Source organism: Pelobates fuscus, chromosome 1 (assembly GCF_036172605.1).
Source record: "Pelobates fuscus isolate aPelFus1 chromosome 1, aPelFus1.pri, whole genome shotgun sequence".
NCBI lineage: Eukaryota > Metazoa > Chordata > Amphibia > Anura > Pelobatidae > Pelobates > Pelobates fuscus.
Window position 1 is genome coordinate 12784951 of NC_086317.1, and position 72089 is coordinate 12857039.

At 43.7% G+C, this 72089-nt stretch overlaps 1 long non-coding RNA gene across 1 annotated transcript; it reads left to right on the forward strand.

The window, feature by feature from the left end:
* The first annotated feature begins 6821 nt into the window (after nt 1–6821).
* LOC134586437 (uncharacterized) lies at nt 6822–23768 on the forward strand. Its single transcript, XR_010086573.1, has 3 exons — nt 6822–6893; nt 17457–17508; nt 23697–23768. It is a non-coding gene; the product is annotated as an uncharacterized LOC134586437 (long non-coding RNA).
* The last annotated feature ends 48321 nt before the right edge of the window (nt 23769–72089 follow it).

The window sequence follows — 72089 nt, forward strand, 5'->3', positions numbered from 1 at the left end:
ACAGTATTTAATATCACAATACGGAGCTCCATGTATCGGGTACATTTTACTGGATTTAATATCACAATATAGAGCTCCATGTATCGGGTACATTTTACTGGATTTAATATCACAATATAGAGCTCCATGTATCGGGTACATTTTACTGGATTTAATATCACAATATGGAGCTCCATGTATCGGGTACATTTTACTGGATTTAATATCACAGTACGGAGCTCCATGTATCGGGTACATTTTACTGGATTTAATATCACAATATGAAGCTCCATGTATCGGGTACATTTTACTGGATTTAATATCACAGTACGGAGCTCCATGTATCGGGTACATTTTACTGGATTTAATATCACAGTACGGAGCTCCATGTATCGGGTACATTTTACTGGATTTAATATCACAATATGAAGCTCCATGTATCAGGTACATTTTACTGGATTTAATATCACAATATGAAGCTCCATGTATCGGGTACATTTTACTGGATTTAATATCACAATACGGAGCTCCATGTATCGGGTACATTTTACTGGATTTAATATCACAATATAGAGCTCTATGTATCGGGTACATTTTACTGGATTTAATATCACAATATAGAGCTCCATGTATCGGGTACATTTTACTGGATTTAATATCACAGTACGGAGCTCCATGTATCGGGTACATTTTACTGGATTTAATATCACAATATGAAGCTCCATGTATCGGGTACATTTTACTGGATTTAATATCACAGTACGGAGCTCCATGTATCGGGTACATTTTACTGGATTTAATATCACAATATGAAGCTCAATGTATCAGGTACATTTTACTGGATTTAATATCCCAATATGGAGCTCCATGTATCGGGTACATTTTACTGGATTTAATATCACAATATGAAGCTCCATGTATCAGGTACATTTTACTGGATTTAATATCACAATATAGAGCTCCATGTATCGGGTACATTTTACTGGATTTAATATCACAATATGGAGCTCCATGTATCGGGTACATTTTACTGGATTTAATATCACAATATGGAGCTCCATGTATCGGGTACATTTTACTGGATTTAATATCGCAATATGGAGCTCCATGTATCGGGTACATTTTACTGGATTTAATATCACAATATGGAGCTCCATGTATCGGGTACATTTTACTGGATTTAATATCACAGTACGGAGCTCCATGTATCAGGTACATTTTACTGAATTTAATATCACAATATGGAGCTCCATGTATCAGGTACATTTTACTGGATTTAATATCACAATATGGAGCTCCATGTATCGGGTACATTTTACTGGATTTAATATCACAATATGGAGCTCCATGTATCAGGTACATATTACTGGATTTAATATCACAATACGAAGCTCCATGTATCAGGTACATTTTACTGGATTTAATATCACAATATGGAGCTCCATGTATCGGGTACATTTTACTGATATCACAATATGGAACTCCATGTATCAGGTACATTTTACTGAATTTAATATCACAATATGGAGCTCCATGTATCGGGTACATATTACTGGATTTAATATCACGATACGGAGCTCCGTGTATCAGGTACATTTTACTGGATTTAATATCACAATATGGAGCTCCATGTATCAGGTACATTTTACTGGATTTAATATCACAATATGGAGCTCCATGTATTGGGTACATTTTACTGGATTTAATATCACAATATGGAGCTCCATGTATCAGGTACATATTACTGGATTTAATATCACAATATGGAGCTCCATGTATCAGGTACATTTTACTGGATTTAATATCACAATATGGAGCTCCATGTATCGGGTACATTTTACTGGATTTAATATCACAATACGGAGCTCCATGTATCGGGTACATTTTACTGGATTTAATATCACAATGTGGGAGCTTCATATATCAGGTACATATTAATGGATTTAATATCACAATATGGAGCTCCATTTATCGGGTACATTTTACTGGATTTAATATCACAATACGGAGCTCCATGTATCGGGTACATATTAATGGATTTAATATCAGAATATGGAGCTCCATGTATCGGGTACATTTTACTGAATTTAATATCACAATATGGAGCTCCATGTATCGGGTACATATTACAGGATTTAATTTCACAATATGGAGCGCCATGTATCGGGTACATTTTATAGGATTTAATATTACAATATGGAGCTCCATCTATCAGGTACATATTAATGGATTTAATATCACAATATGGAGCTCCATTTATCGGGTACATTTTACTGGATTTAATATCACAATATGGGGCTCCATGTATCGGGTACATTTTACTGGATTTAATATCACAATATGGAGCTCCATGTATCGGGAACATTTTACTGGATTTAATATCACAATATGGAGCTCCATGTATCGGGTACATTTTATAGGATTTAATATCACAATATGGAGCTCCATGTATCAGGTACATATTACTGGATTTAATATCACAATATGGAGCTCCATGTATCAGGTACATTTTACTGGATTTAATATCACAATATGGAGCTTCATATATCAGGTACATATTACTGGATTTAATATCACAATATGGAGCTCCATGTATCGGATACATTTTACTGGATTTAATATCACAATATGGGGCTCCATTTATCGGGTACATTTTACTGGATTTAATATCACAATACGGAGCTCCATGTATCAGGTACATTTTACTGGATTTAATATCACAATATGGAGCTCCATGTATCAGGTACATTTTACTGGATTTAATATCACAATATGGAGCTCCATGTATCGGGAACATTTTACTGGATTTAATATCACAATATGGAGCTCCATGTATCGGGTACATTTTATAGGATTTAATATCACAATATGGAGCTCCATGTATCAGGTACATATTACTGGATTTAATATCACAATATGGAGCTCCATGTATCAGGTACATTTTACTGGATTTAATATCACAATATGGAGCTTCATGTATCAGGTACATTTTACTGGATTTAATATCACAATATGGAGCTCCATGTATCGGATACATTTTACTGGATTTAATATCACAATATGGAGCTTCATGTATCGGGTACATTTTACTGGATTTAATATCACAATTGGAGCTCCATGTATCGGATACATTTTACTGGATTTAATAACACAATATGAAGCTCCATGTATCGGGTACATTTTACTGGATTTAATATCACAATGTGGGAGCTTCATATATCAGGTACATATTGCTGGATTTAATATGACAATATGGAGCTCCATGTATCGGGTACATTTTACTGGATTTAATATCACAATATGGAGCTCCATGTATCAGGTACATTTTACTGGATTTAATATCACAATATGGAGCTCCATGTATCGGGTACATTTTACTGGATTTAATATCACAATACGGAGCTCCATGTATCAGGTACATTTTACTGGATTTAATATCACAATACGGAGCTCCATGTATCAGGTACATTTTACTGAATTTAATATCACAATATGGAGCTCCATGTATCAGGTACATTTTACTGGATTTAATATCACAATACGGAGCTCCATGTATCGGGTACATTTTACTGGATTTAATATCACAATATGGAGCTCCATGTATCGGGTACATTTTACTGGATTTAATATCACAATACGGAGCTCCATGTATCAGGTACATTTTACTGGATTTAATATCACAATACGGAGCTCCATGTATCAGGTACATTTTACTGAATTTAATATCACAATATGGAGCTCCATGTATCCGGTAGATTTTACTGGATTTAATATCACAATATGGAGCTCCATGTATCAGGTACATTTTACTGGATTTAATATCACAATATGGAGCTCCATGTATCAGGTACATTTTACTGGATTTAATATCACAATATGGAGCTCCATGTATCGGGTACATTTTACTGGATTTAATATCACAATATGGAGCTCCATGTATCGGGTACATTTTACTGGATTTAATATCACAATATGGAGCTCCATGTATCAGGTACATTGTACTGGATTTAATATCACAATATGGAGCTCCATGTATCGGGTACATTTTACTGGATTTAATATCACAATATGGAGCTCCGTGTATCGGGTACATTTTACTGGATTTAATATCACAATATGGAGCTCCGTGTATCGGGTACATTTTACTGGATTTAATATCACAATACGGAGCTCCATGTATCAGGTACATTTTACTGGATTTAATATCACAATATGGAGCTCCATGTATCGGGTACATTTTACTGGATTTAATATCACAATATGGAGCTCCATGTATCGGGTACATTTTACTGGATTTAATATCACAATATGGAGCTCCATGTATCGGGTACATTTTACTGGATTTAATATCACAATATGGAGCTCCATGTATCGGGTACATTTTACTGGATTTAATATCACAATATGGAGCTCCATGTATCAGGTACATTTTACTGGATTTAATATCACAATATGGAGCTCCATGTATCAGGTACATTTTACTGGATTTAATATCACAATATGGAGCTCCATGTATCAGGTACATTTTACTGGATTTAATATCACAATATGGAGCTCCATGTATCGGGTACATTTTACTGGATTTAATATCACAATACGGAGCTCCATGTATCGGGTACATTTTACTGGATTTAATATCACAATATGGAGCTCCATGTATCGGGTACATTTTACTGGATTTAATATCACAATACGGAGCTCCGTGTATCAGGTACATTTTACTGGATTTAATATCACAATACGGAGCTCCATGTATCAGGTACATTTTACTGAATTTAATATCACAATATGGAGCTCCATGTATCAGGTACATTTTACTGGATTTAATATCACAATACGGAGCTCCATGTATCAGGTACATTTTACTGGATTTAATATCACAATATGGAGCTCCATGTATCGGGTACATTTTACTGGATTTAATATCACAATACGGAGCTCCATGTATCAGGTACATTTTACTGGATTTAATATCACAATACGGAGCTCCATGTATCAGGTACATTTTACTGAATTTAATATCACAATATGGAGCTCCATGTATCCGGTAGATTTTACTGGATTTAATATCACAATATGGAGCTCCATGTATCAGCTACATTTTACTGGATTTAATATCACAATATGGAGCTCCATGTATCAGGTACATTTTACTGGATTTAATATCACAATATGGAGCTCCATGTATCGGGTACATTTTACTGGATTTAATATCACAATATGGAGCTCCATGTATCGGGTACATTTTACTGGATTTAATATCACAATATGGAGCTCCATGTATCAGGTACATTGTACTGGATTTAATATCACAATATGGAGCTCCATGTATCGGGTACATTTTACTGGATTTAATATCACAATATGGAGCTCCATGTATCGGGTACATTTTACTGGATTTAATATCACAATATGGAGCTCCATGTATCGGGTACATTTTACTGGATTTAATATCACAATACGGAGCTCCATGTATCAGGTACATTTTACTGGATTTAATATCACAATATGGAGCTCCATGTATCGGGTACATTTTACTGGATTTAATATCACAATATGGAGCTCCATGTATCAGGTACATTTTACTGGATTTAATATCACAATATGGAGCTCCATGTATCGGGTACATTTTACTGGATTTAATATCACAATATGGAGCTCCATGTATCGGGTACATTTTACTGGATTTAATATCACAATATGGAGCTCCATGTATCGGGTACATTTTACTGGATTTAATATCACAATATGGAGCTCCATGTATCAGGTACATTTTACTGGATTTAATATCACAATATGGAGCTCCATGTATCAGGTACATTTTACTGGATTTAATATCACAATATGGAGCTCCATGTATCAGGTACATTTTACTGGATTTAATATCACAATATGGAGCTCCATGTATCGGGTACATTTTACTGGATTTAATATCACAATACGGAGCTCCATGTATCGGGTACATTTTACTGGATTTAATATCACAATATGGAGCTCCATGTATCGGGTACATTTTACTGGATTTAATATCACAATACGAAGCTCCATGTATCGGGTACATTTTACTGGATTTAATATCACAATATGGAGCTCCATGTATCGGGTACATTTTACTGGATTTAATATCACAATACGGAGCTCCGTGTATCAGGTACATTTTACTGGATTGAATATCACAATATGGAGCTCCATGTATCGGGTACATTTTACTGGATTTAATATCACAATACGGAGCTCCATGTATCGGGTACATTTTACTGGATTTAATATCACAATATTGAGCTCCGTGTATCGGGTACATGAAATTTAAACCCCTTAAGGAAAATTATTTACTTATTTACTTCTGAAGTTGTGTCCTTAAGGAGTTAATATATACACTGGGAATCATATATTTGTACATAAGGGAACAATAAAATGTACTCAGATGCCCATCAGATCAGAGAATGTTCCCAGATATCAGATTACAGGTCACACAATGTACCCAGATACTCATCAGATCTCAGGTCACCAGGACCGGCCCGTCTATGGCTCCAGGCAGCACTCTGACACGGGTGCCATACGGTAGACAATTAGTAGATAGGTTTTATTACTTGATGTGATTTTAGCTCCCTATTTTCCTTTAGTTTCCTTTCCTAAATATTGAATATCCCTTTGCTCTCAACTGCTTCTTATCTGATGAAAAGCAAATTACACTGATGTTATTTAGGGAATTTTTGTAAAATTAAACAGTGTTAATGACTCAATAACGATATTTTCATATATTTTATTCACTTTTATTCATTTTTTTTTTTAGATGAAGACAAACATCATTCAGACCCAATAAAAATCTATATGCCGAGTGCCCTGGGGATTGCGGCCATTCTATTTATTATTCTACTTTCTTTCATTTACATCAAGAAACGTCATAGAAGCAGGTAAGGAATTATTCACTTATCGGGTTATTCCCTAAAGTCTAAATGACCCCATATCGAACAGTGCAAACCCATCCAGCTGCATTCGGGGCCATGACTGCTGACTCCTTCGATCACCAAATCCCGTTACCCTTCCATTCCCAATAAGTAACGCAACACCATGTTAAGTGGGTAAGGGCAATGGCCACAGCTTTATTTAAACCAGCATAACCATTACTGTCAGCTGCTGGTTTTACCCAGCAGACAGGTACACTTTAAACTTCTTCCAGAGCCTCTTCAGCCTGTCCTTCGTCATCAACCAAATTCAGGCTGCGACTCCCCAAGCCCGTCCGGGTATTATTCATTTACCAAACTTGCTGGCGCAGGAAACCCGCCACCGCAGACCCCACCCCTACTAGAGGGAGGGGGATGCGTTCCCCAAAGCCAGCGCCTGTGTCATTATTGCTTGTAACCACATTTTAAATGTATCTAAACCAACATGAGTTAGATGTACCAAATCAGTATGCATAGCATTCTAGTTCAACATGAGGAGTCACCAATCCACCCAAGCATTGTACGAATCGTGATATTGTCATGTTGAAGCGACATCCACCTCATTATATCCCTTTTTGCGTTGCGCGCTCTTGACCCAGGTAATAACCACCAGCGTGGATCAGCAGTATAACTGGTTCCATCACATATCGCTGAAGCGATCTCTCCAGATAAAATTGCTGCCAGCGCAACCCCCTGATCCCACACCACCTAACATTGACCTGGTGATGAGTAATCCCAAGATCCTGGTCATACGACCTCTGGTCTTCCTGACAAGCTGCCCAATAAATAAAAGAATGCCCAAGGATCCAAACATATAGAGAATATCTATAAATAAAGAAATCAACCGAACATTAACCATATCCAGGCACCTATTAAAGGCCGAACATACAATCGAAAATCTGCTCATACCCACCGACCCAGCAGCCAAATGGAAGAGTCTGACAGACCTAACCTGCTTGCCTGCAGAGTCAGACCGATGCGGAATGAATGAGTTGAATAACCACTATCATTTTTTATTTTTGTTTGGGAGTCCACTCCTAACAAGCGCAATACAGTATAATCCACTCCTAACGAGCGCAACACGAACATAAACATTCTAGTGAATGGATAATAACCCATATGCATGCACTGGAACGTATCTCCAATTATGGACGCTCCAATCCTAATCACTCTACCACTACCCGCTTGATCAGTATTAGATCGCCAAATTAGAAATGCCACTTCTTTTTTAAACTAAAGAACCTCCTTCCTAAAAAGGGGTGACTGAGCTCTAGAACTCCACCAATCTGCCGACGCATAGAGTTGCATAAAAACACACAGAAAAGGCTACCCGAAACAGAATTGCCTCCAATGGGAAAACATAAATAGCAGGCAGGATCCCACCTATGTCTACCAGAAAGTGCACAAATACAGGATGCCTAACGACCGCCACCAGTTTACGTCTCCAACAGTGCAATACCCGCTGAACCACAAATGCTTTAGTCACATCTTCCCCTCACATGAAGTGCATTAAGATTGAAAGAGCTGACATACCCTGTTCCACTAACACGGATGTCCCTCGATGCCGCAAGTCCGAAAGAAAGGCTAATTCGATGTGGCGAAACCGACCTCGCCACGTGTCCTTGGAGGGGGCTGCTTGCCCGCCTCTTGCCTTTGGACTATGGCCCTGGGAGATTGGGCCCTTTTACAAAACGTATTCGGCCCTAACAGAGTGCATGTCACTCATTCTGGCCCTTTAAACACAGTGGAGCCATTCGGTACTTGCCCTGTGTGAGCAGTGATACCCCCAGATAGCTATGCCATGGAGCCTATTCATATAATGAAAGACTATGGGAAAGACTTTGGCTCCATGGCAATTAAACTGTATTTGTGTGGTCTGCGTGCCATTCACCTAATAATGTGCACGCAGACCTGAGCTATCTAGGGATATGTTACATGTCTGTGTTTAATGTATAAAAAGTAACTTTATATATTTTAAAACATAATCCTGTATTTAGGTCCCCACATGTGTAATGGAGTTTTGTCTTTGACCTGGGAGATAATTGGATTACTTCTCCAATTATCTCCAGGGCAGAAGGGAGGAAGCCAGGATGCATTGTGGGGATGTTTTACTTTTACTGTTTGAGCCAGATTAAAATACTGCCAGCCAGGGGGAACAAAAGATACTTTTACTAACTTTTGAACCCCTGGTCTGATTCATGCCATTTTTTAATATGTTGTTCCCCTGAATGGATTGATTGTGGATATGTATTTTTATGTGAATGTGATGTATGGTTTTAAAGTTACAGAGTATGTGTGGAAACTGTATTTTTACTGTATGTAATAAATTATGTTAACTGCTTATCTGAGGGGAGGGGATGTGTGGGTTGTACTGTTACTTGATTGGTTATTTTATGCCTCCCCCTGGGTGTATCCTGTATGTGCACAACCGTAATAAAAACCAGGCTGGGTGTGCCAGGACCTCAGATTCTGCTTGACCCTCAAACCGATGTGTCGTCTCGTTTTTGGGGGAATTGGATTGTATGCTGACTGCCAGGAGTGTAAGCGGATTGTATGCTTTTCCTGTTTGGCTGATTCTAGGGTTCGTATGTTTCCAGTTCGGGAGTTTCCAGAATTCGTACAGTTTGCAGTTCGGGAGATTGGTGTTTGCAGTAGCTGCTGGTCTAGGAAAAAGGGGATTATCGCCTAAACGGTTTTTATCCCCTTTTGAGCAAAACGGTCCGTTACAATTGGTGGCAGCGGTGGGATCGTTCCTACAGCCAGAAGGACAGCTACAGAACACCAATTCCTTGGAGTTACAAATTGAGGGCAACGTTAGCACTCGTGCAGCGCCCCTGGCAGCAGAGGTATTTAGCGACTTGGAGCAGACAAGTATGGAATGCTCTGACGCTGAAGATTATGGGCTGGCCGAGGTGAGGCAGCGAGTGGCCCAGTATGGGGGTTATGTATCCATGGAGATATTCCAGGGGATCTGGAACCAGGTCATGGCTAAGCGAAACTCAAGGATGGACGGAGAGTATGCTCAGCGGAAAGAGTGTTACAGCAGCAGAGTAGAGGCTGCATCCGAGGAGGTTAGCCGTCTTCCCCTGAGGCAGCAGTGTGTAACCCAGGGAGCTAAAGGTGCTGTCCTTCCTCCCCAGCGGCAGAGTAAGTCCCAGGGAGCTAAAGGTGCCGTCCTTCCTCCCCAGCGGCAGATTGTATCACAGGGAGCTAAGGGTTCCGTCCTTCCTCCCCAGTGGCAGATTGTATCACAGGGAGCTGAAGGTGTCGTCCTTCCTCCCCAGCGGCAGATTGTATCTCAGGGAGCTGAAGGTGCCGTCCTTCCTCCCCAGTGGCAGTGTGTGTCCCAGGGAGCTGAAGGTGCAATCCTTCCTCCCCAGCGGCAGTGTGTACCCCAGGGAGCTGAAGGTGTCGTCCTTCCTCCCCAGCGGCAGTGTGTACCCCAGCAAGCTGAAGGTGCAATCCTTCCTCCCCAGCGGCAGTGTGTATCCCAGGGAGCTGAAGGTGCCGTCCTTCCTCCCCAGCGGCAGTGTGTGTCCCAGGGAGCAGAAGGTGCCGTCCTTCCTCCCCAGCGGCAGTGTGTACCCCAGGGAGCTGAAGGTGCAATCCTTCCTCCCCAGCGGCAGTGTGTATCCCAGGGAGCTGAAGGTCCCGTCCTTCCTCCCCAGCGGCAGTGTGTATCCCAGGGAGCTGAAGGTGCCGTCCTTCCTCCCCAGCGGCAGTGTGTATCCCAGGGAGCTGAAGGGGCCGTCCTTCCTCCCCAGCGGCAGTGTGTACCCCAGGGAGCTGAAGGTGCCGTCCTTCCTCCCCAGCGGCAGTGTGTACCCCAGGGAGCTGAAGGTGCAATCCTTCCTCCCCAGCGGCAGTGTGTATCCCAGGGAGCTGAAGGTGCCGTCCTTCCTCCCCAGCGGCAGTGTGTACCCCAGGGAGCTGAAGTTGCCGTCCTTCCTCCCCAGCGGCAGTGTGTACCCCAGGGAGCTGAAGGTGCAATCCTTCCTCCCCAGCGGCAGTGTGTATCCCAGGGAGCTGATGGTGTCGTCTTTCCTCCCCAGCGGCAGTGTGTAACCCAGGGAGCCGAAGGTGTCGTCCTTCCTCCCCAGCGGCAGCGTGTACCCCAGGGAGCTGAGGGTGCAATCCTTCCTCCCCGGCAGCAGTATGTACCCCAGGGAGCTGAGGGTGCAATCCTTCCTCCCCAACGACAGTGTGTACCCCAGGGAGCTGAAGGTGTCGTCCTTCCTCCCCAGCGGCAGTGTGTCCTGCAGGGAGCAGAGACCATCAGTCTCACACCCCAGCAGCAGGACAAAATAATGAAAGGGGAGACAGCTGGTCCCCCTCTCCACCAGCAGAGAGAGTGTCAGGGAGAGGAGCCTGTTAACCCCTCTCCCCAGCGGCAGTTGACAGTCCAGAGAGAGGAGCTTGTTACACCCTCTCTCCAGCGGCAGCCTAACCCACCAAGGGGAGATGTTACACCCCCCAACAGTGCAGATGGGACCGTAGTCTCTGCACTTGCAGCACAAGGCTTCTGCCTCTGGAGTCACCTCCTGAAATTCATCCTCCTGGAAGCGAGAAAGATAGTCGGCAATACATTAGACACACCTGGCACCTGCACCACAAACAAATATTAAATTCCAAGCAATGCAGAACCAACCGTTGCAATAAAGCCCATCCCAGAAGAGAACCCAAAGATAACTGGTTAACGACATGAACCACACTAAGGTTTTTTGCATGGAAAAGAACCTGCTTCTTTGCCAAAGCTGAGACCCAGAGCTTGGCCGACACTACAATCGGGAATAGCACCAAAAAGGAATCTGACCACGCCAACATCATAGCCCTCAGAAAAAAAAGCACCAAAACCATCTGAGTTTCAGCCTCCGTAAACAGCTCAAAGGCCAAGTTAGACACTGTTTTACTGCGCCAAAATGTCTGACCATTGTAACCCATGAGGAACAAAACTCAAAACTCCCAAAAGGGAAGTAAAGTTAAAAGGTAGATGAATACCAAGCACAGTAAAGGAAAGTAAGTGACTGAAAGCAGGCCCCATGGGCATGACTTACAGCCAAAAATCAAATGGCCCTGTTGGGATTGCAGAATTCAAATAGCCCAATAGGTAGCCCCCTAGATATGACATGAGATATGACAACCTGAAGCTTAGTCTGTATATATATCCCCAGGAAGAAAAAACGTACTAGTTGGAACCCCAAAATCCGTCACAACCCTATGAAAGTGAAACAACAAGTCCGTACAAACCTGAGATGACCGGTGTATGGACTTTAGAGGGAGGGGTCCTGTGGACTGGTAAAGATCTGAGTGCCTGCTGGGCTATGGGACTGTCGGCTGGACAGGCCGTGTTATTACTTTAAATACTCCCTAGGACACATGTACTTGCTTCTCCGGTGAGACTACCACTCTCTTCATGCTTGTCAGTTTTTCACGTAGATGCTTACATATAACTACTAGACTACACTTCCAGGGGCTGGCCTATGTTATTTTTCCGGTATTTTTTGCTGAATTAGGATTTAAGTCAATACACCTACTTTTGATGTTTTATCAACCAATGCTATCACTCACCTGCTAACTTAGCTTAACAATGCATTAACTCGTAGCGTTAGCATATGAGGGAATACATAGTCTTACCATTACTTTAGTAATTTGGACATATATGGCTACCATAACTTATCTAATGCCTTGCTATCATCCTGACATTTACATATATTTAGGCTAAGTCTAAGGAAGATGACTTATACAACCTTTCCTTTGTATCACATGCAGAAACTGGAGATATGTTATTACGCTTACATATGCAGTTTTATCATTTGAATCATTACTTTTGATACATGCAAAAAAAAAAAATTATTACAACATGGACAGAAATGAGGGATCCTCTTTTGTAAGATCACAAAGAAAGAGAGAAAAAAAAACCAATGGGATAGATAAGTTCTAGCTAATACAACAAATAAATAAATATGTCAACCAAAATTTATCATGGCTCCTTTAATTTATTTCATACATTTAAATATATTAAAAAATATATACACCAATAGTAGTGAAGTAGTGAGACTATATTACTTGGTCCGAGTGATGGGTACTAAGTAATTAATGTGTAAAAACAATATTATTGTGCAAAAGATGAATTTCATCGTAAATATAAAGTGCATGTTCTACAGCACATGCAAGTGTATTTAGCATTTAAAGTGCTAGCACAAATTAGCAAAGATATATTAAAGTACAACTGATATAATATTCAAAAACGTATTAATAAAGTGCTATAGTGTAGAAAATATTAAAATCGGTGGGCTAAAATAAATTTGCATCCACAGAAGGTGCACTAGTGAAATAACCTTGCCATAACAAAGAAGGTTAAACACAGAAAGGTGTAATGTAAGAAGCAATGGCATCTATTAAAGTGGTAACCCTAAATGTTGGCTGAATTCCTGCATGTGGTGAAAGGATGAGGAGCCAGCATCAAACGGACAATGAACGGAAATCTGGAAAAGAGAAAAGAAAAGGAAAACGATTTCATTACAACCAATAAAAATAAAAACAAATATTACTTAAATTAAAGACATGACTACATATTCAGAATTGAGGCCTCTAGGACTGAGAATATCTAACTACATTTTGGAGCAATTAAACTGTTAATGGCTCCAAAACAACACACACTAAGTCTTCATTGAATACTATTCTACCAATCTACTTCACTAATACTTCCCTTACCTTTTGTGTCACTTCACTCCATTCCCTCTAGCATGTAAGCTCATTGAGCAGGGCCTTCAACCCCCTCTGTTCCTGTGCATCCATTTGTCTGGTTACAATTAGGAATGGAACATATCAGCTATGAAGAAAGGTTAACAAATTTAAACCTATTTAGTTTAGAAAAACGTCGCCTGAGAGGGGATGTTACGACACTCACCGCCAGGTAGGTAAAGCCGCCGTTTAGTAGATAATCCCCCTTCTCCAGAAATGCAGTTTTAATTCAGCCGATCGTCAAACTCCCGAACAGAGCATACGAACACGGCAACTCCCGATCAGCAATCCAGTCGAACTCCTTCCCCAGCTAAAAATAACGAAAGCACTGTTCCAATAGTAATTCCCCTTCCCCACAAACGAGACAGAAGCTCCGTATTGAGGGTCAAACAAGATCTGGCTTTACTGTGGGCTAACCGCCCGTATTTATGCGGGTCTTCCACTTGGGGGACACTCCCCTAGGGGGCAAATGGAAGACTGTAATTACAGTAGGACAAAAGTACATTTCAGACATACAGTCACAGACTTCTCCCACAATGCATTATGTTTCCCTCCCCTCTGCCCTGGAGATAATTGGGAAGTAATGCAATTATCTCCAGGACAAAGGCACATCGCACATTTTAAACATAAACGCAGAAAGTACATAAAATTATATATAACTTTATAATAACCGAATATTCTACATTCGTATCACATATCCCCAGATATTATTGACGAATTGACGAATAGCGCTCAGATCCTATGCGTATAGTTCAATCGCCATGGAGTCAAAGTTCGTACAGTCCTTCGGTATGCGATTGACTCCATGGGAAGGCTACCTGAGGTCAGTACTTTCGTATGCAGTAAAACTCCCGAACATCCGGTGTTCGTACGTGATCGTCGAGACAGCTAAGCGACCCGTTGGTTCAGCGGTGTTCGGCAGAACGAGTGTCCGTTTTTAGTTCCATGAAATCCGTGCTGAACACCGCTGGGCTTTCGTGCGTTTTAAAATGGCCGCTGCCACCCTGAAGTCGGTCTAATTGAGAGGTGTCTGCGGTTAACCACAACGTTCTAATTGGGATCAAGAGGTTAACCAGCAGCACACTTCTATTCTGGGTGGCCATCCGTTCGGTAGCTTTGTTCGGTCAAAATAGTCATTCGTATGGTTGGGCTATGGGAAACAGCCATTATATGCACGGACAGCCAAATAGACGAATCCACCATAATAGACAAACGGATGGTTTTGTCACAGGGGATATGATAACATTATACAAATATATTCGAGGCCAATACAAACCATTGTGTGGAAATCTATTCACAAACCGGACTTTACATAGGACACGAGGTCATGCGTTTAGACTAGAAGAAAGAAGATTTCGTCTAAGGCAAAGGAAAGGTTTTTTTTACTGTAAGAACAATCAGGATGTGGAATTCTCTGCCTGAAGAAGTGGTTTTATCAAGTCCATACAGATGTTCAAACAGCTACTAGATGCATACTTGCAAAAACAGAATATTCAAGGATAAATCTGACTGCCATTCTGGGGTCAAGAAGGAATTTTTTTCCTAGCTTGTTGCAAAATTGGAAGTGCTTCAAACTGGGTTTTTTTGCCTTCTTTTGGATCAACAGCAAAAAACATATGTGAGGAAGGCTGAACTTGATGGACGCAAGTCTCTTTTCAGCTATGTAACTATGTAACTATGTAACTATGTAACGTGTCTATTAGTCCACCCATTGTACAGCGCTACGGAATTTGTTGACGCTATATAAATAAAATAATAATAAGAATACCTGATCCAAAAGGCCTCTCTGTAAAGTATTTTTTTTAATTAGTGAGTCTGGAATTTGTTCAATAATTTGACATTATAATTGAGATATGTTATGTATGAACTGTAAGACATAAGCTGGAATTGGGAGATCAATCAAACCGGTTCTAATGCTTGATTTGTGCTCAGAATCTGTTGAACTTTTGAGATGTCTATCCCACATATCGTAGACCACAAGGGCACTTCAAAATGCAAACTACAAATGAAGAGGTGCAATTAAAGAAACAATTAATGGGATACATTTTGCTGTTGTGAGGATGATAAAAGATGTCACCCTTGATCATTTAATGACCAGATACACAATTATAGTAAATAATTAAGGATGCACACTCCAATACAAATTTAAATAAATAAAAATAATAATAAACGCAAAATATCAGAAAATATATGACCAGACACAATGCATCAAAGCTAGTATACTCAACATATAGAGATCCCCATCTCTTGCAGAAGCCAAACTGTACATAGCATGTGTCAAAACCTCCCCCCAACGTTTCGGCACGCTACTGGCTGCCTTTCTAATAGAAAAGGAGATACCCTTGAGAAAGGCAGCCAGTAGGGTGCCGAAACGTTGGGGTGACATCTATGAGTGCCTGGGTCCAAGAATCCCATAAGAGGTCTTTAGCAGATTGTGATAGCCCGTGGACATCCCAAGATCCCTGGAATTCATCAAAGCCACCAGATTTAGACAATCTTGGACCAGCATCGGATGTGGATTCCTCTGAGGGTCGCAGAGAAGGAGAAGGAATGATCAGACGTTTTATCTAATGAAGGACTCTCAAGATCATGGCGAACGGAAGAAAGACATAAGTACCCCGGAGAAAAAAAGTTTATAGAAATGTGTCCACCGCAGCACATTCTGGAATCTGGCAGCCGGCTGAAGATGGCCGAAACCTAATGATTCATCCTTGAGGAGAACAGATCCACCATAAATGGACCTTGGACGGCATTCTGTGCTTTCTCCACAGAAGTTGCAAGGGCTGTATTAATCTGGGCTTGAAATAATTGGGGTTCCTTTAAATAATCTTCCATGAGGGCCGGTAAACAGCAGCCTAGAGGGTTGCCTTTTTAGAGAGAATCGATAATACCATGACAGATAATACCACGGGTGGGAACCGTTATTAACATAGAAGGTTCAACAACCTAGTTGTAGAATTGGGGATCACCTAGAAATGGCCTGTCAGTGTAAATAGGGGCTCAACCAAGTCAGGCAAAAACCCACTGTTTAATTACATAAAAATAGTGCTAGTATATAAAGTGATAAATTCAGGACAAAGTGCTTCAAGTGCATCAAAGAAAAAAAGGAAGCACCTACAATATATACATACAAATGCTCCAAATACTAAATAAAGAGCAAAGAAGCCTGCTCTAACTTTTATGGACTTTTTTGTAGTTAAAAAAAAGTGATTTTTGAATATTAGAAATGCACATTTGCTAAGTTGCACATTTGCAAAGTTAACACTTTGCTAGTTATTTTTAATGTTATTTACACTATATCTATATGGTATAGGTTTTTTGTCTTAAAGACATTAATTTTATAAATTTTTACTTTAGGGTGCTTAATGTGGATTATTATTTAGCCTATTTTTCTGTTCTTAAAATAGGTTATATTTGGTATTGGTTTATATATATTTAAAGTGCTTTGAGACTCACAGGGAAAAAAAAGTGCTCAGACAGTTCTGTAACAGGCAGTGGATGTCAATGTAACACCCCGCATCCTGGCACCCCCTATACCAATATTGCCATGCATTGAAACCAGCGGTGGGGTCTGCTAGTAACCTTGAGAGTATCATTTAAACAAGGATCCAGCCAACAAGCGCTCCATTTTCTGCCCCATAACCTGAAGTAAATGATGGGGAGTTATGTGACCTGCAGGGGGGGGCGCAGGGCAATAGCTGCTCAATGTAATTTGTATCTAAGGTTAAATATATCATGTATCCTGCTGCTCCCTTCGTCTTGCCACTAAAATATCTTATTATCTCACAGGAAACCACCGAGAACAATTCATCAAACAACCAGTGAAGAGCCCGAACTCGAGGTATTTTTTTTTTTTTTTTACAATCTTTGTTTTATTGAGGCAGAGTGATAAACACATACATTATTTATAGCGTAAGTTGAGAATTAAGAGAATCGTGTAATCAAGGCAAGATAAAACATTCAACCGTAAAATGCCTCGTTTAAATTTTTGTCTTCGTGCGTGTCTGTGAGTATGTGTGATATGTTTGGTAATGTGTAGTTACTAGGTGTGTTGGTACCACTGGGTTGAGTGGTATGTTAGGTCAGTTATCGCTAGGTAATCGGGTCTGACTTTGTCGTTGTAACACCATCATATGTGTGGTTGGTGGTACCTGTCGTGTTGTGTAGTAGATGTCTTACCCCTAACCAAGGAGGTCTGCAAGGGGGTAGGGGCTCAGCTTGGTAAGTTGGGGCGTTAGTGTGGGAGTGGGTCATCTGTGGGGGCAGAGACTGTGGGTTTAGTCATGGTTCGAGTATTCCGAGGCCGTTCCACAGTGTGTGAGGCGTGTGTAAAAGGCTTAGTTGTAGTTAAGGCAACTGTTGTCATGGTAAGCAGTGGTAAAGGAATCAAAAAGGAGAGTAATAACAGCTTTAGGCAGTGTAGGGTATTAGGTCTCTGCGGCTGATGTCTCTCCCTCTTCCAATGCGTGATGAGTCTGTCTAGCCAGTGCGTTGGGCTGTGCGTTGGCAAGAGCCCCAGGTAGCTCTGGGTGTATGCTCAGTCCCAGTGTTTGAAGGAATGCTGCTGCATCTGTTGTGGAGGTGAGTCTTAGAGTCCTGCCATCTGCTGTTGTGGCCGTGAGAGCTCTCGGCAGTTGCCAATGATATTCCACTCCGGCTGCCCTCAGTTGGCTTGTGATTGCCCCTAGAGATTTCCGCCATTGCAGGGTATTCCTGGAAAGATCTTGGAAAAAAAATTCCATGGGGGTTTTGCCCTTTATGGCTGCTAAGAGGCGGTTCCTATCCGACACCGAGTGGCAGCGTACTATTATGTCGTGAGTGGCTTCTAGATTTGATGATCCTGTAGCAGCCGTCAAACTGGAGTTTTTTAGCCTGTGAGTGTGGGAGGATCGTTTCTACCAGTCGCCGTAAGTAGTGTGGCAGCTCTGTCTGGCTTATTGTATCCGGGACACCTCGGACTTTGATATTGGGTAGTCTGTGGCGGTCCTCAGTGATATCAACCCGCTGTGTCAGGGAAGTATGGGAGTGCTGTAGGCTGTGCATTTGATCCCTCATTTCACGTGCCTCCTGTTGGAGCTCTGTAACAGTGTTCTCTGTGGCTTGCGTGCGAGCCTCCACCTCACTGCGGACCGTGTCTATGTCGGCCGCTGACATTTGTCGCAGCTCCCTTAGGAGGTTGGCGATGTCTTGTTTCGTGGCAGGAGCGTGAGGGTCCTGTTCAGTCAGTGCCTCTAAGAAAGTCGTGGGAGCATCGGCGTCACCGGTTGCGTTTAGGGCGGCTGGCGGTTTTGCTTTGTGCATGCCAGTGTCTGGCTGGGCCACCATCTTGGGTGTCATCGGGCGCTGTTGCATCTCCCCTATATCGTGGGAGTCCTTGCTGGGGTCAGCCTGAGGTTTCTGGGTCCTGCGCCCTATGTTGTCTGTGTGCTGTGGAGGCCTGTCAGGTAGCCAGGGGGAGCTGTAGAGCTCTAACAATTCTTCTTCCAAGTCCCGTGCTGCGGCCCGCGTGGTCTTGTACCCAGGGTAGGCCCCGGACTTGCGCCGAGTTTTCCCGCCCGATTTCGGGTACAGGAAAGGCATGTGCCTATTGCTCACCCTTTCTGGGGTATGGTGAGTTCTGGGGTTCCGATGCCCGTGGGGTATCCCTTATTGTGGCGTTTGTTGTGGTCGGCGCCCGGAGCTCCTAGCAGAAGCGTCCATTCGCCATGGCTGCTAAGCCCCACCCCCCGAACTTGAGGTATTTATCAAATTAGTATATGATTATTACAGGATGTAAGACAGAGGGATCTTTTACTAGTATTCACTCAGTTTAATGTTTTATTCATGTGGTATTTATGTAAGTCAAACACACAGTGTTGGATAGCCCCCAGTTTATGAATAAATGGCCATTCTGTATAGTCTATCATTTTTGTGGTCACAATGCCACCCAGAGTGATGATTTCCCATAGTGCTTAGCTTTATTTAAAGCACATCACGATTTTTATGGTACTTTAATTTAGAAGCATTTATAGCAAACAAATTACAAGCAGCACCAACATTAGGGTGACTGTGTGTGTGTGTGCGCTTCTATGTGTTTGTGTGTGTGTGTTTGCATATTTGAAGTTCTGTGTGTTTATTAGTTCTTTTCCATGTGATACGTGTGTATGTTATTCATTGAAATGTCTGTGTTTGAGCTGCATGTGCTAAATGTATAACGGTTTAATACTATGACTCTAATATTTACATCCAGAGGGATTGGATCTTATTGTAGATTTGCACTGATCCAGGCTGCCATCTGAGATGGTATGGAGACCTTGGAAAATGGACCTAGCTAGATGACAACAAGCAGAGGGCTTAACATGCACTGACACTTAGCACCCAGGGGCAATGTTATTCACTGAGCTTTCTGCCAGTTCTTGGAGAAACAGAATGACCATAAGCCATAGCAAGAACAGAAAACAAAAAGTGTAAAAGTTGAGAATAAGAACACTAATCCATAGAAAAACACAACTGGACTGAGACTGTAGCAGAGCACCCTGTACCCCGGCAGGGTACCTCCGCTAGGGACAGCCTCCTAGCTTGAACAGGGGAAAAACCTCAATGCTTCTGGCCCATACGCTGTGGCTTGACTGCAGTCCTAGAGCCTCTTCGTCCTGGAGTAGGCTAAGGGACTAGCTCTATCCACTCCCAGGGACTGGACCACACACAGTCCTGGCTCTGAATCCTCCATGCTGGAACAAGCTGGAACAGGGTTTAGCCCTTCCTCCCCCCCTTGAGTCAGGAATTGTACAAACTCAATTATCTCACAGGTACAAAAAAGCACACAATTTTAAAACACCCCACAAACACATTTTAATATTTCAGATCCCCATGAAAGCTCGAATAGCTGGGATCTGGGGGAGGTGTCACGGCAAGGGTACACAATTTATCATTGCATTATAGAACATTGTATTTTAGTGTAATTTATGTAGTGCACATATGAATTGACCACTTGGTAGGTCAGATGACAGAAGGGGCAATGTAAATTGCATAGGAATGTGAAAGGGGTCAGATGGTTTACCACATAGATTGATCCTTTGATTAATCAAAGTATCTGCAAGGTGTTACATTCTACACTTGAAAAGCCTGTATGTCTAGTTCTAATGTAAACTAACTGACTTCAACCATATGGCCTGTAACACTTAATTGATTAGTGAATGTCGTTGCTATATTAAGGATCATCAGCCTTCAAGAAAACAAACCCTTGTGTTCCAGTATCATACCCAAAAGAAACATTAATACTCGCCCACATATTAATAATTAAGCCTCATTTCCACTATATTTAGAATGGCACAAGCACAACCTTCCAATCAAGCCTAAAGCCACACAGATAGGGAGATTCCCACCATGATGACCTGAAAACAATAAGCAGGCAAGCAAGTGGGCACATGTGGGCATGGTACTCAGTGACGGTGTTCCGTCACAGATGTGAGAGGGAAATATATCAAAATAATGGCAGGTGGGTGGATTGCAACTAGGAAGAGGGGGATGCAAAATGGTGGCAGTGACAGCCAATAATTCCACAGCATTCTGAACTGTAAAATGCCCTAGGTTTTGGCAGGTTAACACAGACCAATTATCATAAAATACTATGCTTAATTTCCATATTTTCTGTAGTTCCATTGGTTGTTGATTTCCATTTCTAACTTTTAAATAGCTGGACAATATGGAGCGTCAGCATGGATACATCCATCGATTCAACTCATTGTACGATAGTCTTCCAGACTTTTCTTAAAGGTGAAAAGAAAACTGTGCTTGAGGTAGAATTGCCTTATAGAGATGTTCTCCTACAGAAAAAAAACATTGGGTTTATCCCTGAAACCAACCTGGTTCCTGAGCTTCTCCTTGGTCACAGAAAACAAAAATTGGGTTTATCCGTTGATCCAAACATGGTTACTGAACTCCTCCCAATTCACAAAGAACAAATGTTGGGTTCATCCCTGGATCCAAACATGGTTACTGAGCACCTCCTGGGTCACAAAGAAACAAATCGTTGGATTTAGGATCCAAACATGGCTCTTTACTGACCTCCTCCCAGATTTTCTAAGGACCTTTTAAAGACTGTTAGGTTTTATAATACAATGGATGTAACGTTTAAAGCATTTCAAACGAACACTAATGCCATATAAACGTTAGATATTAATAGTAAAATTACAAAATATAATGTAATCTAAAATAATTGATTAAAAACAAAGCAGCTTCCTCCAGTTTTGACAACAACTCTGTTGCTTCAGCCTTAGTATTTGGTATTATTGTTGTCCACCTACTCTGGGTGTCTAGGTAGATTTTAGGGGTGCATCACTTAGTCAAAATAGAAACCTCTGTATTCGTTACAAAAAAAGAAAATCCAGAATCACCAAACTGACCTTAACTGGCTCCTAGGTGTCATAAGCTGAAAGGTACTAAAATATAAAAAATAGCATTACTTGAATTACTTAAATAATAAAAATTCACAAAAACTGCTGAGCAATTTTAAAACACGAGTCATGCGCATGTTTCAAGTCATTCTGTATTTATTCATGTACAAATTATTGTATGGCCATTATAATCTGTCCTATAAGTATTAATATTCATAACGTTCAAGGCGTATTTTATATTTATGGAATAAATATGTTTCATGTCTGAGGTTTTGATTATAATTTAATAAATGTGCGTTTTTTTTTAAAGCCCACGTATGTGGTTGGTGTTCTAATTCATGCCACACATTTACAGAAAGAATCTAGATCAGGAAGTTCGTGTCGGTCTTCTGGTTTTTGACATCTACGTCTGTATTGCAGTACAACACAAAGACAACTCGTCTGCCTACCTGTAATAGCTGGTGGTCCTGATTAGCCCGCGAGTAGAATTGGTGTCAAGAAATGCTTAAAAGCATAAAAGATTCATTTAGGACAGAATAGATCTGGAGAGAACAGTGGCAATCACATTGTAAGATATTATGCCATGGGAGCAATTACTGGGCAGTTGGCATACACTCCTGTCATGGACCCAGAGTTGCAGGGCAAGGGTTCCTATTGTTTGGGTGGTAGTCTTATCAGGCATTCGTTATTTTATTATAAAGAGTGTTTCCAGTGGGTTTTCCCTTCTTTTATAACTGGTTTTAATTATATTGAAATGGCACATTAATTCAATAGGCAAATAAAATTATTGTTAACAAGTGATGCAATCACTACAATTTAGTCTGAGTAGATTGTTTTGGTGTGGTGAGGGCTGTTTAAGCAGGAATGCAGGGAATTATGAAGGAAGACTTGATGGGGAACTGTATTTACTGCTGGTTGTACTATACTGCGTATGCTCATGACCCCAGTCTGGTATAAATAGCCCTGTCCGACTGCAATATGGTCAGATTTGCTTTTGACCCCCTACATGTAATCTCGATTCATGGCGTGGGATAACGGCTATAATCACTGGGTCATATCCGAATACTGATCACATCAATCTGAGCACTCCTGACGGTGCTGTTTTGACTCGGCAAGGCAATAGCGTATGGTCTGAAGATGATGGAGGAAGCCAAGGAGTAACGAAGGTACTCCGCCAGAGTACCAGGAGCCCATTATACTTTCATTAAATCAAGCTGCAATCTTAGCATTTCAGGGAGAAACCATATTGCTTAATATATGCATTTTAGTTAATATAAGAATGAAAATCTACTGTTTAAACAGTAATTACCAGAAACAAAATTAGGTTTGAATATTCTGTTTCTCTCTAATGTATCATTAGTCCCTTTAATCTCCCTCGTAGATTACTCACTCCCATGTTCCCTTTCCTCATTTCCATCTCATCCGTCAGTTATTTCCATTTTCCATTTACCTTTATTGAATTCCATCCCCCTTTCATTCATGTTTATCCTCAGTCTGCCCTTATTTTAGTTTAATTTCCCTCTTTTACCTTTATTAGTTTTTTTTCCTTTTTTTGTCTAGCTTATTTCTTCACTTCTCAACTTTGCTTTGTCTGCTTTTTTCTATCTTGTTTATATTCTCATTCTCCTGACAATCCATCTTATCTTGCCAACAGTTACATACAGTATACTGCAATCTAAAGAACCCAGAGGAGAACAGACCCAGGACAATTTAATATGGGATTACTGTCAGTGTGCCGCAATCCGAATAACCCAGGAGAGAGCAGACCCAGGACCATTTAATATGGAATAACTAAGTGTGCCGCAATCTAAAACTCCCGGAGGAGAGCAGACCCAGGAGCATTGAATATGGAATAATATTTGTCTGGTGCCACAATCTGAGGAACCCGGAGGAGAGCAAACCCAGAACAATGTATCATTAACGTGATTGACTAATCTCTCTAGCTAAATTAAGATCTCTATTGAAATCTGAGCAGAGGGAGATTGTAATGCCAGATTAGAGAAGGGGGATGTACACAAACTAGTTTATATGTATTAGTCAGGCCAATAAAGTATGATTATAAAATATTGTCATAACATAAATATGTTAAAGTGAGATTTTCAGATTTATTTCAATAGATGTATCCCTTCTGCAAGCTGTATATGTGTTTCTTCGACAGTTAATTATGGGGAACTAACCCTGTAAACCGTATTCCCTCTTTCATTTTTACTTTATCATTTTTGCAACCTCCTGTCTCTTACATGTGTTATTCTTGTGTACTTGTGGTTAAATAAAGAATGTTTTTTAAAAAAATGATTGTGTCCTCTGGGTTTAATGACACAAAAGTCCAGGGGGACGAATTCACAATGAGGGACATTGCTAAACAGATTTAATTAGTAGATTTTCTATTCCTAATAAACGTAAAGATTAGTGTCCTATGCCCGTTAATGTTCTTTTTTATATTAATATTTTTAATATTTAAACAGATTTGCTTGCTACCATGCATGCTGTTTATATACTACTTTAATGATATGATGGGATCCTTCAGCCATATACGTTCACTTTGGGCCAGACAGTCTCTATGGTCTTCCCTGTTTCTGTGCAGGGAGTGAAGCACGGAATACCATAGAGACTAACTGTAGGTTTTCAAACATTGTCTGAACCACAGGGCATGTTTATGGCTGAAGGATCCTGTCATATACTAAAGGTAGAGATGAGGTGTTTTGTTTTTTTTCCGTTATACTTTATTTAATAAAGATCTATTTCATTTCAAAACTTGGTGAAAAAATTATTGTATTAAAACATTTTGAGATGACGGTTGTCCTTTAAGAGAGCAGTTTTCTTATTTTGCACAATCTAAGGCCACCGCGTCCACACTAATTTCCTGTCCTTCGCTGATGAGTGTTAAACCCATGTGTGGCTAGCTTTATCTAGAATAGCTATGTTGAGAGGGCTTTAACCTCAAGACTTTTAAGTACATGTTGATTTATAATGCTATATCTTTTCATATTTTTTTATTTTAATTCTTTAGTTTTATTATTATTATTATTATTATTATTGCCATTTATATAGCGCCAACAGATTCCGTAGCGCTTTACAATATTATGAGAGGGGGGATTTAACTATAAATAGGACAATTACAAATAAACTTACAGGAACAATAGTTTGAAGAGGACCCTGCTCAATCGAGCTTACATTCTATAGGAGGTGGGGTGTAAAACACATTAGGACTGTGATGTAATTCCAGTAAAATACAAGTTTAGCAGGCTAAGATTGCCACAAGGCATATGTATGTATATGTGTTTGTAGTACACGTAGCTAAGATACTGTTATCACTGTACTGACCAGGTGCAGGAATGTAAGAACTGGAATTACGCGTCCCTCTCCTTTGTATCAGATGAGCCACGTGGTTAGACCGGATGGATGAGTTTAGACTCTATTTATTAAATAGGTTAAGGGTATGTGTGGGTGTAGTTAATTGTGGGAGGAGCTACAGTGCTATATAAGGAATGTACTCTATGTATTCAGTACTCAGACTTTGCTGTATTTTGGTGACGCTAGTCCCTCTGAGTCCCGATCGGTGATCCAATAAAGAATCTCTTCCTTCCTGAAGAAACCTGTGTCCATCTCTCTGTGCTTGGCTTCCGTCAGTTTCTCCGGTATCATTTGGTGCATTGGCCGGGAAGCTCATCGTTCAACGGTAGCTGAGAGGCAGAGGCGTGAGACGGTCTATCTTTGCCCACGTTCTCTACGGCTGCACCCCTGAACTTCTGCGTGGACCTCCCTTCGTCTCGGCGCCACTGGTCTGTTGTCCAGGAGATCATCGGCCTCTACGTGAGAAGTGCTGGGGTGTCCCCGTCGATGAGTGTGAACTCAGGTTCAGGAACGAGGAGGTAAGACAACTGCTGTTTTAGACGGCAGGACCCACTAGGGGTATACCGATTGTGCGGTAGGCCCAAAGGGGTTTTGAATCAGTGTATCTGCCCCCTCTGTCGGAGGGAAGGAGCGAAGGCGCACCGCTCGATCGAACGCTCTTTAGTCAGACCGTTTGATTTGGTTAGTCAGGCGGGGTCCTGGTGTAAATAGCCCTAGCCGGACACCGGTGTCTTGTCTAGACTAGCGTTCTAGGGTGTATATTACGTTCGCTAGGTCGGAGGGACCGGGAGACTAAGCGGCGCCTGTGTAAATTCGGTTCGCTAGTTCTCATCCTATCTGGGCTAAGTGGGAAGGCGTGTAAATTTGGAACCCACTAGACTTTTGATAGTGCGACTAAGAGGCGCCTGTGTAAATTCGGTTCTCTAGCTCGCTATATATGTGGTGATTGGGCAGTGTGGCTAACCAAAACGGGTGTATATAGTTTTAGGTAGTCCATTCAAGGTACTGGCCAATAGTTTAGTTGGGAATTGTAAATGTGTTAACGATTGTTTTAGTAAAGTGTATATCTTGTTAGATAGCGCGAGCTCAGCCGTCTAGCGAGAGTGTTAATAGTGTGTTGCTGTATTATAGTGCACGGTACCATAACCCTGTATATTTACTGACATTATATAATAAGTACTAATCATTGTCGTCCATTGCATGTTTAACACCATAACCACTAATAATTGTATTGTGACCTTAACTTGTGCTTTGACCTATGCTAACCGTACTGTAACCGCTATTTGTAAAAGACGATGTTACTGGGGTGTGTTATAGACGGGTAATTCGTATATAGAGAATTATAGCGTGGGTGACTGTATAGTTACGCCAAAGGGCATAATATTGATTATATAGTGACTGGTGTAACAGCTGTGTGTGTACGGGAATTCCCTGAGTGTTTATTGTTATTGTGTACGTTTCACTTGGTAACCGTACCACGTGGTGCTGTTGCCAGAGGAAACGGGTGTGACTGTTGAATAGTACGCGTGTATAGTATTCGTTGTCGACGACGTTCCATTGTTAAGTATGGGTGCGTCGCAGTCAACGATTCCGGATCCCTTAGGATGTATGGTTAAGAATTTTAAAAAGGGATTCAAAGTTTGTGATTTTGGGGTAAAGATGTCTCCTGTACGTTTGGTCACTTTGTGTACTAGGGAGTGGCCTACTTTGGTTGCGGCATGGCCGCCACGTGGCAGTTTGGATCCAACTCTGGTACAGCGCTTACACGTGGCTGTATCGGGTAGGCCTGAACTTTACGGCCAGTTTCCTTATATTGACTGTTGGAGACAGGCCGTAAATGACTCGCCAAAATGGCTCCAGACATGCCACGAGGAGCAGTGTCGCCTCATGGTAGCTAGGACTTGCTCGTCCACTAGGACTGGTGTTAGGCCCATTTTGGACACGCCCCCTGAGTCCGAGATCCCTTTGCCGCCCCCTTACTTTCCGTTAAGAAGAAGTGACGCAAACGCAGGAAGTCCTGCACCCCTCCCCTCATTACCCTCATCCACTTCCGCTTCCTCCTCCAGTACAGGATCCACCCCCCCTCGTACTAAATCTCCCCTTCCGGAACCAGAATCCACCCCCATTAGAAACGAATATCCTGATTTGGCGCCACTTCAGACTTCCGGTCAAGCTTCATCTAGCTCGGCTCGAAGTGTTTTATTTACGACCTTTTCCCAAAACCGACCTCCCACATCCCCATACCCTATCTCTCCCCGACCGGAACCCATGACTGACGCCTCTCTACGTAGCCCCATCCAAACCCGACCGTTGACTGATGCCCAACAATTAAAGCACTATCAGATGCCTCTTCGTCTGAATCCCGGGTCAGCTTATATCGATGCCGCAGGTCAAATGGCACACGCTGACCCAGTCTTCGTATATGTCCCATTTACCACAACCGATCTTTTAAACTGGAAGAAGTGCTGAAAAACCGGTTCTTAAAAGTCGACTCTGTACATTGGGAGGCCACGTAGTAAAACACCAATTCCTTTATATGCCTGAATGTCCAGTCCAATTGCTGGGACGTGATATGCTATCAAAATTACAAGCGCAGATTACGTTCCTACCAAATGGAACAACATCCTTAAAGTTTAATGGACCTTCAGGTATTATGACTTTATCCGTACCAAAGGAAGAAGAGTGGCGACTTTATACAGTGTTGACTAGCCAAAACCCTAGGAGTGATGAGACATTGTTTAACATACCAGGAGTTTGGGCAGAGAACAACCCACCAGGACTGGCCCGCAATATTCCACCAATAAAAATTGAACTGAAACATGGGGTTTATCCAGTGAGCCTAAGACAATATCACATTCCGCAGAAGGCTAAGAAGAACATCCAATCCTATCTGGATAAGTTCATACGGTATGGTATCCTAAAATTCTGTACTTCCCCCTGGAACACCCCATTGCTGCCTGTTCAAAAGCCCGGTACAGATGAGTATCGACCTGTACAGGACTTAAGAGCAGTCAATGATGCGGTTGTTAGCATACATCCAGTTGTACCCAATCCATATAACCTGCTTGCTTTAATTCCGGGCGGGGCTACTTACTTCACAGTCTTAGATCTCAAAGATGCCTTCTTTTGCCTCCGAATTGCCGCAGAAAGCCAATGTATTTTCGCTTTCCAATGGGAGAACGCTGTAACGGGCTCAAAACGCCAAATGACTTGGACAAGACTGCCCCAAGGGTTTAAAAATTCACCTACCCTATTTGGTTCAGCTCTAAGTCAAGATCTACTGGATTTCGAGTCTATCCCAGGAGAATGTGTATTGTTACAATATGTAGATGACTTGTTGATAGCAGCAGTTACAAAAGAAAAATGTCAGCAAGCAACGCACGATCTACTACATATTCTCTGGAAGGCAGGATACAAGGTGTCCAGGAAGAAGGCTCAGTTGTGTTTGCCAACTGTCAAGTATCTGGGATTCCATATCTCTGAAGGTCAAAGGATTATGGGGCCAGAGAGAAAAGAAGCTGTCTGCCAAATACCAATACCCAAGAATAGAAGACAAGTGCGAGAATTCTTGGGGGCAGCAGGCTTCTGTAGGATATGGATTCCCAGCTATGCGATACTGGCAAAACCTCTGTACGCAGCCATCAAAGGTACAGAGCACGACCCCTTCTTATGGACCCAAGAACAGCAAACGGCATTTGAAGATGTGAAGAAGGCTTTGATGAGTGCCCCAGCATTAGGTCTACCTGATCACACACGACCATTCTACTTATATGTACACGAGCAAAGAAGAATGGCTGTGGGAGTATTGACACAGTACTTGGGATCATGGCAAAGACCTGTTGCCTACATGTCTAAGCAACTGGATGCAGTGGCCAGCGGACTTCCACCTTGTCTAAGAGCCGTAGCTGCAGCCGCCCTGCTAGTAGCTGAAGCCGATAAACTCACTCTGGGTCAAGAACTTTATGTACGAGTCCCACATGCAGTACAGACGTTGTTGGATTACAAAGGAAATCATTGGTTTAGTAACAGCCGTATGACCAAGTATCAAGCAATGTTGTGTGAAAACCCAAGAGTGCATTTAGAGACTGTAAACACCTTAAATCCAGCTACCCTTTTGCCGCAACCTACTGAAAGTCAACATGATTGTTTGGAAGTAATGGATGAAGTATTTTCAAGTAGACCAGATCTTCGTGATTTTCCCATCCAGAACCCCGATGTTCAATATTACACCGACGGCAGTAGTTATGTGAAAGAAGGGATCCGCTATGCAGGATATGCAGTGACAACAATAGACAAGGTGATAGAAGCTCGGCCACTGGCGAAAGGAACATCAGCACAAAAGGCAGAATTAATAGCACTAACACGAGCGTTACAATTGGCTGAAGGTTTAAGAGTAAATATCTATACGGACTCTAAGTATGCGTTTTTAACCACTCATGCCCACGGAGCTTTGTATAAAGAAAGAGGACTACTGAATTCAGAAGGCAAAGAAATCAAGTACGCAGCTGAAATCCTACAACTATTGGAAGCAGTGTGGGAGCCGAAAGAAGTCGGTATCATACATTGTCGAGCGCATCTGAGAGGAGATGGTGATGTAACCAAGGGAAATCGGATGGCAGATAGTGCAGCTAAGCGTGCTGCTGAATCAGGAAGACAGGAGTATGTGGGGCATATAGCTGCTCTTATACCAACTCCACTGTCCCAATGGACTCCAGTTTATACAGCTCAAGAAGAGGAGTGGTTAAAGACTGAACCGGGAAAGTATTTGGAGAACAAGTGGTATCAGCTAGAAGATGGAAGAATAGTCATACCAGCATCACTAGCGGTAGAAATTGTCCAAAATTATCACAACGGGACACATTCTGGGAGAGACAGTACTGAAGAATCTCTCAGGAAACATTTCTACATACCAAGATTGTCCAACTTGACTCAGGCCATTGTACGCAGATGTGTAACGTGTGCTAAGAATAATGCAAGACAAGGACCAGTAAAGCCACCAGGAGTCCAGTTTATGGGGGGACTCCCCATGTCCGATCTACAAATAGACTTTACAGTAATGCCTAAATCGGGTGGACATCGTTACCTGTTGGTAATTGTGTGCACCTATTCAGGCTGGGTAGAAGCATGTCCTACTCGTACAGAGAAAGCAGGAGAAGTTGTAAGATTCCTGCTACGAGAAATAATACCCCGATATGGACTACCCTGTTCTATAGGATCGGACAATGGTCCAGCTTTTGTTCATCAGTGCCTACAACAACTGACTCATATGCTTGGTATAAAGTGGAGGCTTCATACTGCATATAGACCCCAGAGTTCTGGTAAGGTAGAGAGAATGAATAGAACTATAAAGAACCAGTTGGCTAAAATGTGTCAGGAAACCCAACTTAAGTGGAACGTTCTCTTACCCATAGCTTTATTGCGAATCCGCAGTACCCCTACCAGAAGGATGGGCCTCTCTCCTTTTGAAATCATGTATGGGCGACCACCTCCCGTACTTGGTAACTTAAGGGGGGACTTGAGTCAGTTGGGAGAAGGAATTACCCGGCAGCAGGTTGTAGAGTTGGGTAAGACTATGGAGGAGGTACAGAAATGGGTACAAGATAGATTACCTGTGAATATTTATCCCCCTGTTCATAGTTATCATCCAGGAGACCAAGTGTGGATTAAAGAGTGGAATAATGTACCGTTAGGGCCCAAGTGGAGAGGTCCTTATGTTGTTCTTTTGTCTACCCCTACAGCGATAAAAGTAGCCGAAGTAACTCCGTGGATACATCACTCCAGGGTTAAACCAGCAGCAGTCGATTCTTGGCAAATTACAGCAGATCCAGAGAATCCCTGCAAGATCCGGTTGAAACGCACTACTCAGTCGGAGTAACGAGGAATTATTGTGGATTACAAATTTTATTGTTACAGGTGTGAGTGAGAAGGCCATAATAAAGCCTGTCCGCTTACCAACACATAGTGTATAAGCCAGGAAAGTCTCGAAGGGACACCTGTGAAGACGAGCAGAACTCCATTCCCTGCAGCCCTCACATCCTGGAAGCTGAGGTTCCATCGCACGGACGAAGACTGAGGATGACGGCGAAAGATGTGCTTTTGATTGTGTTTATTTATATGTGTTTTTATATTCAGGAAGGTAGAGGTACCGACACTCCTAGCTGTGAGGTATGCATTAAGACTACGAGAACAGGTAACCATATTTCCCAAACCCTAATTTGGCATTCACAATACGAATGTAAAGGAGAGGTATCAAGATGTAGATACCTAAATATAGACTATAGTGTGTGCCATTTAGGAGTAGGAGAACCTAAGTGCTTCAGTCCAGAGTATCAACCTCGTACAATTTGGTTGACTCTCAGGAATGGAGATCCTCAGGGGACCCTAATTAATAAGACGGTGTTAGAATCCGTACATTCTTCGGGTGTTCTGCTATTTGATGCATGTAAGGCGATATCAAGTGGTAGAAAACCGTGGAATGTATGTGGGGATCTTAGATGGGAGAGGACGTATGGGTCTAATGATAAATATATTTGTCCCAGTAGTAAAAATAAATATGTGAGTCCTAGATGCCCAAATAAAGACTATAACTTTTGTCCATATTGGTCTTGTGTGGGGTGGGCGACTTGGGGACAGACAGTAGATAAAGACATGATAGTGACTAAGTTGCCGACTAGCCCTTATTGTAAGTCTATGGAATGCAACCCAGTCCATATACTTATTAATAACCCCGACAAGTTCCTAGATAAGTATGGAAATTTATTTGGGTTTCAGATATACGGGACGGGTTTAGATCCTGGGACATTATTGTTTATAGGAATAGAGACTGATACGGTATCCTCCCAGACTCATCAAGTATACCATTCCTTTTATGAAGAGATGAGTATAGATAATAAGATCCCCCATAACGCTAAAAACCTGTTCATTGACCTAGCTGAAAGTATTGCCGGTAGTCTTAATGTTACCAACTGCTATGTGTGTGGAGGTACTAACATGGGAGACCAATGGCCTTGGGAAGCAAAGGAGGTAATGTCCGGTTCTGAGGCAGTTGACCAACTAATATCTACACAAGCCGATTATCATTTGAGTGTTAGAGGTAAATCTGAGTGGAGATTAAAGACCTCCATCATAGGTTATGTTTGCATAGCAAGGAAAGGAATAATGTATAATACTTCTGTAGGAGAATTAACTTGTCTAGGGCAAAAAGCTTATGATGATGATACTAAAAATACAACTTGGTGGTCGGCTTCAAATGTCTCAGAACCATCTAACCCGTTTGCTAGATATGCCAGTTTAAAGGATGTGTGGTTTGATTTATCCATCACATCTACCTGGAGAGCCCCAGCAAATTTGTACTGGATCTGTGGTAAGAAAGCCTATTCGGAGTTGCCACAGGACTGGGAAGGGGCATGTGTGTTGGGTATGCTCAAACCATCCTTCTTCTTGTTACCGATTGAAACAGGTGAGACTTTAGGTGTTAAAGTGTATGATGTGAATCATAGGAAGAAAAGGGGACCCTTAGAGATAGGCACCTGGGAAGATAATGAATGGCCTCCCCAGCGTATCATAGATTATTATGGGCCAGCCACGTGGGCAGAAGATGGTACCTTTGGTTATAGAACCCCAATTTATATGCTCAACCGTATTATAAGATTACAGGCGGTGGTTGAGATTATTACTAATGAGACCTCACAAGCACTCAATCTTCTAGCGAAGCATAACACCAGGATGAGGACAGCAGTCTACCAAAATAGATTAGCCTTGGATTACCTTTTGGCAGTAGAGGGAGGTGTATGTGGGAAGTTTAACCTGAGCAATTGCTGTCTTCAAATAGATGACGAAGGGCAAGCAATAGCTGAGCTTACTAGCCATATGGTTAAACTAGTGCATGTGCCTACTCAGGTATGGAAAGGGTACAATCCAAGTAGTTGGTTTGGTAGCTGGTATGAGTGGTTTGGAGGGCTTAAGGCAGTGGTAGGTGGAGTCCTACTGATTTTACTGTTGTGTCTACTCCTACCGTGTCTTATACCCTTAGTAGTTAGGTCTGTGCAAAGCCTGATAGGAAGTATAGCAGAGAGGAAGGCTGCTGCACAGATAATGGCGATATATAAGTATAAGGCTCTAGATCAAGGAGAACCAATGCAGGAAGATGAGTGTTAAAAGATTCACATCATAAGATAAGTCTGGTCTGGTTCATGGTAACCTGAGGTATATGCAAACCAAGGTTAAGTGATGCCTCAAGTAATTGTGAAATATCAGAGGCATCAAAGGGGGGAATGTGATGTAATTCCAGTAAAATACAAGTTTAGCAGGCTAAGATTGCCACAAGGCATATGTATGTATATGTGTTTGTAGTACACGTAGCTAAGATACTGTTATCACTGTACTGACCAGGTGCAGGAATGTAAGAACTGGAATTACGCGTCCCTCTCCTTTGTATCAGATGAGCCACGTGGTTAGACCGGATGGATGAGTTTAGACTCTATTTATTAAATAGGTTAAGGGTATGTGTGGGTGTAGTTAATTGTGGGAGGAGCTACAGTGCTATATAAGGAATGTACTCTATGTATTCAGTACTCAGACTTTGCTGTATTTTGGTGACGCTAGTCCCTCTGAGTCCCGATCGGTGATCCAATAAAGAATCTCTTCCTTCCTGAAGAAACCTGTGTCCATCTCTCTGTGCTTGGCTTCCGTCAGTTTCTCCGGTATCAGGACAGGAAATAGTTTTGAAAGTGCAGGGATGAATTACATGCTTTTGTGATGATGCAGAACATGAAATAGGGTAGTCAGAGCAAGACAGAAGAAATCAAGATATGCTGCACTTTTTTCTTTAGAAAATGAAAGTGGTAAGAGAAACATAGGCTTAGTAACAAGATACACTGAACTGTCCAGAGCTAGCTGGTAGGAAAGGCTTGCAGGCTAATAAAATGGCTAGACATGAGGTTATCCTAGCTCAGAAAACAAAACAAAAAACATGCCAAACTATTGTCCAGGAAAGCAATATCAAAGGAAAACACGCCTGATCAGATACAAGATACCAAATGAGATAATAAGACAGGGTGTAGCAGTATATCAGCATAATCAATACGATGCAACTTGACTGCAGGATCCTGAGCTTCAGCCAACTCCAGTGTTCGGTTGGCAGTCTGCCGGATCAGAGTTTTGCAGAGTGACGGTGTTGAGATAGGGCATTCTCCCAGCCCCAGGCCTGTTTAAGGGCCAAGAACTGGACTCTGGATTTCTTAACCGGGTTCTTCTTATTCAGGATACATATAAGAAGAGTGTCGGACAGCTGCTGGTGCGTTAATTGTGATGGGATCCAGTCCCAATTGGCCCTCGGCTGAGGTGGGTATGTGGGGATGGTTTCGGGGGTTTGTTGGCAGGCTGCACCCAAAGCAAGCTTGCAAAACCCCCGACCCTCTGCTTCCTGGGGCACTTCAGCTTGCAGGGGAGGTGGCTCTGTTATTCTTGCCTCTAGCTTGTCATAAAAGCTTCTAAGTGTGCTTCTAATCTCAGCAGGATATTGTTAGTGGAGTCGCCAAGTTCCCTGTATGTTGTGGTTGATGACGGCGCCATCTTATTAAGCCCGTCTGCCATATTGAATGCTGCTGCCCCCACCGGTCCAAGAAGGGGGGGGGGGAGTAGGAGTGATATGGGACAGCTCGGCAGCCAAAGGAACGGGGAAGTTGGCTGCCTTCCCCCAGCTTCCCCAACCGCAACGTGCTAACGTGGTCTCCCGGAAATTTGAGAGCCCGAGTGAGGTATCTGCCAATTTGTTGCAGCACCCTCGATCAGGGTAGAGTGCTCTGACACCAGTATTGGAGGAATTACCGGGGATAATCTCTGAAATATGAGCGGGAGCTCACACGGTATCAGTCTGCTCAGCTCAAGGTTCAAGTTACGCCCCCTATATTTTCATATTTTTAATTGTTACAATATTAGTTTTTTTTTAATCAGGTTCTATACTTTCATCTTATACCTATACTCACATTTGTATTCAAAGAGATATTTTTAGAACCAGTTACAATTACGCACTTTATCTAGTAATATCCCTACTGGTAGATCGATATACCTTAATTTTTATTATTTTATAAATCATTATTCTGTTTATTCTATTTATTTTGATATGTATGTACATCATTCATGTTTTATTACAGATTAAGTGAAGTTATTGTGCTTTTGTTTATGCTTTAATGTACCGTGCATACCCTAAATCCTATTAAGATACATTACAATTCTATTCTTCTAGTTTCCATAGATGGCGCTAAACCCCCGCCATACTTTTGGATCCAAATCTACTCTTAGGTGGGTGCCATTTTGTTGGAGCCGTGCCATCCGTTTGGATGCTGGTCTCTCTCTTAGTTTCCTCCAAACTCCTTCCTACTTAGGGAGCTTCCCTACACCCCATACTTCTTAGGGATTGTTCTCTTTATAGATTGACTCATGGCCGCACTGACTGCACCATCTTTGTTTTTCTCTTTGCCCTCCCTTTTGTTTCCTACGTCCTCTGGGAGTATGTAATACTCGTTTCTAGTGAAACCTCCTCAATTCACTTGATTCTAATTTACTCTATCCAGTGTTAATGATTTTAAACTGTTTAAAAAATGTTTATGTTAAATAACTCCGGTCATGTTGATAAAGGAATCTTTTAAGCAAACCAATAAGTTTGAATGACTATCTGTTCCTGACCAAATTAGAAATAATTTAAATTGCGTATACGCAGAAGTAAATTCACACTGACACAAGGTTCAGGTTAAATGAAAGAACTTCAGAAAATTTAATGGCATCTGTTAAAAAGTGGGTACGCAGACCCTTATAAAGGCAAAATTACATCATTGAAAGAAATCAAAATATGAGCAAGAGAACATTATCAATTGGCTTAGGTGTAAAGTGGTTAGTTAAATGCCCTCCCCCCTGGGTGTTACATCTTATGTCATAGCTGACGTCATGACGGTCTCCTCCAGGTTTCAGCACCATCTTGCTGGCACACGAGGAGCTCACTCGATGGGAGGGGGCTTTTGGCAGCTATCCATTTTGAGCAACTGGCACGTTAGTCTTTCAAGGTTAGTTCTTCAAGGCCTTTCTAGCAATTACACATTTTATTAAGACTATCTGCTACAATGTTTCACTTAACAGGATCCTAGCATTTCCTGCTGACACACTATTTCTATGGACAAAGCATTCTTGTAAGATCTAAACTATGAGGCCTATGAAAGGGAATATGAGAGTATAATACTTAGGGGGCCCAGTAAGGGTATAGTTTTATAAGGGGCCTAATAATTCTACAACAGTCCCCCCTATAAAATGTAAATTACTAAAAAGGATAAACTTTATTTGTTAATATCAGAAGATTTGTTAGCCCAAAGACACATAAACCCCATGACCGCTAATTTGGTGTTAATGCAAAGTGCAAGTCTATCCCTTATCTGACCCTAACAGGCTGCAGCTCATCCGTCAGTACGGCTCTCGAACACTTCACTCCATGGGTATCCCGCGGTGGCTTGTCCACCACTTCTCCACACGGTAGACTGACCCATACAGACGGAAGCTGTCCCTTAGCTGTCCCTTCCTAGAATTTCTGCATTTCATCGTCATAAGGGAGAGTTTGTAGCGGAATACAGGGCGATGTGAGATCTTGATCACCAATTTCCAGATGAGTAAAGGTTGGTGTCGTTTGGTCTACAGTCTTCTGTAGGAACTTTCTGAGGCATGGGAGGACACAACAAACGAGAAGAGCGAGAATAAAAAGAAAAATTAGTAGAGCCATACCAATATGAACTAAAGCTTTCTGCCAACCAGTCATCCAACCAAACCATTTTCCCCAGGGATCTGTCACCCCTGAATTCCTTTTCAACTCTTCTGAGAGTTTATTTAATTTCTCTATGGCCAGGGTGACCTTACCATTAGGGCCTGTGTTTTTTGGAATGTAAGTGCAACAAGTCATGGTGTCGGGTAGTATTTTACATACACCCCCCCTTCTCGGCTAGAATCATGTCTAAGGCCAGTCTGTTCTGGAAGGTCATCTGGGATGTGGCTTGTAGTTGCTCGGCTAAACCCAGGAGGGCATCCCTGGTATAGTTAACTGTTGGTTGTAATAGATATAATTTATCCAGTTAAGGTTCTTATTGGCAGTGACTATAGTGAACAGTGATTCAAACCCCACTGCAACTTCATCTCTAGCTTTAAATTCATTAGGTACCCCCCCTAGGTACCCCAATGGCATCTATGTAAACATGTGGGTCAAAACTGCCTTTTACTGGGGTTTCTCGTTTGGCTCTGGCTGGTATATGTGGTGGGCCGGGTGTGTCAGTATGATTATCGGAAATAATGTGTATGGGCATAATGACTTTAGCTAGGGCACACTCACCCCACCATTCAATCTCCAGTCTAGATCTTATCAGTAGATCCCCACATAACCAGTAAATATCCCCCAGTGACCTGGTATGATGCTGTAGCAGGTGTTTTGGGACAGTTCTGTAGGTGGCACAATAACCTTTTGAAAAGTTACCCACAAATTTACCAGTTCCGTCATACTTGGTATAGCAAGTATAATTACCTTTGTAAATTGTAACTCCGTCAGGGGGTTTGACATTTCCAACTAAGAGAGGGTATTCTGCTGTCCATGCTTTGCAGAGGGACTGGTTGGAACCATAATTAAAGGCAAAAAGACTTAGAAAACAGGTTTCTATTTCTAAAGGGATAGTTAAAGGGACGGTGCCAAGATGGGGTCGGGCACCTCCACATACATAACAGGCAGTTCTATTATGCTTATTGGCATTATATCTCATCCATTCTAACCACAAATTTATATCATTAAAGCCTGTTTCAGTGGCCATAGTATCTTCAAAAGTAGGGTTAGCAATGGCCAGCATGTCCCTAAAGGACTGGATATGTGGTTTTAGCGGATTTGGGACCATATGTTCAGCCCCTTGCCACTCTGGAGAGCGACACGTGTCTTTGAGGTAGAAATGGCCTAATTTATTATAAGAACCTCTTCTCCAATACATTCCCATCACATATTGATCAGCATCCTCTGGGCCAGGATGTTCAATATTTAACATTAATTTCATAGGTGTACCTCCTCCAGGCTTTCTTAAGGTCATTATTTGAAGGAGGGATCTACCATGGTCATCTACCTTTGATAAGGCACTTTTTGGTTTGTAACCCCAGGCAGGCCCGGCATTCCATCCCGCCGCCCCCAATGGTTACAGTTGTGCCCCCACTGTTTGTCAACTACACAAACATAGGGATCTTTTGCTTGTGGTATATCTTTATAAATGGCTTGAATCTGTGATTTAGGGAGTGGGCAATCTACAATATCACAGTAATCAAAAGTAAAGGTGGCTACACGGGTACATGATGAATTATACCAGAAGGTGTACCCACTAGCATCTTTAGTAATGGCCACCTGCTGGGCTTTAAGAAGGCCAATCAAGGGAATTAGGTACCAGAAGTACATGGTTGTGCAGAATCAGCTTCTTCTGGAGCAGGTGTCTTTTTGCAATGGGAGGCGTGAATCCAATGTGGCCTACCAGCCAGCTTGACAGAGGTAGCGGTGATCAGGAGAACCTGGAATGGTCTCTCAAATCTTGGTTCCAGAGTGTGTTTTCGCACAAACTTCTTGACTAGGACCCAATCACCAGGAAGCAGACTGTGGTTGCCTGTGTCAGAATCAGGATCTGGAATTGAAGAGAAAACTTGGGCATGGATTTTGTTTAAGGCACTTGCAAGTTCAGTCACATAATCTACTAAAACATCAGTCTGAAGCTGCAGTTGTTGGGGGAAATAGCAACCTAGTCTGGGTGCAGTCCCAAATAGAATCTCATACGGGGATAATGAGGGCTTTCCTCTGGGTGTATGTCTGACACTGAACAGGGCTATTGACAAGCTTTCTGGCCAGGGCATTTTTGTTTCTTGTGACATTTTTAACATTCTAGTTTTCAAGGTACCATTCATACGCTCCACCTTACCACTACTCTGTGGGTGATAAGGGGTGTGAAAAGCAAGAGTCACTCCTAGAGCAGTCCAAATTTCTTTGGTAACTGATGCTGTGAAGGCCGGACCTTGGTCACTTTCAATAACTTCCGGCAATCCAAATCTACACACAATTTCTGTAAGTAGACGTTGTGCTGTTGTTTTGGCGGCAATGTTAATCACTGGGTAGGCTTCTGGCCAGCCTGAAACATGTCCACTATTACTAGTGCATATTCATAGTTGCCACTCTTTGGCATCTGGATATGATCTATCTGGATTCTTTGGAATGGATACATGGGCTTAGCCAGGTGTTTCAAGGGGACTTTAGCTGTTTTCCCAGGATTACATTTAGCACAGATGACACACGCTTTGCAGTAATTATTGATTAGCGTGGTAATTCCAGGAGCTTCATAGTACTTCTGTACAAGGGCATTCATCAGATCTTTTGATAAGTGTGCAGGGCCATGTGCCCATTGAACAACTGCTGGGTACAAACTCTTAGGGAGACAGAATCTGAGGTTGTTGTAGTACACTCCATCTTTTAGAACAGCCCCTTTCTGTTTTCATTTTTGTATTTCCTCAGGGGCTACTGTAGCCTGTTGTTCTCGTAAGATCTTTAGGTCGGTTGGAAGAGTCTGGAAAGTGAATATTGGAGTTTCTTCATTTATTGGAGTTTCTTCATTTCCGGACACTCTTCTTTCCACTTCCTCTGGTTCTCTTGCAGCTTGCTTTGCAGCTTGATCAGCTAGATGGTTGCCCTTTGCTTCATCCGAGTCCAACTTCCCATGTGCTTTTATCTTCAAAACAGCCACTTCTTCTGGAAGTAGGAGGGCATCCATCAGCTCCTTGATTGCAAAACTGTGCTTGACTGGTGTACTGGCAGTAGTAATAAATCCTCTTGTTTTCCAAATCAGTCCGAAGTCATGAGCCACGCCCAGTGCATATCTTGAATCTGTATAGATATTGGCGCGCTTTCCTTCAGAAATCTTGCATGCTGAAGTTAGGGCTTGTAATTCAGCTTCTTGTGCAGACTTTGTTGATGGTAGAGATGATGACTCAATAATTTCATCTGTTGTGGTCACGGCATATCCTGAATGATATTTTCCTTCTTCATCAGCATATCTGGAGCCGTCCACAAACAGGGTGATGTCAGGATCTGTTAGTGGATCCTCATGCACGGTTGGTAGGTGTGTTGTTTCCATTTTCATCTGTTCGAAGCAGTCATGGGGGGTTTCTGGATCATAGTCATGCTGTATGACCAGGTCTTCAAATTCTTCTTCCAGAAAGTAACGTGGCCATGCTCTTATATGTTCACGTTCAGTTGATGGATACTTGGCAACGCCTTTTTCTTGAAGCTGTGAAGTATCCATGGTGGCCCATAATTTCGCCATAGGCCCAAGATCACCCCATGACTTAGTCTTTGACTTGGTTACAGGGACATGTGGAATGGCTGTGTCCCAATGATGGTACAGATGTTCAAGTCCATGTGGCAATTGGATCAAAGCCATGCTGTTACCTTCAGTATCATAGTAGAAGTCTTGTAGGGTGAATGTTACCTCAACCAATTGAAAAAGTTCATCTTCATAATGAGGGTCAGGGTTGATGGTTGGTTTGTACCAAATGGTGCAGAAAGCATATTCAGGCCCGTCACAGGGAGGCAAATTGGGGAGCAGTTTTGCAAGGGTGTGTGTAAGGAGTAGGACATATGCCTCATCCATGATGAATCCATAATAGGTACCCCCCTCAGGGAGTGGAGGAAGAGTGGACGGGTTTAAAACCTGGCATCTTTGGAGGGTGACATTGTCAGGTAATAGAAGGCGACACTGGAGTCGAAGGTGTCTGGCAGCTGTGACATGTTTGATTTGGACCTGGTTAATTATTGCAGAAATGTCATGAGGTGCCAAAACCGTAAGAGGGTGACCAAGAACTAGGTCCCCAGTACATTCAATAAGTTCTTGAGCTGCAAAGACGGCACGAAGGCAGGAGGGGGTGCCTCTGGCTACGATATCCAGTTGACAGGAGAATAATCCAATAGGCCTCTGACGTCCGTCAGGACCATGTGGTTGAGTGAGGACGCCTGTAGCATGGCCTTTTCTTTCAGACACAAATAATTTGAAAGGCTTGTCGTAATTTGGTAGGCCAAGAGCAGGGGCAGAGGCAATTGCACGCTGAAGAGTATAGAAGTTGTCATGTGCTTCTGATGACAGAAAGAAGGGGTCTGATTTAAGAGCATCATACAAGGGCTGCATGAGCAGAGAGGCCTCAGGGATCCAGGCTCTGCAGTATGAGATGAGGCCTAGAAAGGCATGCAGGGATTTTGTGGTCTTCGGAGGCGGAATGGCCAACACTGCTCTGACACGATCACGTGTGAGATGTCTGGTGCCATGTGACAGGCAGTGGCCTAAGAAAATTACAGTAGGCTGGCAAAATTGAAGTTTGACAAGAGACGCCTTACATCCTTGATCTGGAAGATAACAGGATCCAGAAAACATTTTTCTGTTGTGGGGACATCATCTCCACAAAGGAGCAAGTCATCTACATATTGAAGCAAGACAACCTCCGGATGGTCAGACTGCCAGGGGTCAAGGATGGTACTCATTGCTTTTGCAAACTGGCTCGGGGAATTCTGTGCCCCCTGGGGCATAACAGTCCATGTATATTGTCGTTTTTCATGTGTGAAGGCAAACAGGTATTGACAGCTTGGTTCCAGGGGAACACTGAAGAATGCATTGGCCAGGTCAATCACTGTGAAGTATCTAGCAGAAGGTGGGACGTCAGAGAGGAGCGTGTGTGGATTTGGCACAATTGGGGTGTCCAGGACTGTTGCCTCATTTACTGCTCTGAGGTCCTGGACCATTCGGTACTTCTCTGGTTCACCCTTGGGTGTCTGCTTTTTTACAGGAAACAAAGGAGTATTACATGGAGATTCACATTTAACAAGGGCCCCTTTTTCCAGTAGTGCTTGGACTTGCTTGGTAATGGCTGCCGCTTGGGCAGGTTTCAATGGGTATTGGGACTTTCTTGGTAGCTTTGCCCCTGGAATGAGCTTGACCAACACTGGTGGGACTTTAAGATGGCCAATGTCCTCAGGACCAGAGGACCACAAAGTCTTAGGGACACTGTTCATCAGAGATTCAGGGAAATTGTCCCTCATGCCCTCTGCATAACCATGGGGTTTCTCTAGATGAAGCATCAGAGGTAAGGAACACAAGGCTGAGGTATCTGAATCAGACAGGGCCGAAGATAATTCCACTTGGCCATCAGGTGTAAAAGTGATTGATGCCTGCAGGCGGGAAAGCACATCAGCACCTAACAGGTTAATGGGACATGTGGATGACACCACAAAATGGGCAAGCAGACTAGGGCAGCTGCCAACCCGTAAAGGAGTAGTTAATGGGCTTTGTCTTGTAAGACCATCCACTCCCACACAGGAGACATCAATATTGGACAGAAATGAAGAATCAGGCAGGTCTTGTTCTCGCAGAACACTTCGGGCTGCACCTGTATCAACAAGGAATGTGGTGGGGTGGCCTTCAATGGGCAAAGTAACCGTGGCTAATGGCCCCCCTTGTTCCCCTGCAGATACTGCCATAACAGGGGTTAATGATACAGGCTTGCCAATATCCTAGTCTTCTTGGGCTGAATCAGGTGAAGGAGGTGCTGGGGCCTTTGTGGTAGTTTTAGGCCTGGTTGATCTTTGGGGTTTAAGGGGTGCAGGGCAATCACTCCTAAAATGGCCCTTTTCCCCACAGTTGAAGCAGATCCCATCTGCAGGCTTAGTGCCTTTAGGGATCGGTGGTCGTGACACCATAAGGGGAGTGGGATGGGGTCTCCTCGGAACCTGTGCGGCTTCTAAGCCCCTGGCAACTAGGAGCAGCTTATCAAGGGGAACCACTCTATACTCAGGGCGGGCAGCAATAATACCCTTACGTATAGAGTCTTTGATGCCTAGTACAAAGGCACCGGAAAGCATCTGAGCATGTATTTTGTTGCTGAGCTCAAACCCTAGGTCAGTGAACACTTGGAAAAGTCTAGCATGAAATCTTTCTACAGATTCACCCAGATTCCTGAATAATGTCGGTAAGGCCTGCCGCTAAATCTGCAAGCTTATCTTTAGCCCAGGCCCTCAGTTGGTCACAGAACTCAATGCCAGACATATAATCTGTGTCACTGGCTAACCAATTAGTACAGAGGTGGCGGGCAATGCTAGGCCAGTAGGCATCCCCAGCTTTGATGGCACAAAGGCTCAGTAAGTCTCGCCAAGCGGCGGAATAAGTTTGCTGGATCTGAACTATTGCTCTGTAGAAGGGCATGGGCTGTTTTTCAGGGTCAGGAAGCGATTTCATCAGTGTACTGGCTTGTGTTGGGTTAAAGGTGACATACATTATAGGGGCCTTGTCTCCCTGAAGCCTGCGGCCGAAGGGGTCGTTTAAAGAACGCCTAGATGATTGGGGCGAAACTTCCCTGGCGTCCGGTGGCACCTGGTAGCCATGGGAGCTAACCGAGTCAGATTCATCTGCTTGTGTCACCCGGATACCCGGGGGGTGCACTACTTGGGGTGTCAAGGCTGGGGGCAGGAGTGGCACTACTCCGGCTGGGGCTGCTGGTGTACTAAGAGTTGGTGGAAGCAAATCATTCGGAAGGACCGGCATAAGAGGTGCTGTGTTACTGGAGGATGCCATATTGGAGGCGTGGAAGGAAGTGATGTTTGGGTTCAGTGAGGAAGTGGCGGCCATGTTGGATGTGGGCATAGCAAGGGCAGGTGTAAGATGGGCTGGCTGCGTGACTACGGGAGGCACAGGGGAGATGGATGAATAGGGTGGAAGTGACGGATAAGGATATGAGAGGGGCCAAGACATTTGGGTGGAGTAGGCGTAGGGCGGTGGTGACGAGTAGGGACTAGGGAGGGCGGAAGGATACAGAGGATACGGACATGAGGACACGGAAAGGGAGGGATTAGAAGCAGGTGGAGTAGGAGGGGGAGAGGGTGGAGTAGGCGGGGCTGGAGGAGTAGGAGGAGGAGAAGGTGGGACGGGGGAAGTAGGGGAGGCAAAAGGAGGAGAGACCGGCAGAGGGGATGGGTCAGTGGGAGGAGGAGTGGAAAATGGACAGGCACAAGGGCGTGTGGGTGAAGACGGGCGGAGGGAGGTCATGTTGGAGGGGTGGAAGGGGCTGGAGGGAGATGGACGGGGTGAAGGGTTGGATGAGGATGATGGGAGTTGCGGAACTGATGGTGGGGAAAATATGGATCCATCAGCATTCAGGACTGGGTGAAGGGGGGCAGTGGCAGGGAGGGGACTAGGAGTGGGAGCTATGGTCAGTTGCTTTTCAATCATTGCTGAAGTGATGCTGGGAGGGGTCACCTCGTGTGCGCCATAACTGGGCGCCGGCTGGGAGAACTTCCCTGTAACAAAGTTTTTATAGTACACAAACAGTTTTACACCTTTATGATCAACCTCTTCCTCAATCCATCCCTCTTGCTGAATAGCCTTTGCCACCCGGTACCAAGCCTCAGCTGTCCGGAATAAATCATGATCTGAAAGCTTTCCTTTCTTTTCTGTCAGTAACTTACGCCAGCTCTCTGGCTGCAATCTACCGCATGGAGGTACGGCAATTCCACACACTTTAGCAATCTTATCTACCTTTTTAACCATCTCTTCTCCTTCTCTATCTTCCACCAAATCACATGCTAACCAACCCTTATTGGGTTTACCTAACTTCTGTCCCATACCCTCTATATAAGGCGTCCCAGATATAGAGAAAGATAAATGGAAAGAGAATGTCTACAGTGCTCGACTGCTACGTAAGAATAAATTCCAACGTACGTCTTCCCAAAACGTAGACTAGTCACTGATTCCGCCTACCCGATGTAGCCGCGGATTGGAGCGAGGCGAGAAGTGTGTGACCAATCACTTCTCTCAGTAAAGAGAAATAGGAGGGGAAAGTGTAAATGATACAGAGAGTAAGATGAAAGTAAATACAGGAACCAGCGTGACAGACAATGAAAACAATATTCAAGTGTAAATACAGTACATGCATCACAGTGCAAATAAGTTCAACAGTTCAAACAAGTTTAACAATAATCCCTTTCCTTTACACATGTGGCAAGAGCCACCTACCTCAATCCCGTAGTACACCTGCAGACCCACCCGCAAGTATCACTACCACGTGGTGATGGAGACAGCAATACCTGCCTGAATCCACCTGCCACAAAAGTTAAACTGGAACACCCAGCGTCAGCGCTCGAGGCTGCAGTGTTCCACCTCTCTGCAAACAACAAGCAGAGTAAAGTGGTGTCCAATGAGGCTAGCAGTCAAAGTGACACTTATGGGAAACCCCCAGGAGGCAGTGAGTCTACACCCCTCCACAGATTCCCCCCCCCCTCTTTTTCCTTCCTGCCATAGCTACTCGGCACCTAAAAGAGGAAAACAGGCAAACAGAAGATCCCCAGGAAGACTTCCACAGATCCACCCCCCTTTTTCCTTACTACCACAGTCACGTGGTACCTAAAAGGGGTAAACAGGCAAATAAACTACCCGGGCACTAAAGTAAGGACACACTAATAAAAGCACACCCAGGTAACAGATAGTCAATAGGTGCAGGTAAAGTAGGTATCAACAAGTAAGGTGTAGGGTCTCTGGGCAAGATATTACCTGTCTTTGATGACCTCTTGGCAGCCAATCTCAGACGCTGGGGCAGGTCAATCACAGGGGCTGGAACATACCGGACAGGTGCTGCAGCAAACTCTACCGTGTATTCAGAGGTGATCAATCTCCTTCCTTCCCCCAGGATTCATCCACCCCGCGTCTTCTCGGACGGCTGCCCTAGCAGGGCATAACCCAGGCCGCACAGTTGGGCGCCAGCTGATAAAGGAATCTTTTAAGCAAACCAATAAGTTTGAATGACTATCTGTTCCTGACCAAATTAGAAATAATTTAAATTGCGTATACGCAGAAGTAAATTCACACTGACACAAGGTTCAGGTTAAATGAAAGAACTTCAGAAAATGTAATGGCATCTGTTAAAAAGTGGGTACGCAGACCCTTATAAAGGCAAAATTACATCATTGAAAGAAATCAAGATATGAGCAAGAGAACATTATCAATTGGCTTAGGTGTAAAGTGGTTAGTTAAATGCCCTCCCCCCTGGGTGTTACATCTTATGTCATAGCTGACGTCATGACGGTCTCCTCCAGGTTTCAGCACCATCTTGCTGGCACATGAGGAGCTCACTCGATGGGAGGGGGCTTTTGGCAGCTATCCATTTTGAGCAACTGGCACGTTAGTCTTTCAAGGTTAGTTCTTTAAGGCCTTTCTAGCAATTACACATTTTATTAAGACTATCTGCTACAATGTTTCACTTAACAGGATCCTATCCTAGCATTTCCTGCTGACACACTATTTCTATGGACAAAGCATTCTTGTAAGATCTAAACTATGAGGCCTATGAAAGGGAATATGAGAGTATAATACTTAAGGGGCCCAGTAAGGGTATAGTTTTATAAGGGGCCTAATAATTCTACAACAATGTGACTATGATGGCACATGGTCGTTATTTTCAAATGTTCCATACCTATTTAAGCAGCACAGGTCCCATTTACTCTGTAACACGCTTTTAATAAAGCATGTTACATGTACTGTAACACTGTTTTATACGTTTATTTTATCTTTGATCAAATATTATAAAAATATGTTTTGTTTTTTACTAATAAAAGTACTTTTTACTGTACCTGACCCTTTGTTGCTGGATTCCTGAGCTATATATCCTTGGTGGGGATAATACCACGTAAGCCTATTGGATTGAGCAAACCAATTTTGTTCTAACACATGTGAGTAGATTTTTATTCATTTTATTGTGTTTTCCACTCTACTTTTACCGTGTGCACTATTGTGGTTTTACATCTCTTTCATATATATATATATATATATATATATATATATATATATATATTCATGGAGATCCACATCAACTATTTCCTAGAGTGGGGATCATACCACTTCATGCAATATTTCTGGAGCCAGCATTTTGGCTCCATAAAATGTCAGTGTAAACCTATCACAGTAAAGGAGTTTAAGCATGCGTGGGATAGGCATAAGGCTATCCTAACTATAAGATAAGGCCAGGGACTAATGAAAGTATTTAGAAAACTGGGCAGACTAGATGGGCCGAATGGTTCTTATCTGCCGTCACATTCTATGTTTCTATGTTTCTATGTATCTACCCTAACTTATTAGCTCAACATGCTAAACTATATACTTTTATTTATCTTTTATATTTGAATATATTTCTATTCAAATATACACAGTGACAATCAGAAGAGCCTGCGCTACACTATATTCATAGGCAGGCATCGTTCTGCCCAAGTGTTTAAGTCTGAGCTGTATTTAAGCTCCCTGAAAGTGTGAGTGCACAATTTTACTTATCTGTACTCCATTAAGAAGTGTTTAACCTGCTACACTATCAGTTCTTTCTGTTTCTCCTTTTTGTCGTTGCATACATTTCCTGATGGACATTCCAGGCGCTAAACCTACTTTCCTGTTTTAATCTTTTCTTTGTCTTTATGTTGATGTCAACATAGCAATAAAAATGCCTAAAAATGTCATCCACAGGCGGCTAATACTTTCTACAAATATATTCTTTTGTATAATATTTCCTAGCTTTGGTCACTGCTTTTTAACTTATAGTTCCGAGACACAAAATTTTACAAAAAGCTTTACAACAGAAATTTGCCTCTTGTAATAATTACTTTATAACTTACAAAAATTGATTGAAATCCTAGACTTAAGAGCCATTTCTAAAGTCACGATTAATACAATTTTTCAAGTATTTTTCACAGCAAAATATATATTTTTTAACATTTCATTATCATCAATAGTGTGTTGTATATTTTTAAAAAATTGGTCACAGGAACCGCACTCACTCCCAACGGCCACAGGTGCACTCCAAATGTGAAAGCCGCAGGCAGATTTATTGCAACAAAATGAACAGCAACGTTTCGACCGAGCAAGAGGTCTTTGTAGGAAGTCCTTAGTAGGAAGCCCTATATGTCCTTAAACACCATGTATAATTTATGTATACACACTGTGAATGGCACACTTAATGGGACAGCAGGAAATTATGAAAAACCAAACACATAACAAAAGTATCAAACTGCGTCTGTCTGGAATACACAGAATCTCAGAAAAATGGGTGATGCTTTTTCTGCTGATATTATTAGTTGAAAATACAGATAAAATATATTACATCTTGGAGGTGAACTTGCCGTACATACAGTTTGTGGAAGGTAAGCCGTGTTTGCCACCACAACCACTTCGGTACTGAGTATATACAGTGATTTACTCACCAGCAGCCACCATTAGAAAATGTATGGTAGTCTAAAGGGCCCTTATGACACTATATGCAAATACACACAAAAACACAGACACTATATGCAAATACACACTTCCATAATGACACTATGTGCAAATACACACAGACACTATATTCAAATACACACAGACACTATATGCAAATACACACAGACACTATATATAAATACACACAGACACTATATACAAATACACACAGACACTATATGCAAATATACAGATTTAAACCGACACTATATGCAAATACACACAGACACTATATATAAATACACACAGACACTATATACAAATACACACAGACACTATATGCAAATATACAGATTTAAACCGACACTATATGCAAATACACACAGACACTATATGCAAATACACACAGACACTATATTCAAATACACACAGACACTATATGCAAATACACACAGACACTATATTCAAATACACACAGACACTATATACAAATACACACAGACACTATATGCAAATACACACAGACACTATATTCAAATACACACAGACACTATATACAAATACACACAGACACTATATACAAATACACACAGACACTATATTCAAATACACACAGACACTATATACAAATACACACAGACACTATATTCAAATACACACAGACACTATATTCAAATGCACACAGACACTATATTCAAATACACACAGACACTATATGCAAATACACACAGACACTATATGCAAATACACACAGACACTATATGCAAATACACACAGACACTATAAGCAAATATACAGATTTAAACCGACACTATATGCAAATACATGCTTCCACTATGGAACTAGAGATATGTCACTCGGAAAATACACACATCATGCATTCATTCACATGGTCCACACTATACACACACATACAAATACACACAGGAATGTATTTACCCAACTGGGAATTGTGGAGAATTAACAAGGTCATAACATGTTTGATTGCAAAATAGCCGAACTTGATAAATTCTGCAACGCTTTTTTTGGCTTTTGTTGTATATTGGCTTAAAACGTAGAATTCCTTGTCTATAGCGTTTTTAACAGATGTATACTTTGCTCACTAAACAGTTATTTGTGGTGAAGATAAAATCAGATAGCAAGTTCAAGCTAAAGAATCAGGCTGTGACAATAGCAGAGTCAGATATTTTGCCATAAATTTAGCAATTTAGTTTTTTCATTTCATGGCAATTAACCATTTAGTAAATCAACCTGTGAGTGTTTGCATCGGTGTGTATTGGACATGAAAGAGGCCCAGTGTCTATCTTCATCCTTGGATGGTGATTCTGCGGTAAAAATAATGGATAGAAACAATGTAAATATAAAATGAAGTAATCTATGTTTTACTAGGGAGAGGGTCTTTTGGGGCTCACTGCATAACATTTAAAATGCCTAGAGACTCCCGAGACCCCTTGACAGAACGGATAAAAGTCCCCTTTTATTATAACATATTTTTATTAATATTTTCAGGTGCTCAGTGTTGTCACAGTGATTAACTAGATGAAAATGTGTTTTAATTCCACATTGTACATGGTGCAATTCAGCTCCCCTAATAAACGATATGACTATTCAATGTAATCACTATAATTTTATAATCAGTATAATTATAAATTTAACATTAAATCATCATTAGTATAATTATCCTCAGAAATGCTGGTGCTTTGGTAAAAGGCATATATATTTTTTTTTAATTGAGGTTTAATAAATCACAAAATAATGAAAGTGCAATATACAGCATGAAGAGCATAAAGATTGACAATGGGTTACCGTAATTATTTTTTTTTTTTTATTCAGTAAATGAGACAATTGGGTCATTACTAGAACTTTGCACAGATTGTGGTCTTTTACGAAAAAGGTCACCAGCGGTAAGCATAGTACCATTAACTAGAATTGTCGACAAGGTGTAATGAGCATTGTCGGACATATGAGTCAATGAAATTGAGGACAGGATATAGGGTATACTTTAAATAAAACGTAATACCGCACTCAAGGAATAATGAAAAAAACATGTAAGGCCTCAAACTCAAGCACCCTAGCAAAATTCATTATGGTGATATGCCTTACGTACCTCAGTACTATATTTAAATCTATACAAAGAAATTCTTCAAAACACATTACAAAATGTAAACGTAGAAACCAATTTACAATCCATCCAATTATTATTTAAATACCCCTTATCCAGAACCTGCTGTGTACGCCTCTAATTAATTCCCATAATACATATATATATTAGATATATCCTTCAGAGTTAAATCATATACATGTCTAGATACAGTTATTAGGCGAGAGACCTTTATATGGAAAAGGTGGATCCACCAAAACAAAATCTCTGGTTATCGTTATTAATAGGAACTTTGTGCCACAGAAAATCAATATTGAGAACATTTTCAACATTTAAAAATGTTGTTTACTGTATGTGTTTTGAAGAAACTCTTTGAATAGATTTAAATACAGTACTGACTAACGTACAGCATATCCCCATAAAAAATTCTGCTAGGGTACTTAAGTTAACTCCAAGATCATTGATAACGGCCTTATGTACAGGCTTACGGCACTAGTGAACAACACTCTCCCCTCTTTTAAAAAAAAAAAAACCCTGGTCCACTGGACTTAAAACTCGGGTTCTCCACAGCTGTGAAGTGACGAAGTGAATGCGTCTTTTGGGTTTAATATCAGAAAAGTCCAAGGGGCCAAGTTCACACTGAAGGACATTTCTAAAAAAATATTTAATTTGAAGATTTTCTATTATGTGTATTTTTATGCAATCATAATGCATTGTTTTCAGTGAGGTTCAATGTTTATAAAAATACTGTATTTGCTCTTTGACGCATATTCTATATAAGGGATAAGTGTCACCTCAGCACTTCAGACAGTGAAACGGAGTCATGTAGATCTCCGAAATCATATTAGTAGGACCGTAATGCAAAAAAAACTAAATAAAATAAAAAAACATTTAAAGGACAACTGCCAACTACACTATTTTAATACAATAATCTTTTCATCAAGCACTGAAATGACATAGATTGTTTTTAATAAAACTCAAAACTCATCCCTGCCTTTATTAAATGACAGGATCCTTCAGCCATATACATACGCTTTAAGTTTGGATTCCAATATTGTTGAATGGGTAAGGCAGTGGCTGAGTGACAGGCAACAGAGGGCTGTAGTCAAAGGAGTATATTCGAAGCTTGGGCTTGTCACCAGTGGGGTACCTCAGGGATCTGTACTTGGACCCATTCTCTTTAATATTTTTATTAGTGATATTGCAGAAGGTCTTGATGGTAAGGTATGTCTTTTTCAGTCAGGAGCTATTAACACTTTAATTGATATGACTTAAAGGTAGGCAGACAATGTAATAGAGCAGCAGGAAATGCTAGCAGAATGCTTGGTTGTATAGGGAGAGGTATTAGCAGTAGAAAGAGGGAAGTGCTTATGCCATTGTACAGAACACTGGTGAGACCTCACTTGGAGTATTGTACGCAGTACTGGAGACCGTATCTCCAGAAGGATATTGATACTTTAGAGAGAGTTCATGTATGTACGTAGTGGGGAATCGCGATGCAGCCTAGAACAAAATCTAACCCCATTAAACCCCCCAATAACGACAGACCACTTAGTATGGATGAAACAGGCCACAGCATTTATTATCACAACTAAATTACTGCATAACACATCCATAACTTTATTTATTAAATCTCTTCTTTTCTGTAACCAAAACATTAGACATAAATAAGCATAAATTAACATATATACATATATAACTCCACCCATAGTGTTATACAGTGACCCAACCGTCCTTGCCAATAAAAACATGGAGTGGTTCCTAATCACCACTCCCTCTCACCTCCCCCCTCGTCATAAAAATCCTTCCAATGCCTGCCATTAGCCGACCTTATCCACGCTCGATGGGCACGAGACCTCAGGCAACCTAAAGTTAAACCTTTAGAGCAGGGGAGGTTTGAGACCTTAAAAAACTTGTTCATCTCATTCCATCTACTTAAACGTAACCTCAAACTCAATTGGCAAGGACATACCCCCGGCTAGCTGCGACAAAATATAGTATAGGGTGGGCGGGAGGGAAGCTGTTTGCTGGCCCGAATCCCAAGTGGCACTGAGGTAAGACCTCCCCCACACTGTCTTACACAGAACATAATCACACCCACAGATTCTTCCCAACCAATCCCATGCATCTATCCCCACACTCCTACATGTGCCCTTGTCCGCTTAGCTGCGCTATCTCCCCAGGGCCTTGTATGTACGTAGTGGGGAATCGCGATGCAGCCTAGAACAAAATCTAACCCCATTAAACCCCCCAATAACGACAGACCACTTAGTATGGATGAAACAGGCCACAGCATTTATTATCACAACTAAATTACTGCATAACACATCCATAACTTTATTTATTAAATCTCTTCTTTTCTGTAACCAAAACATTAGACATAAATAAGCATAAATTAACATATATACATATATAACTCCACCCATAGTGTTATACAGTGACCCAACCGTCCTTGCCAATAAAAACATGGAGTTGTTCCTAATCACCACTCCCTCTCACCTCCCCCCTCGTCATAAAAATCCTTCCAATGCCTGCCATCAGCCGACCTTATCCACGCTCGATGGGCACGAGACCTCAGGCAACCTAAAGTTAAACCTTTAGAGCAGGGGAGGTTTGAGACCTTAAAAAACTTGTTCATCTCATTCCATCTACTTAAACGTAACCTCAAACTCAATTGGCAAGGACATACCCCCGCCACAACCCCGCTGTTTTACGCCTAAATCAGCGGGGGACCCCACCACAACCAGCCATGGCCTGTTCCACCACTTCACGCAGCGCTAGAGTAACAGAGGTCAAGTCCGACCTCCAGCAAGCGCACCCCTCCCTTCGAGATACCCAGGCCACCTTTGGCCAAACCCAAAAGGCGAACTGGAAGTGTTCATGTTTTAGTTATTCATTTTGTCCGTCATACGTTTAGTCATTTTTGTTATGGCCATGACAAACCTAGAAACCCGTCTATTCTGATGACCGACGGCAGCGCACCAGGGCACTCACATTGCGGAGTGCACTGCCAACAGGAAAGGGCGATAGGCGCAGCCTAGCCCCTGGGAACCTCAGGGAAGAAACAGAATGCGTAACATGTCCCGATCGAAGAGCACCCAAGTCCTAAACCACCACCGACCCACGTCATTCCACCCAGGGATGCCAAAACCCCTGGTACCCCATGAGGCGGGGCAGCTGACCCCGTATGAGGAGGAGCCACACCCCCTTCACGTAGCCGGAGCCAGACCACCGAACCTCCGCCATTCGAGCCCTCTGAACCATCGGCGCAGGCACGCCCAGCCTGGCGGTGTCTGTAGCCGCCCCCAACCAAAATAAATGCCCTTTGAATTCCCCACCATCCTTATCCAGGAAGTCGGGCCCCCAAGAGGAACACCCCAACTAGATGGACGCGGGGGTGAAAAACCCATCTCCGAGAAACAAACCGGGGAGGAGGCCGAACAATCCCAGGGACGGAACAGTACTCCCAACGAAAACAGGCAAATGACGGAACCCTGCACCGCCCCCGATCGGAACGGTATATTACAGACCATCCTGGAAACCCATTACAGCTTGCTAGGACAAAATACAAACAGTATATCTACATTTGATACCTCCAAATTAGTGACAATGGCATCTAGATATACCCACACTTATCTGGTGTAGTTACAACAGCCTCTCAAGGTCGTGGCCCAGTTCCTGACCTTTTACAACATATACATAGACACAGAGGGGAATGAGATACGGCTGTACATAATCTAAAACAGGAACAGAAAAAAAAAAATTACATAGTGTAATACCGCAAAAGAAAAGATAATGCACTGATACAAGATTGCACTCACAAGATCAAAGTGAATAAATCACCAGAACAAGTGCCTGCCCGGATAAGCTTGGGCGGCTGGACGTCTCCACTCTCCACTGGAACTCCAAGCGGACCAAAAATGGAATGAGACTTCAATAGAGGTAGGTAGAGACTTCCACAGCTTGGTAGGAGCCCAACCATAACCCCGTGCATCCCACCTACCCCAGGAGGATGCAGAAAGTCAACCCTGCAACATCCAAGAATTGCACAGATTCTATCGATGAAACAGCCAACCTCAACCAACTTACCCTTCCCAATGACAACAGCCATCGAGCTGCGAAACCTGAAGGAAGTCCATTCCAACGCTTACTCAACGGAACCAAACATGTATATGAGCAGTCAAATCCCGGAACCCAAAAAGAAACGTACCCATCCGTCCCGAACCCTCCAACCTTACTGGAGCGGGCCCCACGCCGCCCCAGAGATTGCCTACAGACCAGCTTCAGCAGACCGCTGGACCAAGTGACCACCCCTCCACTGCCATACAAATCGACCCCGTGACACCTCCACCCGAGTACGCTCTATAATGAACAAGACAGAGCATCGGCCATCATATCGGTAACCACCGGACAAACCCTGACCAGCCGCCCCTAGACTCAAACAGCACCGAGCCAGAGTACCAGAGTACCTCCGGGGTATAGGGTACTGTAACATGTGAAAGACAGCCAGCATCACCCCACGATGGTCCCCAAGGAAAACCCACCCCCTTGTTCGTGAGCTGGGTACCACATGCCTACCATGCCACCAGAAAGGGGGACCTCCAAGAACACCAGCGTCCGCCAGAGCCAGCGTATTGGCAAGAGGCAGCACACCCCCGAGAGCCCAAATGGCCCAAAACCTGCTGCGGCAGCGAAACAGTTGGAAGCCAGCAGAAAAGGACACAGGGGGCCAGATTGCACAAGCCAGCATTAGAGGAGGCCCAGCAGGAACCCCATACAGTCCCAAGGGCAACCCCAACAGGCAAAGCCCAGCGTACCCCGGAGAGCCCACGGGTAGCGCAGCCGAAACCCACAACGCCCCTCCAAGCCCCCGACGCCTCCTGCCTGATGCCCCAAACCGCAGCCAGGGGCACCGGCGTTTCCCTCACAGAAATTGATCCCACTATCCAGGAGACAAGAGCACACATCCCGACCCACGAATAAGGCCTTGGCCACGGAACTCAGAAACTCCAAAACACTATCCCAAGAAAACCACTGCAACAGCAGAGTGCGTACATGCGACACTGACGGCCCCACATAAGCGACATCGGGAGCAACTTACGTGGAGGCACCTAGCCACCCAATTCTGACTATCAGAACACAGCCCAGAAACAACAACTCGACGGGCGTACCGGCAGCAGCCGGAAGACCAATTCCACCGCCCCAGGCCCCGCAGCCCCACCCACGCATACCGCTGCGCCGAGCCACCAACTCAAACCCAGCCCCCGGAAGGAAACAGGCACCTATAACGATTGGGAAGTAAGCTAATCGAGCGGTCTTGGGAAACTGGACCCACACCACCCGAAGGAGCTCTCACATGGACTGAGGGTCCAGCACCGAGAGCACCCACGTCCCCAACCCGACAGATCGCAGAGAGGACGAAAAAATGCACCGTTCAGAGGCACCAGGCGAGTCCTAAGTAAAACCAGAGGCCCAAGCCCATCCGGCCCCAGGCCAAGAAGGGTTGCACCGCCAACTAAAGTGCAAAACGTACCTCCACCAACCCAGCTCCTCCCAGGGACGATACGCGTCCCGAAGGCGTCCTGACCGCAGAACCACGCAGCGCATCCCCGGGGAGCCGCCTCCCCGACCATGCTATCCAGAACACGGGGTACATTCGAATATGTGCCAGGGGGCGTAACCGACCACAGTATGCTCCCCACGACCCTCCCGGAGCCCCTAATGTCCCTCTTAGTCAAGGGACCCCCCGTGGCAGGAGGGAACATCCCTGCAATAAAAGCCCCTCCCCCCCATCTGCTCCCTAGCATTGCGCGCAAGCCAAGCGGGCCATATAAGCTCAGCAACACCCAGATTCACGCGAACCCGGGACGCTGCAGGAAAGCGCACTTAAACATATGATGCATACTGAAAATTAAAGGGGAAGCGGCGTCCATGCACCCAAGTACTTTTATTCTATGTCAGTTGTTTTCTTCCGTTTTTGTTCTTTTTTTGTTTTGTTTTTTGTCGTTTTGCATTTCCTTTATCTTTTTTTTTTTTATAGTTGTTTTTATTTATTTATTTATTTATTTATTTTTTAAATGTTAACGTTTAATCTTCTTGTATATGTCATAGTATGCACTTTTCTTTATTATTATTATTATTTTTTTTTTTTTTTTTGTAATTATGCCATTTTGCAATATACAGTGTATTTTTGAATAAAGGAAGGAACAACGTATGCACGCAAAGCGCGGAAAGGAGGGGGCAAGTGAACTCACCGGTCGCAGCCTGGCGATCCAAGCCCGGCACTGCGCTCACAGAAGGCGAAGGCGAAGAAACAGCAGTCCCAGCATCCACAGAAGACATCAGCTGGGTTCCAGGCGCCACCTGCTGGACGGTCCTATAACTGCAGCAGTGTCCTGAGAAGAAGCAGCAGAGAAGATGAGAGCCCACGCCCCAGAGGAGATGGCCGAGGTAAGTGACCTACAGGGGGAGGGGGGGGGGGGGGAGGGGAGCCAGGCTAGGAAGAGGGGGTGGGGAGAACAGAGGGGAGGAAGACAGGGAGGGACAGAGAGGGGGGGGGATTATAGCAGAAAAAGGGGAAACAGGAGGGGAGAGGGAGGAAAATTAGAGCAGATGGGGGGGGGGGGGACCAGAGAGGGGGAGGGGGGGAGAGGAAACCAGGCAAGAGGAGGGGGAGGGACCAGCCAAGGGTAAGCTGGGCCCCCCAGCGGAACGGACAGCACCAACAGAGGAAAGTGGGGGGGGGGGCAGGTGAGACAGCCCTGGGAGCCTTCCTCACTGGCAGAGGAGGCTCCCGACAGGCAAGGGGACCCCCCCTGGACTCCCAACGGCGGTATCAAGGTACCCCGCGCGGCCCGCGAGGGCCTACTCACCACCACACACCCCCGCGGGCCGCAGGGGGACCCGGACCGTTTCCAGGCGGCCGCCTGCCGCCCGGATGTCTGTAACCGCCGCCCACCGCCCCCGGACCGCAATCCAGCACAGGCGGACGGGGCGGATGGTGAGGAGGGAGACCAACGTGTAGGCCGCGCGGCAGCCGCACCAGGAGGCCGCGCGGCGGTAGCAGGCCGCATCCCCGGCCTTGTAGCAATAGGCTGCGCGGCTGTGGAAACAGCAGGCCGCGTGGCGGTACTAGGCCGCATCCCCGGCCTGGGAGTACCAGGCTGTGCGGCAATGGAGGCGGCTGGCCGCGCGGCAGTGGCAGGCCTCGTGGCAAAAGGCCGTGCCACGCGCGCGGCCGCAGAAGGCCGCAAATCACAGCCACTGGAGGTAGGCCGCGTGTCTGGAGCCCCAGACACGCGGTCCAGTTGATGCCTCGGGCCCGGGCTCCACCTCATCAACCAGGCCCGAGGAGCGGGATCAGGGGAGAGCCTGGCAGGCGGGTGGGAACGCCTGCCAGTGCTGTTGCGGCCCCCAGGGGCAGGGACCGCATGGGAGACCGCAGGGGAGACCACAGGGGGTGCTCCAGGAGGAGGCAGCAGGGGAGACCGCAGGGGGTGCTCCAGGGGAAGGTAGGCCGTGGGGGGGGCCCACACCGGTAGCCATACCTTCAGTAATGCTTGCCAATTGTTTCCACAGGAGCCGGCCACCATCCACGCTGCAGCAGCCCTGAGGGAAGCCAGAAAGCCTCAACCATCAAGCTGTGTAAATCTGCAGGCCCAGGCAAACAGGAGCAGGAGGACAGGAAGCTGTTTGCTGGCCCGAATCCCAAGTGGCACTGAGGTAAGACCTCCCCCACACTGTCTTACACAGAACATAATCACACCCACAGATTCTTCCCAACCAATCCCATGCATCTATCCCCACACTCCTACATGTGCCCTTGTCCGCTTAGCTGCGCTATCTCCCCAGGGCCTGAGAAGGGCTACTAAACTGGTTCATGGATTGCAGGATAAAACTTACCAGGAAAGGTTAAAGGATCTTAACATGTATAGCTTGGAGGAAAGACGAGACAGGGGGGATATGATAGAAACATTTAAATACATAAAGGGAATCAGCACAGTAATAGGTTGAGACTATATTTAAAAGAAGAAAAACTACCACAACAAGAAGACATAGTCTTATATTAGAGGGGCAAAGGTTTAAAAATAATATCAGAAAGTATTACTTTACTGAGAGGGTAGTGGATGCATGGAATAGCCTTTCAGCTGAAGTGGTAGATGTTAACACAGGAGTTTAAGCATGCGTGGGATAGGCATAAGGCTATCCTAACTATAAGATAAGGACAGGGACTAATGAAAGTATTTAGAAAACTGGGCAGACTAGATGGGCCGAATGGTTCTTATCTGCAGTCACATTCTATTTTTCTATACACCTTCAGTCAGACAGTGTTTGAAAACTGACAGCTAGTCTCTATGGTTTTCCCTGTTTCTGTGCAGGGAGTGAAGCAGGGAAGACCATAGAGACTAACTGTCAGTTTTTAAGCACTGACCAAAGGTGCACGCACATGGTTGGAGGATCCTGTCATATACTACATAGACTTCATTAAAAAAAAAAAATAATCTAAATCCTTTCAAAACTTGATGAAAGGGTTTTATATGAAATTTTTTTGACAGTTCTACTTCTAGGAAGAGGTTTTGTTGTCATACACTCAGTGAGGCCACCACATCCCACCTCATTTCCTGTCCTTTGCTGATGAGTTTTACAACCATGTGTGGCTAGCCTTATCTAGAACAGCTATCATGCGCGGGCTTTTAACCTCAATATTACCAAGCTTTTAAGTACACAATGATTTTGTTGAATATTCTGTGTAGAAATGTAACATTTGAAGTACACAAAATATCTATTCATCTATGCACTGACCAGTCTTTGCCAGCAAATGCAGAGCTTAAAAGTAATTTAGTGTATTTTCTAACAATAGGTGCCTTACAAATAATGCCGCTGAATTCACACACGCACACTGACACACCGTACAAACATTACCCCTTTATACACATACACACGTTACAAACACACTCCCCTCATTTATATACACACATTAAATGTCATACAACCCTCCATTCAGACACAAACACAGAAATACTTACACATTAACACACCTACAAATATATCCTGTGCACATAAACTTACAAACACACCCTATGTATTCACACACTCTACTCAACTAAAATGCTATCTTCACAGACACATTCACACCATGCAATTATATATAGATATACACATATATTTCTGCTAACTCATTACTACTTTTACAAATACATCAACACACGACAACAGAGTACGAAATACATAAATACAATCATATATTCACTAACCCTGACACTGTACAGAAGTAATTATCTGCATTCAGACACACATTATGAAGTTATACACAAGTATAGCTTGAATTCATACATACTGGCAATCCATACAATTTAAACATCTCCATTGACACTGACACTACAGGCAAAAACACAGATTCACACTGACACTACATGCAAATCTACACTGACACTATAGGCAAATACACAGATACATACTGATACTACATGGAAATTCACAAATCCCCACTGACACGACATGCAAATATACTCATACATAGTTACATAGTTACATAATTACATAGTTATATAGCTGAAAAGAGACTTGCGTCCATCAAGTTCAGCCTTCCTCACATTTGTTTTTTGCTGTTGATCCAAAAGAAGGCAAAAAAACCCAGCTTGAAGCACTATTTTGCAACAAGCTAGGAAAAAAAAATCCTTCTTGACCCCAGAATGGCAGTCAGATTTATCCTTGGATCAAGTAGTTATTACCCTACATTGAAAGATTATATCCTTGAATATTCTTTTTTTGCAAGTATGCATCCAGTAGCTGTTTGAACATCTGTATGGACTCTGATAAAACCACTTCTTCAGGCAGAGAATTCAACCTCCTTAATATTCTTACTGTAAAAAAAACATTTCCTTTGCCTTAGACTAAATCTTCTTTCTTCCAGTCTAAACACATGACCTCGTGTCCTATGTAAAGTCTGTGAATACATTTCCACACAATGGTTTGTATTAGGCATGTGCATGGGGAAAATTTTCGGTTTGGTTCGGCATTCCGAAATTCGGGATTTCGCAATTCGGGACTTCGGCAATTCGGCACTTAAACACTTCGGATATTCGGCAACTTTGGCACTTCAGCAGTTCGACACTTCTGAGCGCCGGGTGGGGGCCCTAAATTGGTAAGAGGGGGGACCTAATGTCCTCCCCCTGGCTCCCACCCCTGAGCAGCGGAAAGTTCTTTGGAATTTTCCCACGCTGTGTAATTTGACTCATAACTTTCTGATTGGTTACTTAATCCACCAATCAGAGAGTTATGAGTCAAATTACACAGCGTGCCACAGGCTGCTCACTGTTTAGTAGACATGCCCCTACTCGTGGTATAGCGAGTAGGGGCATAATTTACTAATACTAAGTAATCTTTACTTAGTATTAGTATATTTGGCTGAAAGACCAATTTAGGTCTTTCAGCCTTTTAGTAGATAGCTCCCTAATACCGTGGGAATTAGGGAGTTATCTACTTATTCATTCCTGTCATTACACTGACTGGCCAAGTGTCAGGATCGGGACAGGGATCCAACACGCAGAGTACAAACAGTAGCCAGATACGTATACCGGACCTTAGAATGGCCGGACTAACGTAAGTAGTACCGTAGAGAATGGTCAAAGACAAGCCGAGGTCGAGGGTAACAGAAGACAGGTAAGCGAGAGACAAGCCGAATCAAGGGAGACAGAGATAAGCAGAGTAGAGCAAACAAGCCGGGTCAAAACCAAAAGGGATAACTAGAAAACAAGAGCACTGAGTGACTAGCAAGCTAGAACCACGACAGGGCAATGAGCAACAGGGCGAAGTATGTTTAAATACCCTGGCTAGAGAGGATAGACACGCCTCCGATGAGACCTGATTGGTCTCCAACGGATTGAGTGACAGGTCGTTCCGGATTGGCGTCATGACGTCGGTCTCCGGGCACCATGCTACATAAGGAAGTAACTCCCTCGCGGCCGGCGTCTATGTGAACGGGTCGACCGCGAGGAACAGGAGAAACATGGCATCCGGACGGATAAACGTCTAAGTCTCTACCTCTCTCGGAGGTAGAGACCTCAGGTACCCTGACAGTACCCCCCCTCTCAGATACGCCCACCGGGCGGAAGGAACCGGGACGAGATGGAAAGCGGGAGTGATAAGCCCTGCGGAGACGAGGAGCATGAACATCCTCTTGAGGTACCCAACTCCTCTCTTCAGGACCATAACCCTTCCAATCGACCAGATATTGAACCCTCCCCCGTGAGATTCGAGAATCAATAATAGAGTTAACCTCATACTCCTCCTGACCCTCCACCTGAACAGAGCGAGGAGGGGCTATTGTGGAGGAAAATCTGTTGCATATAAGTGGTTTCAGCAATGAAACATGAAACGAGTTAGGGATGCGTAAGGTAGCAGGAAGCGCTAGACGGTACGCAACTGGATTGATCCGAGTCAGTACCCTGTAAGGACCAATATAACGAGGAGCGAACTTCATGGAGGACATTTTTAAACGGATGTTCCTTGTGCTCAGCCATACCCTATCACCTGGAACAAAGACCGGAGCCGCCCTTCTACGTTTATCAGCGTGTTTCTTAACCAGCATAGAGTTGTGCATAAGGATTTGTCGAGTTTGGTCCCACAACTTCCTCAAATTGGCCACATGAACATCAACCGACGGCACCCCCTGGGAAGGAGAAGCCGAAGGAAGAATAGACGGATGAAAGCCATAATTCATGAAGAAGGGGCTTGAATGAGTAGAATCGCAGACGAGATTGTTGTGTGCAAACTCCGCCCAAGGAATCAAACCGACCCAATCGTCCTTGTGTTCAGAAACGAAACAACGTAGATATTGTTCAATCTTTTGGTTGGTGCGTTCAGCAGCTCCATTGGACTGAGGATGGTAGGCAGAAGAGAAATTCAATTTGATGCCTAGTTGAGAGCAGAAGGATTTCCAGAAACGGGAAACAAATTGGGAACCTCTGTCAGATACAATTTGGGAAGGTATCCCATGCAACCGGAAAATCTCCCTAGCGAATATCTCCGCTAATTCGGGCGAAGATGGGAGTTTAGGTAAGGGAACGAAGTGAGCCATCTTAGTAAATCTGTCCACCACAGTGAGGTTAACAGTCTGCATTTTAGATATAGGCAAATCAACAATGAAGTCCATGGCCAAACAGGACCATGGCTTTTCAGGAACCTCTAAAGGGTGCAGAAATCCGCATGGAAGCGAATGGGGTTGCTTGGTCTTGGTACAAACCTCACATGCCCCGATGAAATCTTTAATATCCTTACGTAACTCAGGCCACCAGAAATCTTTAGAGATCAGAGCATACGTCTTGCGAATGCCAGGATGTCCAGCCACCTTGCTGTTGTGGAAACAACGTAACACTTCTAGTTGGAGAGTAGAAGGAACGAAGTGTCGATCCCCAGGAGCCTGTTTGGGCGCAAGATGCTGAAATTTCATGATCTCGGCAAGCAACGGAGAGTGAATCCTGATATTCGTGTTAGCGATGATATTACCCTTAGGAACTATGGAGGAAAGAACTGGCTCAGTAGTAGTGACCGGTTCATATTGACGAGACAAAGCATCGGCTTTAGAGTTCTTAGAACCAGGTCTATAAGTAAGTACATAATTAAAGTGAGTGAGGAACAAGGACCAACGAGCCTGCCTGGCGGATAAGCGCTTAGCCTCCCCAATATAAGACAAGTTCTTATGATCTGTTAAAATAGTAACAGGGTGTAATGTCCCTTCTAGTAAATGTCTCCATTCCTTTAAAGCCTTAATGACCGCTAACAGTTCCCTGTCGCCGATGTCAAATCTGCTTTCTGGCCCAGATAATTTCTTAGAGAAGAACCCACAAGGGTGTAACGGTTTGTCCACCCCTAACCTTTGAGACAGAACAGCCCCAACTCCCGTCTCAGAAGCATCGACCTCGAGTAAGAACGGCAGAGTTGTATCAGGGTGGACTAGAATGGGGGCAGAAGCAAACCGTTCCTTGAGAGTCTTGAAAGCAACAAGAGCCTCCGTAGACCAGGTCTTAGTATCAGCCCCTTGTTTGGTCATATTGGTAATAAGCGCAATGATAGAAGAGTATCCCTTAATGAAGCGCCTATAGTAGTTGGAAAAACCAATAAACCTCTGAATAGCCTTGAGTCCTTTGGGTAAAGGCCAATCTAAAATAGATTGGAGTTTGTCAGGGTCCATCTTAAAACCTTCCCCAGAAATCACGTAACCAAGGAAGTCTATCTGAGACTGGTCAAAGCTGCATTTCTCCAATTTACAGTATAGGCCATGTTGCAGGAGTTTGTGTAATACCCTTCTGACTTGTCTATGGTGAGTCTCAATCTCCTTAGAGTGTATCAGTATGTCGTCCAGGTAGACAATAACACAATCATGTTGAAACTCCCTAAGTACCTCATTAATCAAATCTTGAAATACTGCAGGAGCATTGCAAAGTCCAAACGGCATGACTGTGTATTCATAGTGTCCATACCGGGTATTGAACGCCGTCATCCACTCTTGACCATGCTGTATTCTCACCAAATTATATGCCCCTCTGAGATCTAACTTGGTGAAGATCTTGGAGCCCTTAAGACGATCAAACAACTCGGTAATCAATGGGATAGGATAGGCATTTCGGATAGTTATTTTATTCAAACCTCGGTAATCAATACAAGGTCTCAGTGTGCCATCCTTTTTCTTAACAAAAAAGAACCCAGCCCCGGCAGGAGAAGAAGACCTCCTAATGAATCCTTTCTCTAAATTCTCACGAATATATTCCTCTAGAACAGAGTTCTCCTGAACAGATAAAGGATATACATTACCCCTCGGGGGCATAGTCCCAGGTATAAGCTTAATCTTACAATCAAATGACCTGTGTGGAGGTAAAGAATCGGCATTCTTCTTGTCGAATACTGCCTTTAAGTCTTGGTACAGGAACGGTATCTGTCTCTCTGTGGACTGAGTAGGACTACCAGATGTGTTAATATTAGCCAATGGAGAAACCTTGCGTAAACACCTCTCCTGGCAGCTCTGACCCCACGAGAGTATCTCCCCTAATTCCCAGTCGATAATAGGGTTATGTTTCTTCAACCATGGATACCCCAGAACTATCGGAACAGAAGGGGATGAAATGAGCATATGAGATAAATTCTCCACATGTAGGATACCAACATTTAAGTTAATGGGTATGGTCTCTCGAAAGATAACAGGGTCCAGTAGTGGTCTACCATCTATGGCCTCAACGGCCAAGGGTGTCTCCCTTAACTGGGATGGGAAATTGTGTTTAGTGGCAAAAGCTTGATCGATAAAATTCTCAGCAGCTCCGGAATCTATCAACGCCATAGCCTTTACTACTTCCCTCTCCCACGTTAAGGAAACTGGTAGCAGAAGCCTGTGATCTTTACAATTAGGAGTAGAGGACAAAATAGAAACACCCAAGGCCTGTCCTCTTGAGAAACTTAGGTGCGAGCGTTTCCCGGGCGGCTGGAACAGTTCAAGAGTAAATGACCTCTGGCTCCACAATACATACATAACTCCTCCCTTCTCCTGTGCTGTTTCTCCTCCTTAGAGAGGTGGGTATAGCCTATCTGCATAGGTTCAGGAAGCAGGGAGACAGTGGAGTCAGGGCTTGGAAATGCGGAGGCTAACCTAAAGGAAGATCTCCGGTTCCTCTCTCGAGTGTTCTGTCTCTCTCTTAAACGTTCATCTATACGAGAGATGAAGGAAATTAAATCCTCTAACTCTTCAGGAAGTTCTCTAGTAGCAACCTCGTCAAGGATTACATCAGATAACCCATTCAAAAATACATCCATATACGCCTGCTCATTCCACTTGACTTCTGACGCCAGAGACCTGAACTCTAGTGCATAATCCTCAATTGTTCGGTTCTCCTGTCTTAGGCGCAACAGTGATCTGGCTGCATTAACCTTTCTACCTGGAGGGTCAAACGTTCTTCTAAAAGCAGCTACAAATGCGTTATAGTTATATACTAACGGGTTATCGTTCTCCCATAGTGTGTTGGCCCATCTCAGAGCCTTCTCAATGAGTAAAGTGATAATAAATCCTACCTTTGCCCTATCTGTAGGATAGGAGCGAGGTTGCAATTCAAAGTGGATACTAATTTGGTTTAAAAAACCACGACATTTCTCAGGAGCCCCACCATAACGTACTGGTGGGGTAATGCGAGAAGAAGCACCTACTGTGGCTACCTCTAGACCTGAACTTACAGGAGAGATGGGAGTAGTACGTATCTCCTCTGGTGGGTTATTGGCACGAGATAATAACGCCTGAAGCGCTAGCGCCATCTGATCCATTCTGTGATCCATGGCTTCAAACCTAGGATCATGAGAAGCCAGCTGACTGTTTGTACTTGCAGGATCCATTGGCCCTGTCGTAATGTCAGGATCGGGACAGGGATCCAACACGCAGAGTACAAACAGTAGCCAGATACGTATACCGGACCTTAGAATGGCTGGACTAACGTAAGTAGTACCGTAGAGAATGGTCAAAGACAAGCCGAGGTCGAGGGTAACAGAAGACAGGTAAGCGAGAGACAAGCCGAATCAAGGGAGACAGAGATAAGCAGAGTAGAGCAAACAAGCCGGGTCAAAACCAAAAGGGATAACTAGAAAACAAGAGCACTGAGTGACTAGCAAGCTAGAACCACGACAGGGCAATGAGCAACAGGGCGAAGTATGTTTAAATACCCTGGCTAGAGAGGATAGACACGCCTCCGACGAGACCTGATTGGTCTCCAACGGATTGAGTGACAGGTCGTTCCGGATTGGCGTCATGACGTCGGTCTCCGGGCACCATGCTACATAAGGAAGTAACTCCCTCGCGGCCGGCGTCTATGTGAACGGGTCGACCGCGAGGAACAGGAGAAACATGGCGTCCGGACGGATAAACGTCTAAGTCTCTACCTCTCTCGGAGGTAGAGACCTCAGGTACCCTGACACCAAGTAACTTGCATTTTATATGAATGTATGTTACTTGATTGTTCTAAGTGTTGCAAATGCTTACAGCTGAATCCTGGCTATGTTTGTATACTTTTTATTTAAAATTGTATACAATGTAACATTCTTCTTCTTACACTGGGTAAGTATATTAGTACTTAGGCAATACTGTGCTTCGGAACTTCGGCACTTTGACACTTCGGAACTTCGGCACTTCAGCACTTCGGAAATTCGGTAATTTCGGGATCTCGGCAATTCGGCACTTCGGCAATTCGGACATTCGGAAGGACCCGAATGTCAGAATTGTCCGAAATTCGTCCGAATTCATATTCGGACCGAAACGAATTGCACATGTCTAGTTTGTATTGGCCCCGAATATATTTGTATAATGTTATCATATCCCCTCTCAGGCGACTTTTTTCTAAACTAAATAGGTTTAAATTTGTTAACCTTTCTTCATAGCTGATATGTTCCACTCCTTTTATTAATTTTGTAGCCCGCCTCTGCACTTTTTCTAGTGCCATAATATCCTTCTTTAGAACAGGTGCCCAAAATTGCACAGCATATTCAATATGTGGTCTTACTAGTGATACACACTAACTATCTGCAAATACATGCATCCGCACTTATGTAAATAAACACCGACACTATATTTAAACACACACATCCACACTGACACTATATGAAAATACACAATGACACTATATCTAAATACACACACATCCACACTGACACTATGTGTAAATACACAATGACACTATATGTAAATACACACACATCCACACTGACACTATATTTAAACACACACATCCACACTGACACTATATTTAAACACACACATCCACACTGACACTATATGTAAATACACAATGACACTATATGTAAATACACACACATCCACACTGACACTATATGTAAATACACACTAACACTATATGTATATGCACACTAACACTATATGTAAATACACACTGACACTATATGTAAATACACACATTCACACTGACACTATATGTAAATAAACACTGACACTATATGTAAATACACACATCCACACTGACACTATATGTAAATACAAACTTCCATACTGACACTTTATGTAAATGCAAATACAGTGGAACCTCGGAACTCGAACGGTCCCGTTCTCAAACAATTCGGAAGTCAAACACAAATTTCTAATAAAAAATCTCTCGTTACGCGAACGATCTTCAGTATCCGAACATCAAAGACCCGCTAACCAGGGCCATGTGACCCCTCCAGCCAGCTGTCACCACATCCCCCCAATCTCACCGGATGGTAGCTGACCAGCTGGGAGCCCACAAGTTCACACTCCGCTCTTACTGGGATTGCCTGAGTGTGCTTGGAGGCTAGCGGACAGTCAGCTCACCATGGAAGACAAAACTTTCCCAGGACATGGACCCAGGTACCTCCTCCACTTCATCAACCTCATAACCTTCCTCTTCAGGCTCAGAGACCCTGTCTGAGGGGGACCCCAAAACCTAAACTGATGGGAGCTGTACTGACTGTGACACTGTGAGGGTCCCCACTCCTCCCAGCAAGGAGGAGCAGAAAGGAGAGCTGCAGGGGGGAAGGACAGAGGAGAACAGATATGAGAGCTGCAGGGGGGCAGGACAGTAAGAGTAAGATTGCACGTAATATAATTTAAGAATTATTTTTAATGCATAGATATAAATGTAAAATGCTGTAGTTTTTGGGATCTGGAACGGATTAATCAATTTTACTTTAATTCTTATGAGAAATGTTGATTTGGAACTCGAACAGCCTTCTGGATTAAGTTCGAGTTCCGAGGTTCCACTGTACCTGCTTCCACACTGAGACATTAATAAGCAGATATGTCACACAGAAAATACATACATTTTAACATGCATTTATTCACATGTTCCACACTATACATACACATACAAATACACACAGGAATTAGAGATGTCGCGAACATAAAATTTTCCGTTCGCGAACGGCGAACGTGAATTTCCGCAAATGTTCGTGAACGGGCGAACCGCCATAGACTTCAAAAGGCAAGCGAATTTTAAAACCCACAGGGACCCTTTCTGGCCACAATAGTGATGGAAAAGTTGTTTCAAGGGGACTAACACCTGGACTGTGGCATGCCAGAGGGGGATCCATGGCAAAACTCCCATGGAAAATTACATAGTTGATGCAGAGTCTGGTTTTAATCCATAAAGGGCATAAATCACCTAACATTCCTAAATTGTTTGGAATAACGTGCTTTAAAACATCAGGTATGATGTTGTATTGATCAGGTAGTGTAAGGGTTACGCCCGCTTCACAGTGACAGACCAAACTCCCCGTTTAACGCACCGCAAACAACCGCAAACAGTCCATTTGCACAACCGCAAACTCCCCATTTGCACAAGGTTGGATACCAAGCTAGCCATGTCCCGTTCCTTGTCCTCACTGATGTCATTGAAGGTCTCTTCCTCCACCCAGCCACGTACAACACCAAGGGTCCCCGAAAGGCGACAAAAAACCCCTGGGACGCCTGCTGTGTTTGGTCTTCCACCTCCTCAAAGCCACCTTCCTCCTCTGATTCCTCTTCTTCAGACTCCTCTCTCTGCGTTGCCTCTCTCTGCGTTATTATAAGTTGTGTTAAGTAGTACTATTCCTATCAGTTTAATCCCTGTTACGTCCCCTATCAGGGGACGTGTATATGGCATCGATTTTAGGAACCAGGAGATGGAAAAAGATGCTTGGTCGGTCATCCTACTTCAAATTTGGGGCACTGCGCGTGCAATCTAATGTGCCACCAGATAGGAGTGGTGTGTTAAGTAGTACTATTCTCATCAGTTTAATCCCTGTTGCGTCCCCCTCATCAGGCCTTTTTTAGTCGAATGTATTGCCCACTGTCAGTCCCTTCGGGATCCATCCCTCATTCATCTTAATAAAGGTGAGGTAATCTAGACTTTTTTGACCTAGGCGACTTCTCTTTTCATTGACAATACCTCCTGCTGCACTCAAGGTCCTTTCTGACAGGACACTTGAAGCGGGGCAGGCCAGAAGTTCTATCGCAAACTGGGATAGCTCAGGCCACAGGTCAAGCCTGCACACCCAGTAGTCAAGGGGTTCATCGCTCCTCAGAGTGTCGATATCTGCAGTTAAGGCGAGGTAGTCTGCTACCTGTCGGTCGAGTCGTTCTCTGAGGGTGGATCCCGAAGGGCTGTGGCGATGCGTAGGTTCTCCTTCAGGCTTTTTATACGAGGGTCCCTCAACAGGCACGACAGCATGAAAGACCCCATTTGCACAAGGTTGGATGCCGAGCTACTCATATCCCGTTCCTCGTCCTCAGTGATCTCACCAGCCACGTACAACACCACGGGTACCAGACAGGTGACAACGAGCACCCTGGGATGCCTGTTGTGGTTGGTCCTCCTCAAAGCCACATTCCTCCTTTGACTCCTCTTCCTCATAATCCTCTTCCAGCGTTGCCGCAGGTCCAGCAAGTGATGCTGATAAGGCTATTTCTGGTAGTGATGGTGACCACAACTCTTCCTCTTCCTCTTCACGCTCATCTACGGCCTGATCCAGCACTCTTCGCAGGGCACGCTCCAGGAAGAAAACATATGGTATGATGTCGCTGATGGTGCCTTCAGTGCGACTGACTAGGTTTGTCACCTCCTCAAAAGGACGCATGAGCCTACAGGCATTGCGCATGAGCGTCCAGTAACGTGGCAAAGAAATTCCCAGCTCCGCAGAGGCTGTCCTAGCACCCCGGTCATACAAATAGTCGTTAACGGCTTTTTCTTGTTGGAGCAGGCGGTCGAACATTAGGAGTGTTGAATTCCAACGTGTCGGGCTGTCGCAAATCAAGCACCTCACTGGCATGTTGTTTCGCCGCTGGATATCTGAAAAGTGCGCCATGGCCGTGTAGGAACGCCTGAAATGGCCACACACCTTCCTGGCCTGCTTCAGGACATCCTGTAAGCCTGGGTACTTATGCACAAAGCGTTGTACGATCAGATTACACACATGTGCCATGCACGGCACATGTGTCAACTTGCCCAAATTCAATGCCGCCAACAAATTTCTTCCATTGTCACAAACCACTTTGCCGATCTCCAGTTGGTACGGAGTCCTCCACTGATCCACCTGTGCATTCAGGGCGGACAGGAGTGCTGGTCCGGTGTGACTCTCTGCTTTCAGGCAAGTCAACCCCAAGACGGCGTGACACTGCCGTATCCAGGATGTGGAATAATACCTGGGGAGCTGGGGGGTGCCGTTGATGTGGAGCAAGATGCAGCAGCAGAAGAGGACTCAGCTGAGGAGGTTATGGAAGAGGATGGAGTAGGAGGAGTAGAGGAGGTGGCAGTAGGCCTGCCTGCAAGTCGTGGCGGTGTCACCAACTCCTCTGCAGAGCCACGCTTCCATGCTTGGCAGCCGTCAGCAGGTTTACCCGATGCGCAGTGTAGGTGATATACCTGCCCTGACCATGCTTTGCAGACCAGGTATCAGTGGTCAGATGGACCCTTGCCCCAACACTGTGTGCCAGACATGCCATTACTACCTTTTGCACAATCGAGTACAGGTTGGGGATTGCCTTTTGTGCAGAAATTTCGTCCGGGTACCGTCCACTGCGGTGTCCCAATAGCTACAAATTTTTGGAACGCCTCAGACTCCACCAGCTTGTATGGTAAAAGCTGGCAAGCTAAGAGTTCAGACAAGCCAGCTGTCAGATGCCGGGCAAGGGGGTGACTTTGTGACATTGGCTTCTTACGCTCAAACATGTCCTTGACAGACACCTGACTGTGGGCAGATGAGCAGGAACTGCTCAAGGCGAGAGACGGAGTGGCGGATGGTTGAGAGGGGGCAAGGAGGACAGCAGTGGTTGACGTGGCTGAAGATGCTGGACCAGGAGGAGGATGGCGGCTTTGAGTTTGTGTGCTGCTTGTACTCATGTGTTGATCCCATAGGTGTTTGTGATGTGCGATCATGTGCCTTCGCAAAGCAGTTGTACCTAGGTGGGTGTTGGACTTCCCACGACTCAGTTTCTTTTGGCACAGGTTGCAAATGGCATCGCTGTTGTCAGAGGCAGACACACCAAAAAAATGCCACACTGCTGAGCTCTGCAATGACGGCATTCTGGTGGTGGCAACAGCATGCGTTGATTGACGTGCTGTCTGGCTGATCCCGGGTGCCGATGCATGCTGTCTGACTGTGCCACTAGCTCCTTGCGACGACCTCCCCCTGCTTCCAACTCGTCTCCTCCTCCTCTCTGTCTCCCCATCTGAACTTTCCCCCTGTTCTTCTGTTCTAGCGGGCACCCACGTGACATCCACGGACGCATCGTCATCATCAACCGCTTCAC